This window comes from Fringilla coelebs (assembly GCF_963513975.1).
Source record: "Fringilla coelebs genome assembly, chromosome: 11".
NCBI classification, from domain to species: Eukaryota; Metazoa; Chordata; class Aves; order Passeriformes; family Fringillidae; genus Fringilla; species Fringilla coelebs.
In genome coordinates this window covers 5,393,941-5,448,891 of record NC_140037.1, presented here as the reverse complement: position 1 = coordinate 5,448,891, position 54,951 = coordinate 5,393,941, and the positions used below count along the sequence as shown (strand labels likewise).

Below are 54,951 nucleotides of genomic sequence, written 5' to 3'. Positions count from 1 at the left end.
ACTGGGTGGGGGACAAATAATGCCAGGGGACTTTATGGGGTATGGGACAGAACAAATGGCTTCTCCTGAAATATTTTCTATCTTCCATAAATCTTGATTCTGCTGCTCTGTGCTTTCTTAATATGAAGCAGCTCAGAACCCAGGAAAAGAAAATTGATTGGTGAGGTTTTCATAATCCCAGGTGTGATTCCTGTGTGGCAAAGACGAGAGGGCAAAAATTCACTTTTCAGTGCCTGCACATGCAGATCCCACTCGGCTGCTGCTGCCTCCAGCCATCCTCTCCAGGAGAAGGGATGGGATAGGAGCAAGGCCAGGTCATGCCTCATCCATCTCCTGGCAGGAAGCTGCTTCCTGACCTGATTTCCCATTTCCAGCTGCCTCCAGGCTGTTGCTCCGCAGCCTGCGAGGAATCCCCCACCAGTGGCTTCTCCACAGTCCTGCTCCTCTTCCAGGAGGGATGGGCAGGAGAGCTGCAGGGCTTGTAAATCCGGGAATGTCAGGGGAAGTCAATGGGACCCTCTACACTACCCCAGTTTGAGCTCTTAGATCTTTAATCATGGAAAGGTTTGGCTTTGAGAAGGAATATAATCTATTGAGTTTGTTTCCACCCTCCCAGCTTTTCAGAGCTGTCTGCAAGGTGGTTTCATCCAGAAGAGCCTGGAAAAGGCCATTTCTGCATCTTGCCGTGGGTTTTACCAATTTCTCCCCTGAAAAATGAAGCGGGAACACCTCCAATCCCAAACTCTGCTCACTGCCAGCAGGGAAGAGGGGAGAAATCAGCTTTCCTGGGATGCAGCTCCAGCACAGGGCCAGGGTCTGTCTCTGTGTGCAAGAAAGCAAACTGAGAGTTGAAGACAAAGAGCCCCCCTTGAATCCAGCAAGGCTCAGAGCACACGAGCGGAGCAGGAGAAACCTTCATGAAAAATGAACGAGGAGCAGGCGGCTGCAGGGAGCGGCGGAGATGAAGCTCCCGAGTTATCTGGGGCATGAAGAAACCCAGCAGGCCAGAAAAATGTGAGCAGGGAGCAGAGGAGGTGAAAAGCGAGGCTTTATGTTTAATTAATCACCCTGTTGGCGCTGGAATGGCAGCGTCCTGCTGGGGACAGCGGGGACAGCAGGGACAGCAGGGACAGCAGGGACAGCAGGGACACGCCAGCCTGGCTGTGCCCCCACCAGGATGGCTCCTGATGCCCTGGTGGGACCCTGGCTGCTGAGAATCTCAGACTTTCTGAGCTGCCAGCACTGACCCCCAAGAGAACACTGCACTGACCTGAGGCCCTGGAGAAGCTTCCAGAATAGCATGACAGAGCTGGGATTGTGGGGGTGGAGTTTGAGTAGAAGTGTGTGATATCACAGGGTGGAAAACTTAGGGTTTAAGGGTTTAGAATATAGCAATATATAGAAAACAAGATGGAGGTTTTAGGGTGGAGGCTGCTCCTTCTTCCCCACCTTCTTCCCCACTTTCTTCCCCACCTTCTTCTCCACTTTCTTCCCCACCTTCTTCTCCACACCTTCTTCTTCACCTTCTTCCCCACCTTCTTCTCCCCCTTCTTCTCCGTGGGTTTGGGTGGTTTAATGTAATTGGATAAAAAAGTCCCCATTGCAGGACATGGGTGGTTGGTTATTGGGTTAAAAGTAAAAATAATTGAGGTGTCATTTATTGGATAAGTTTATCCTTAAAAGGCCTTGTAGAGAGAGAGAGGTGGGGCTCCATTTTTAGTTTGTTAGAGTGAAGCGCTGTAGAACTCACAGTTTGTGAAATTGTAATTTAGATAAAAACTAATAAACATCAGAGTCCAAACAAAAAATACCATCTCGTGCATTTAACCCCAAGCCTAGCAAAAGAAACCCCAAAAACTCTGCAGTGTCCCGTGCAGTTTTCCCTTTTCCCTGATTTTTTTTTGGGGATGATCTAAATCAGTGCTGCACAAGCCCTTAATGCTGAACACCCACACTGGAGCCCACGGGAGGAGGCAGTGCCAGGGCTGGGAGGGTTGGGATGTCTGGGATTTTCCTGCCTTTGGCACTGGGAGGTGAATTTTCAAAGGGAAATAAAGAAAAATAGAAAGAAAAATCTCAACCAAAGTCCCTCTGGAACTGCAGTTCCGTGCTTGTTGGGTGGCAGGTGAGCTCAGGTGGAGGAACCATTTCCCTCTGGAAAGACTGACACTTTTTAACCAAGAAATAGGAAATGGAGGTGATCTCACCCTGATTCTGACTCCTTCTAACCAAGAAGTAGCAAATGGAGGTGATTTAATCCCTATTTCACTCTTTTTATTAGAGAAGTAGGAAATGGAGGTGATTTAACCCTGATTTTGACTGTTTTTGACAAAACAATGAGGAAAGGAAGGAGGATTTACCCCAATTCTGACTCTTTAACCAAACAAAGAGGAAATTGAGGGGGATTTAACCCTGATTTTGACTCTTTAACCAAACAAAGAGGAAATGAAGGGGGATTTAACCCTGATTTTGACTCTTTAACCAAACAAAGAGGAAATGAAGGGGGATTTAACCCTGATTTTGACTCTTTGACCAAACAAAGAGGAAATGGGGTGCGATTTCACTTTGTTTTGCTTTTCTCCCTCTTTAGCTCAGATGCTCCTCCCGCACCTGAGGATTTCCTGCCCCAGCCTCAGCTCAGGGCTTCACCCAGGTCCTTCAGGCTTCCTGTTTTGCTCTCAGAGCTTTCATTTCACCCACAAATCATTTCCTGTTCTCTGGCTCCCTGTGACTGATCCCCTCCATTTCTGCTCCTCTGGTAAATCTTTGCTCTCCCTTCCCTTTCCATGGCGCTTTCCCTTTTCCCAGCAGCTGGGTGGGTGATGGGGGAAGCTCAGGAGCTTTCCCTGACATCTTTCAGTCTCTCAGGTTGTCTCTGGATGCCGGGGGGTGGCGGGGCTGTGCTCCTGCTCTGCTGCTGACAGCTTTTCAATTCCAGCCACGGGAGGTGTCGAGCCTCCCGAATTAACTCATCCAGCAGCACGGAGCCCTCCATTACTCTGCCTTTCCATCATTTTCCTGGAGTTCAAGTGCTGCTCTAAATGAATTAGCGTTGGGAAATGGGTGTGGGGAGGGAAATGCCATTGGAGAGGCTGAAAACCTGACAGGAATGGAGGAGCCAGGGGAACCCAGGAAGGTTCAAAGGGATGTGGTGCTGACAGGATCGTTTTAGCTGCAAATCACGTTTTATTTTGGGGGGGTCACAGGCATGGTGGGAATTTTTAATAATTGGGGATGTGATTCCAAGCTTGTTAAACGTGTGGCTGAGCTGAGGGAGTAACTGGGAGGGAGTCGTCGAGGAGTTCATTGCTTTCAGTTCACTGCAGAGCAACAGATTCAACAACAAATTCCTCCTTCCAAACATTCCCAGTGCCTGTTGTAAAGGCTGCTATTATTATTATTATTATTATTATTATTATTATTATTATTATTATTATTATTATTATTATTAATTTTCCTGCAGTATGTATTTTTATTTACCCCTGGTTCTCACTCAGACATTTACAAAACCTGATGTTTCAGCTGTAGCCCCTTGGTTTTTCCCATCCCCACGCAGCTCAGAGGCTGTGAAAGGATGGCTGGTGGTCTCCAAGTGTTTATCCAGGACCTACAGGCCTTGGATTTCCAGGATTCCTGATATTGCTGGGTCTGCTGAGAATGGAGAATGGATGTTATCCCAGTAACATCTCCCATGGTAGGGGTGGGAAGGAGAGGAGCTTTAGGGTGTCTTCCAACCCAGCTTCCTGAGAGCTGGGAGTGCCAGAATTCCAGAGTGGTTTGGGTTGGAAGGGACCTTAAAGCCCATCCCATTCCCTCCTGCCATGGGCAGGGAACCTTCCAGAGCCCAGGGTGCTCCATCGCTTCCAGGGATGGGGCAGCCAGAGCTTGAGTGGGTCACCTTCCCATCCTGGTTGTGTTTTGGAGATGCCCCCATGTCCCAGATGTGAGGGGATGCTGAGGGGGTTCCTTCCCTCCTGGATGATCCATCTCTAGCTTAGGAAAGCCAGGCTGGCCAAACTCCTGAGCTGGCCAATACCCGAGTGTGGCTGAACCGTCACAGCGGTGCTCGCTCAAAGGCTGCACTTGATTTAGGAGTCCTTTTCCAAGCCTGTTCCATGATTCCCTGGTGGTGCATGGAAAGAGCTTCCAGGGAAGGCCCAGGAGCTCTGGAGCTGTTTGCAGCAGCCCAGGGAGGCTGCAGAGCTCTGCTCTTGTCCAGCCACAGCCAGGCCCATCCGGCCACGGGGACAAAGCTCCCTGACAGACAACTCCATAAGGGATTTAAAGATTGGATTTCCTGAAAGAGGGATTATGGAGGGCTGGAGTCAGCAGGAATTTGTGCCTTTAGGGTGACATTAAGGTTTTGGGGAAGTGCAGCTTGGATCAGGTTCTCCCTTTCTGCTGCTGGGGCTGGCAGAGCATCATTAACGTTGGGATAATGAGGGGTTTTATTAATGGGAATGTTCCAGAGGCTTTGGCAACACGCCTGGGGTTTCACAAACGTGAAAATGAATGGGGAAAAGAGCAGCTTCCCAGCTTTACATCCAGAACAAATGAAGTACAGCATGGCTGGCAGGAAAAATCCCAATGCAGATACCAGATCTGCTGTGAGCCCTCATTATCTCACCTTTCCCACACACGAGGAGATCAGAAGGTCCCACCACACCTGAGAATTCCTTTAGCAGGTCAGCCTGGCTCCTGCAACTGCTTTGGCTCCTCAGGAATTCAGAGTAGGAGACACCTCCAGGATTTTCAATCTTTTCCCCCTCATTTGACATCCCATGGGATAAACTGATCGTACTGATCTTAAATATTGGTGTATTTTTGCCCAGCTCCTGCTGGGAGGCAGAGAGAGAACCTGGCTCTCCTTCCTATAATTCCCAGCCTGCATTCCTGCCCCCATCACTCCCCTTGTGCTCTGATGTCCTTTAGCTCAGGCAGCTCTTTGCCTTCCCAGATGTATTTTTAGATTGCAGCCTCCTCTCCTTTCACCTTCCTGCAGGCAGGATGAGCAGGATGACCTCTCCACATCCTCCTCTGCTGATGCCAGGACACAGGAATGGCTTCCCCCTGCCAGAGGGCAGGGATGGATGGGATATTGGGAATTGGGAATTGTTTCCTGGCAGGGTCGGGGTGCCCAGAGCAGTTGTTGCTGCCCCTGGATCCCTGGAGGTGCCCAAGGCCGGGTTGGATGGGGCTGGGAGCAGCCTGGATAGTGGAAAGTGTTGGAACAAAATGGGCTTTAAGGTCCCTTCCATCCCAAACCATTCCTGGACTGTCTCTTCCCCTCACCGTGCCTGTAGCCTCTTCCTTGCCCCTTCCTGGCTCCCTGCATGCAGCCAGCCAGAATTATCCCCCTCATCCCTCAAATGGGACCCCCTCAGCAGCTGGAATTCAAACCAGGGTTTCCCTGGCACCAGCAAATGCTGGCACAGCAGATCCAGCCCTGCTAAAGCTCCAGCTGCCTTGACCAAAACATAATGAATATTCATGAGGAGATTAATAAACGTGTCCCTGCTTTAATAGCTCCTCACAAAATTCTGTGCCATTCCCAGGGCTGGCACCTGGGTGGAAGTGTCACTTCAAGGTATTTTGGAGCAACCTGGCCAGGAGTGAACACGTCTGAGGACTGCAGTGACCCCAATCAGCTCCCCACGGCTGTGATGGTGATTAGTACCCATAATTAGAAATTCTCCAGGAGGGTCAGGCTGTGCTGCAGAGCTGGGATGGTGCAGGAAGGAATTTCCAGCTGTGGGATACTCCAAATTCTGCAGCCTCCATTGTTCTTTGCACTTACACGAAGCTTAGTGGCAAAACCGCACCTCCTGTGGCTGGAGCTGCCCTCCAGGAGACAACATCCCTTGGGAAGAGGGAGATGGAAACATTTGTGTGGATGCAAACAACATGGGAAATGCCAGGAGTGTTTCCTCCCTGTCCATTTTCCTTCCCCTGCCAGGACACGGGATTCTGGGTTACCCACATTATCCACACTGCCTCCAGAGGGATTCCTGGGCTGAGCTTGTGGGAGGCTTCTGGGGTTTCTCTGAGCATTCCCAGTCTGGAGTGAAGAGATCCCATGGGATGGGGATTGCAGAGGGAATATCTGCAGTGGGGGTGGGGTGGGTGCTGGATTTATCCCAAATTCTTACCTCCAGTTGCTCACCCTTTCCCACTCGGCATTTCCAGCTCATTCCCACAAGATGCTGGAAGTGCCAATGCTCTGAATAATCCCAAAAGCATTAGAGGAGAGCAGGGACAGCAGCTCCTTCAAGGGCTGTTAAACCCAGGGCTGTGAATCCAGCCTCCAGCTCGGGGAGCTGCTGGATCATGGGATCCTGGGAGCTGCCAGGGAATCCTGAAGGCGCCAGAACTCTGGGCTTGCTTTGGCTCTCACTGGCCACTGTCAAAACTCATCACTCATCCCCCAAAACTGCAGGAAAAGGTGAAGGGGTTCTGTGATGTGGAATTAAATGAGCAGTGCTGGACCAGGACTGGTTGAACCTCGTTAATTGATGTGTTAATTACCTGTGGGTATCCAGGCCAGCCTGGACTGTGAGCTTCACTTGGAGGAGTTTTACAAGGGGATCTCCAGCAGCTTGGAGGAGACAAAAACCTTCCTCAGTGCTTGTGGAAGCTGAACCAGCGCTGTCCCCTTTGTGAACGACCCCTCGGTGCAGTGGAAGGTAATTAATGAATCAATTAATTAATTAATGGCCTCATCACACTCGGAGCACTCTGAGCTTTTTGCAGCGTCCCTGTCAGTGAAAGGTGAATAAATTCAGGCAGTGAATGAGGGTGGTGGGACAAGGTGAGGTGGTGTCTGGAGAGGGGAGCAGCAGGAGCTGGGTTTGGGTGTCTGGGGGCACAACCATCGATTGCACTGCCCATGGGTACACAGAGTCAGGCTGGGAATACAAACATTTATCTCATTTCCAGGAGTCTCTGGTCTGGGGAGATGAGGGTTGGTGACACCAGGACAGGAGCCTGGTGACATATATATGTGTTTATACATAGATAAATGTATTTATTCCTCATCAAGGAATAAATACATTTGTGAACAAAAAAGGTATTTGATATATGTATTATTTGTATGTATGTTTAACTCTACAACAGACGACTTTCAGTCCATTTCATAGGAAAACACGGGTTTGGGTTGGAAGGGACCTTTAGGACCATGGACAGGGACACCTCCCACTGTCCCAGGCTGCTCCCAGCCCCAGTGTCCAACCCAGCCTTGGGCACTGCCAGGGATCCAGGGACAGCCACAGTTTCTATGGGAATGGGTGCCAGGGCATCCCCACCCTCATTATCAAATCCTTCTCCTCATTTCTGATTTAAATCGAGGAGTTTCTCCACCTCTGGAATCTGTCCCACCTTTGTGTGACACGCCAGGATGGCTCAGCACACAATCCTGGAGACATGAGCAAGGAAAACCCCAACCCAGCCCCAGTGTCTGTTTTGTCCCTCTTGCAAAGCTGACCCTTTATCCCACACCCATCTTTCTCTGCCCCATTCCCTGATCTCATCCCCCCTGCTGGACTCACCCCTCGGCCTCCACAGGCCCTGATTTGAGCAGGGCTGCTGAAGTGACCTCACCAAAGGGCTCTGGCCATCCCCACCCCACAGGGGGTGTCGAAGTAGAGTGCCCCCAGCCAGGGAATGATGAGCTCTGACTCCATGATTCCAGAAGGCTGAAGCAGTGCTTTATTAAGCTATACTATATCACACTAATACTATACTAAATTACACACTAAAGAGATACCCTACCATACTAGAAAGATACTATACTACTAAGATACTAAAGAAAGACCCGTGACTGTCAGAGACAGTCAGAACACAGCTTTGACCCAATTGGCCAAGGAATTAAAACAACTCTCACTGGTGTCCAATTAACAAATCCCTTTGGGCAAACAATCTCCATAACACATTCCACATGTGCAAAAACAACAGGAGCAGCAAGGAGAGATAAGAATTGTTTTCTCTTCTGTCACTGTGATATTTTATGAAAATCCTTTTGCTAGGATTTTTCTCCTGAGGAGCAGAGAAGCCTCAGAAAAGAAACGTAAACAATAACTGCCTGATGGCTGTGGAATTGGTTTGGAGATGGTTTACTGACAGGTGCATCTTTGGTTGGTCTCATGTGGATTGTTTTCACTTGATGACCAGTCATGGTCCAGCTGTGTCGAGGCTGTGAGCAGTCACACGTTTTTATTATTCATTCTTTGCTGGCCTTCTGATGCCTCCTTTCTCAAGTATAGTTTTAGTATATAATTTTCTTTTAATATAATATATATCCTAAAATAATAAATCATCCTTCTGAAACACGGAGTCAAGACTCTCATCTCTTCCCTCATCCTGGGGACCCTCAAACACCACCACACTCTTCTTCTCTCTGTGCTTCTCACTGCCTTGCCCAGGAAAAACTCTGAGAGAGAGCTGTGCCTGGTCTGTCTGTGGAGAGAGCTGCGGCCCTGGGGATGCAGCAGGATGGGCAGGAGGGGCCGAGTGCCTTCCAGGAGGAACCCAGTGCCTTCCAGGAGGAACCCAGTGCCTTCCAGGAGGAACCCAGTGCCTTCCAGGAGGAACCCAGTGCCTTCCAGGAGGGGCCGAGTGCCTTCCAGGGGCTGAGCGCGGCGGAGGCTGCGGCCGTGCTGGCGCTGATGGAGGAGCACGAGGAGCCCCTGCTGAGCCACTCCGTGGCCTTTGCTGAGCACCTGGATCGGGAGCTGCGGGGGCTGGAGGAGGTAATGGAGCCATGGAGGGCCCAGAAGGAGGGGCTGAGTCTCTGGGCATCAGCAGCTCTTCCCTTTGCTCGGGGAGAAATTCCAGGAGGAAGGGGAAGAGGAAGTTCAGGTTCAGGGTCTGACTGTGGGGTGCTGGGGTGTGGGGTACTCTGGGGCTTGCTGAGGAAGGGGAAAGGACAAAAGGGGTCCCTACAGAAGGAAAAGCAGGATCCAAGGAGAGTGAAAAGGGGATTAAAATGAAACAGAGCTGGAAGGAGATTGAAAAGGAAAATATAAACCAGTAGGAAGGGCCAGTGGAAAAGGCACAGGATATTTCCAGAATTCCTGGTGAGGGTGGGGAGGCCCTGGCACAGGCACCCAGAGAAGCTGGGGCTGCCCCTGGATCCCTGGAAATGCCAAAGGCCAGGTTGGATGGGGCTGGGAGCAGCCTGGGATGGTGGAAGGTGTTGGAACAAAATGGGCTTTAAGGTCCCTCCCATCCCAAACCGTTCCAGGATTCTGTGGTTTTCCATGGATTTGGAAGAGAAAGGGAGGAAATGAAACTGAGGAGCTCAAGGGTCCCCTGGAAGAGGATCCTTCAGCATCCCTGGCTCCCACCCCTGGGTGGATGGAACTGGATGGCTTTAGGGTCCTTTCCAACCCCAACTATTCCATGACTTTTGACTACTGAGCTTTACTGACTCCATTTGAGTTGCTGTGATTTATTGCATTTCTGCAGAGGAAATTTCTCCTTTAAGTGCTGGAACAAAAGACCTAGGAAAGCTGCTTTGAGCACTTATCTCCTGCTAAAATATCTGGGATTTTATGGTTGGTAGCCAAGGAAAAAGGAGGAAAAATAAGCCAAAGGAAATATCCTAAACCCTACAAGAAACCACAAACCCTAAATCGAACCTCCTTTAGCTGCAGAGCTTGCTGTATTCCCATATATGATTTATTACACTTGGAAGTTAATCTGGAAGCCCAAACTCCTGAGGTTTGTTCCTGCCAGCTCCTGGCAAGGAATTCAGGCACTTTGTGACTGTTCCCAGCTGTAAAACACCCTGGGAGAGCAGCAAATACATCTTTATTAAGTTTTTTTGAGATGAAAGGCACCATTGAATACATTATTTTAATGCCCTCTAATGAATAAATGTGACTTCCCTCTAATACAAATTAATTAATGAGCATTTCCATTTCTGAGCCCTAATCTCCAATATTAAATGTTATTAATCCCCTCAAGATAGACCAGCACATGCATCCATTTCAGCGTTTTCCCCACATCCCAGTGATAGCACCTTGGCTTCCTCTCCCATATTAATCACCCTCCTCTAACCCACCTGTTCTGGGAATCACAGAAATCCCTGCACTGGCAGCAAGGAAAAGTTGATTTCTCCAAAGGCAAGGACGGCACGGCCGGGACACCGGGAGGCCAAAGGCTCTGATTTGGACATTGATATTCCTCCAGAATTCCAGGATCCCAGCACATGTGGAACTGCAGGCGGCTCCCAGCAGCTCTGTGCTGTAGCTGGGTTATATTCCTGTTCCTGGAGCCTCTGGAGAGCCCCTTCCCACAGCACTGTCCCATCAATGTCACCGGGGATGCTCCCCAGGGTGACAGCCTGAAGGAGTGGCAGGGACAGGCGTGGGGGAGGCTTCTGGCTCTAATTAAAGAGCAATTAATGATTGGGAAGCTCTGGGCAGAGCTGGTGGGATGGGATGGGGTCCCAGCATGTGGCAGGGAAGCAGAATGAGGAGCATGGCTGGTGCTTTTGGAGATGAGTGTCCAGGGTGAGAGAGGGTGGGAAAGCTGGGGGTGTCCACCTGGAGAGGGGAGCTCAGAGCCAGGGCCTGAAGGGGCTCCAGGAGAGCTGCAGGGGGACTGGGGACAAGGATGGAGGGACAGGACCCAGGGAATGGCTCCCACTGCCAGAGGGCAGGGATGGATGGGAGATTGGGAATTGGGAATTGTTCCCTGGCAGGGTGGGCAGGCCCTGGCACAGGGTGCCCAGAGCAGCTGGGGCTGCCCCTGGATCCCTGGCAGTGCTGGACACTGGGGCTGGGAGCAGCCTGGGGCAGTGGGAGGTGTCCCTGCCTTGGAGTGGGATGGGAAGAGCTTTAAGGTCCCTTCCCAGCCCAAACCAGACTGGGATTCTCTGAAATCTTGTGGGATGGACACTCAGGTCCCCAGGAGACTGCACCACTTGTGGAGGGGAGGGTTGGACACTCCCTGCAGTGACACATTCCCAGGACACACAACCAGCAGGGCTTGGTGGCCTCTCTAAACTGATGGAGATTTTTCTGCTCATGGCCAGATTTTCCTGGACACTCCTCAGGAATTTTCTGGAAGTGCCCTGAGGGAACACCTTGCCCAGGGCAGGGTTCTGTGTGCCCTGGCCCTGGGGACATGCAGGTGGCATTTGGCCAAGGTAGGACAGTGGCACTTCCACCAACACCCTGCAGGTTACAGTGACACAATCCCTGCCGTGCCTCAGGAGGGGGAGAGACAGGACATTGGACCCCAGGACATTTGACAGGACATTTGTCCCCTGCCAAGCTCTGAGTCCCTCTGCTCCTGCTTGCCACAGGCCAACCTCCGAGCCATCATCTCCTCGGAGCAGCAGGCAGCCCAGCTGATGAGCGCCCTTGAGGAGGCCCTGGCCGAGGTGTCCCGGGTGGAGGAGACCCTGCAGGTGTGTGATGAGCTGCTGGGGGCTGTGAGGCAGCAGATGGATCACATCCACCGGGAAAACTCCCTGCTGCAGCGCCTCGCCTCCAACAGGAGCCAGCTGATGGATGAGATCCTGCTCCTCACGGTGCGTGGGCTCGCAAGGACATTAATCTTCAGCTGCTGAATCTGCTGGGAAAAACTTCCAGGGAATTTTAAACACTGAAAGTTCTGATTGTCTGCAAGGGTAGTGGAGCTCCTCTGGCTGGGAAATGGGGATGGGGCTGTAAGGTGAGGATGGACAGAGAAGGGCTGGGATGTGCAGGGACCTCACCACGACCCAGAGGGGTCTCTGAAAGGCCTTTTCCAGGGCAGGACTAGGAATGACAAAGCTGATGAAATACCCATGACCTGGGAATACAAAACCAACAATTAATGAACTAATTAATTAATGAGAGGCAGAGCTTGCAACACCAGGCCTTCCTCAGCCAGCACTGCAGCTGTTTCTGAGCAGAACATTGGTTTTCATGGGGACTTCCATGGATTTTCAGATGGACACAGCATCTGCTGATGAGGGCAGCCCTCAGCTGCTCCAGCCAGCAGCATTCCCAGTGGGATGGGAAAGGATGGGAAGGGATGGGAGGGGATGGGAAGGGATGGGAAGGGATGAGAAGGGATGGGAATCGATGGGAGAGGACGGGAATGGATTGGAATGGATGGGAAGGGATGGGAAAGGATGAGAAGGGATGGGAAGGGATGAGAAGGGATGGGAAGGGATGGAATGAATGGGAAGGGATGGGAATGGATGAGAAGGGATAGGAATGGATGGAATGGATGAGAAGGGACGGGAAGGGATGGGAATGGACGGGAAGGGCTGGGAAGGGCTGGAATGGGAGGGGTGAGGGGCTGAGCTCTCTGGCTGTGTTGCAGAGCCAGCTGCAGCTGAGCAGGGAGCACCGAGCCGCCCTGAGCCGGGCGGATCTGTCCAGCCCCGCAGCCATCGGAGCCTGCACGGCTGCAGCACAGGCTCTGTCCTCCTGCATGGAGCTTCCCATCCCCCCCTGTGAGTAGGAGCAGGGATTCCTCCCACGGGATCACCCTGCCAGGGGTGGACACCTCTTGGAGCTGGGGAAGGAGCTGGGGAAGCTGTGGTTGGAAATCCTGGTGGGTGCTCCAGCGTGGAAAGCTGCAGTTCATTGTGGCAGGATGTGGGAGGTTTTGGATCCCTGGAGGTGTGCAGGGACTTGATCCTGGCAGGAAATCCCAAGTTTTCCTTGTGGTGAGACTGGGCGTGTCTCCTTGGCTGAGGCTGGGCTCAGGGATTATTTTTATTTTTTAAATTTGATTTTCCACTCCTTGTCTGTATTTCCTTGGTACTACAGGAAAGCTTTTGCCCCTTCATCAGCTTTTGGGTGGATTTATCTCAAGACTTCTGTCTGAGTTCCCAGTTTTCTGAGGGAGGTGGGTCTGCCCCTTCCCCAGATCCCCTCAAATCCCAAACTATCCTTTTTTTCCCTCGAGGTTACCGGAAGCTGCAGGCGGTTGCAGAGCAGCTGATCCTGTTTGAAACCCTCAAGCAAAACTTCGAGAGCTCCTTCATCAACCACATCACCAACATCTTTGAACTGCAGGTGGGCTCCACTCTTCATGGCAGCCTGAAATCCTGGGAAATTGGAACATTCTGGGGAGGTCAGGCCGGTGGTGCAGGAGATGCTGCTGTGACAGGATTTTCCCAAATTGTCTCTGCAAAGAGATCTTCCCACATACCTTCCCCTTGCCATTGTCCTTCAGTCCTCAGGTTAATTTTCCAGGGATGGAGGAGAAATCCATGCTCTCAAAATACCTCTGGTGACATTCCTTAAGTCCTTAGGTCTGGAGATTTTTCATTTAGGTTTTCTTATTTTATTTTGGGAGTTGTTGATCTGTTTGTAACCTAAAACCCCAGGGTAAACCCTTTGGTTAACACCTCCCAGTACTGGTCCGGCAGTTTAAAAGATTTGATGGACTGTGGGCAGCAATCCCAGAGATTTCCTTCTGTGGAAAGGAGCAATTCCCAAATCCTTACTTCCTTAAATCCTCAGCGTTTGCTTTCAAGCAGTGGTTCTGAGAAGGGAGCTGGGAAGGAGCTGTGGGATTTCCATCCTTGGAGATTTGCAGACCTTGGCTGGGCACATCCCAGAGCAAACTTTTCCATCTGGATCTGCTCTGAACCTGCCCCACTCCAATCCCACCCGCACAGCCCTGCGGGTGCAGTGTCCCAGCAGATTTTCAAGGCTGTTTTATGCGAATTTTTCCTGTCATTTCTCTCCCTTCAGGGCAATTCCCAGGCCCCTGCTCTTGGTGCCCCCGTTGGCGCCGTGGCTGCCCCGAGCCATGGCCCCCACCACGAGGAGCTGCTGCCCTACACCCCACTCGTGGCCTGGCTGAGGAGCACCAGCCCTGCTCTGTTCTGGGACCTCCCCAAGGTAGGGCTGGATCCCTCAGCAGCCACTGCAAACCTTCCCTGGGAACAGGCAGGTGCAGCTGGGGAATTCCTGGGGGACCTGGCTCCCACCTGAGCTTCCAGAGCTTGGTCCTGCTGGGGCTGGAGCTCTGTGCCCAGCAGGAAGCTGGGGGGTGCCAGGGCTGTGCTGAAGTGAAAGGTCTGAAATTCCCAATTCTGGACTTTTTGCTCTTACCTGGCCTTTCCTCCCCATTCCAGGTGTATTCCCAGAACCTTGGCAGGCTCTATGAGCGGGAAATCAAAGCCCTTTTTGAACAGGCCAAGATGTCCCTGTCAGGAAGAAGAAAAGGAAGTGAGTGGTTCAAAATCTGCCCTCTGTGCTGCTGGGCAGGGTTTGGCAGGGTTTGGTGACAGCCACCTCCAGCACGGGTGGCTCCCCAGGCTGGCTCCAGGACTTTATTTCCTGGCTGTGCAGGTGGCAGGGTGGGAAAAGCCAGCTCTGCTCCACACCAGGCAGTGTTGGTGAGAGCCTCGGCTCCATGAATTCCCCACTTTTGTTCAGCTGCTCCTCAGAGCCGGAGCTTTTGTGCCCTTCCCTGTGCAGGGCTCAGCAATGACCCACTGGTGGCTGGGATCGTGTTCCAAGCAGCCACAGGAGAGAGAGGGGGACGTAGAAAAGCCTGGAAAACAAAACCTGTTGTCAGCTCCCTTCTCCCTGACTCTCAAAGATTCCCACTCCACCATTATCTCCTGAAAAAACCCCACCAGGTTTTCTCTTCCCTTGCCTTGATCTGCTCCAAGGGCTGGAGCTCCCCTCCCGTGAGGACACGCTGAGGGATCTGGGGTTGCTCAGTCTGGAGAAGGCTCCAGGAGGATCCTGTACCTCTCCCACCCCTGGAAGTGCTCCAGACCACGTCAGACAGGCTTGGAACACCCTGGGATAGTGAGCTGAGTGTCCCTGCCCGTGGCAGGGGTGGAATGAGATGATTTTTTGGTCATCCCAGCCCAAAGCATTCCTGGATTTTAGGATTCTCTAAAGCCCGGTCCATATTTCATGCAAAATTCCCCGGACACTTTCCCCTGCAGGGGGAAGCCTGTCCCAGAAGACAGAGGGAATTCACAGCAATATTTATGGAATGATTTCACAGTGAGCTGACTGCCAGGCCTTGCTGTCCCAAGGTGCTCATTTCCACCAAAATCGCTGGGGCTGACTCAAAATATTCCAGTCAGGTGTTTCTGAAGATAAAAAGAGAAACTGATCTGTCTCCTCTGGAAATTTTTTATGGCCCACAAGTCACATTTTCCCTCAGCAAAACAAAGGGCTGTAATGGAAATTTCCAGGCCAGTTTGGCCCAGTTTGAAGGTCAGGCTGGTGTGTTTTGTCCATCAGAGTCAGCACTTCCCGCTCTGCTCTTCCTTCAGCACTGGAGTCCAGATCCCAAGCCAGGGGATGGAGCTGAGGGAAGGGAATGGGGTTGGTGGCTCCCACTTTTGGGGTTCCTCACAGCCAAAACCTCCCCACCACCCCCTCCAGCTCCTCCTGCCCAGCATCACTCCCCCTGGGAAAGACACTCAGCTGCTGGGAAAACAGGGCACCTCAAACCCTGGGATCAAAGCAGGATGGGGAGTGCTGACACAAACACCTGCACGGCAATCCGTGAAAAAAAAGGAGGAAAATTTCACCTAAATAGTCCTAATGGCACCTAATGGGCACCACTTGACCATTTATGGGAGTAAAGTTGTTAAATTAAACAAAAGGTGGTGCAGGGCATGTGTGGCAGCCAGTCTGCCCCATCCCCTTCCATAAACATTAAAACTGGGATTTCCTTTCTCTATTTTATCCATCTTTAAATCCTGTAAACCAGGAGGGATTAAACCCCAGGAAAAAAACCTTGGAAGGCTGCAAGGTGATCCTGCTCCAGTGGAAATCAGCCCAAAGTGTCTGCCCAGCACTGGGGCTGCTCCACGGGCAGGACAGGGTGAATTTTGTTGTCCTGGAGTGTCCCCACTCTGCTCCAGAGGGTGAGGACAGGTCTGGGACAGGCAGAAAGCCCCAGGGGCTGCTCAGCCCATCCTCGATGTGAACAGAACATTGGAACAACCTCCCAGTTCGTGAGAGAAGGAGGAATTTTTAGCAAGTTGTGCCCACAGAGGTGGTGGCACCTTCCCCGGGGCTGGCGGTGTCCCGGCCGAGCTCTCTGTGCCGTCTCTGCGGCGCTGGGGGCAGAGCAGGGGGACAGCAGGGGAAGGTGACCCCTTCCCAGCTCCAGCACAGGCCAGAATTCCCACTGTGGCTCTCAGGGGGCTGCACACACTGCAGGAGGCTGCCCAGGGCTGTCCCTGCTCCCTGCAGCATTCCTGCAGAGCTGGCTGACCCGGGAGGGCTGGCAGGGCAGCTTTGGCTGTGCGGGGCTTCTGCAGGAACCTCATCCAAGGTCCTTCCTGCTCATGGCTGGAGCCCGAGCTGTGAGGAAACCTGTCCCAACACATCCCTCATCCCTGCCCCAAAACATCCCTCATCCCTGCCCCAACACATCCCTCATCCCTGCCCCAACACATCCCTCATCCATGCCCCAAAACATCCCTCATCCCTGCCCCAAAACATCCCTCCTCCCTGCCTCAAAACATCCCTCATCCATGCCCCAAAACATCCCTCATCCATGCTGTAAAATATCCCTCATCCCTGCCCCAAAACATCCCTCCTCCCTGCCTCAAAACATCCCTCATCCCTGCTGGAAAATATCCCTCCTGCCTGCCCCAAAACATCCCTCCTCCCTGCCCCAAAACATCCCTCCTCCCTGCCCCAAAACATCCCTCCTCCCTGCCCCAAAACATCCCTCATCCCTGCCCCAAAACATCCCTCATCCCTGCCCCAAAACATCCCTCATCCCTGCCTCAAAACATCCCTCATCCCTGCTCCAAAACATCCCTCCTCCCTGCCCCAAAACATCCCTCCTCCCTGCCCCAAAACATCCCTCCTCCCTGCCCCAAAACATCCCTCATCCCTGCCCCAAAACATCCCTCCTCCCTGCCCCAAAACATCCCTCCTCCCTGCCCCAAAACATCCCCCATTCCTGCCCCAAAACATCCCCCATTCCTGCCCCAAAACATCCCTCATCCCTGCCCCAAAACATCCCCCATTCCTGCCCCAAAACATCCCTCCTCCCTGCCCCAAAACATCCCTCCTCCCTGCCCCAAAACATCCCTCATCCCTGCCCCAAAACATCCCTCATCCATGCTGTAAAACATCCCTCCTCCCTGCCCCAAAACATCCCTCATCCCTGCCTCAAAACATCCCTCATCCCTGCTGGAAAATATCCCAGTCCAGGTCTCCAGGCCATTTCCTTTCTCCTGATTATCCCAGTAAATTTTTTGGGCTGATTCTCTCATAAAGGATTTTCTTTATGGCACCACCTGCTGATTTCTTGCCTTATGTGATGGGAGAGTTTAAAAGGCAACCTCGAGCTGTTTATAATTAATTAGGGGCCTGTAATTAAGTCCTTTCTCATTTTGCCATTCTATTTTCTGTAGGCTTGTTAAATTCTTTCCCATTTGCTGTTAGAAGATTTTTTTTTTCCTGGTTTTGCCACTTCCCAGCTGGTGAAATTATAATGAAATGGTGAGAAAAAGGCTAAGAAACAGCTCCTTAATTTAGTCCTGGTTTTAGCAAGGCTGAGGTCATGAGCAGGGCTGGCTCATCCCTCATCCCTGCTCAGTGTGGAGCTCCCAAATCCTTCCCAAAGGGAAAACCCTTCAGGAATGGCTCAAATAAGGATGTTTGAGATACTATGACTGCTGGAGAGGTGACCTGACTCCCCCAGAACATTTGGAATAGGGGAATGATTCCCATTTCTGGAAATAATTAGGAAATAATCTGGATGTTTCCCCACTGATTCCTTTCAGGGAGTAGAAAAATGTTTTTTAAACACATCTTTCAAAGGATTTTTTTCAACTTTTCCATTCAGGCCAAGCCCCCAGTGCTAAAACTGCCAATGTTGGAGAAATATTTTTATTTCCAGGTGAAAGATTTTAATTTTAAAAGGGCATTTTTTGAGAAAAAGCCATTCCCACCTCCCCTGGATATTTTTTAATCACAATTTACAATCAAAATTAAGCACCAAACAATTTTCCTGAGGCTTTTGCAGGTTTTTGTGCTGATCTGTTCTCTTATCCCCTGGGATTTGCCACAACCCAGCTGTCAGGAGTAAGCACAAGGCAGCAAAGGGATAAACACCTCAATCAGTGAAATCAAAAGGCAGTTTAATGATATAAAAATAATGAAAAATGGGGAGAAACAGGTGAGAAGGCAGAGAAAAAAAAAAAAGGGAGGAGGTTTCTGACACCCCACACCCCGTGCAGGTCTGCAGGAGACGTGGGAGAAGCCAGCAGGGAGCAGGCAGCCGTGGTGGAGCCTCGCCAGGAGCAGGGACAGCCAGGAGGACGCCCTGGCCAGGGGGAACGTGAGCAGGGTAAGGAGCTGAGGGCTCTCAGCAGTCCCACCTCCCTCCCTGGAGCAGAGCCTGAGCTCTCCCTGTGCTCCCCTCAGGTGGGCACGGAGCTGCTCTGGTGTCCCCAGTGAGTCCCAGAGGGTCCCCAGACCAAAGGTGGTTTCTCAGCAGGTGCTGGAGCAGGTGCTGAGCGAGCTGCAGCCCCTCTGCGCCTCGGAGCAGCAATTCCTGCAGGAATTCTTCTGCCTCGGCTGTGGCTCCGTGGAGCTGGAGGTGAGGCTGAGCACCGTGTCCTCTCCAGGACCATTTCCCAGCCTGGCACATCCATGGGTACCTGGGCTCTCCTGGGCTCTCATCCTCCAGGAACCAGCAGTGGGAAAGCTTAAGAGGAGAATTAAATGGAATTTAATTCACAGCTCCAGGAAAATCAGGGGTCTCCAAGCATTAAACAAGAGGCAGAAATAAATCCAGAGCTCATTTTCCTGGCTGAGGGAGAGCAGACAAATCATCATTTGGTGGGTTTAGCTGGGATGTTGAGAAGGAATTCCTCCGTGTGAGGGTGGGGTGGTGTTGGGATAGCATTCCCAGAGCAGCTGTGGCTGCCCCTGGATCCCAGAGCTTGGAGCAGCCTGGGACAGTGGAAGGTGTCCCTGCCCAGGGCAGGGGTTCTGGGGCCCATCCCAAACCACTCAGGGATCCTTTGATAATTTCCACTCTAATCTTTTTTCAGGGATCTGCCACTAAGGCAGGAGAGCCCATGGCACCTCCAGAGGATCCTCCTTGCACCAAGAGCCAGAGCCAGTACGTGGGGGATGGGATACCCTGGGTGCTCTGAGGGGACACAGGCTGAAGTGTCCCCTCCCAGTTAATTCTGACCTTTCCCATGATTTTGGTTTGGTTTTTAAGGCCAGAAGAAGCCACAGCCCAACTGCTGAGTGAGATCTTCAGCTGCCTGGAGCCGGAGCTGCGGGCATTTCTGGATGTCTGCAGCAAGGTTCACCCCCTGGGCTGCCTGCAGGTCCTGGTGACCCTGACTGACTCCGTGCTTGGGGCCGGGGGCCCTTCCTCAGCTCCCTCCTCATCCTTCCTCCACACCCTCCTGGGGAACCTGCTGCTCCTGGCCAAGAGCAACTTCAACAAATGCATTGTGAGTGTGCATGGTGGGAGGGAGCTGTCCGGGCTGGCTCTTGTCTGTCTGCCCAGACACGCGCAGGATGGCTCGTTCCGATCGGGCTTCAAAGGACGAGGCTGGACTCTCTGATTTTCGGTCTTCAAAGTTGTTTATTATTTCTTATCTACAAAATTTTCTCTCTGCCCAGCCGGGATCTGACCAGCAAGGCAGCCAAAGGCACTCTGACCACCCACAGGGCAGTCGTGTCTTTTTATAACAAAACCTACGTAAATCATATTTACCTTTTATCCCCAATACTTATCATTCTTATTAACAAGTGTACCTTCACCATGAACCTATCCACAAGTGCCAACATCACACAGAAAATGCATGACAAGAAGAAGAAAGAAGAATCACGAGACAGGCCCAAATTCCTCCATCTTGTCTCCATAACCCCCCTGTACCAAAACCTTAAAATCCATGTTTCACCCTATAATTGTATTGTTTCTGCACCATTCAAACCTGAGTGACTCCCATGTCCTCATACACAGGTGGCACATCCCTAGAAGGGTCCAAGTCAAGCCACCAGGTGCTTTTGGCAACATTCCAGGACCTCCGAGCCCCCCAGGGTTCTCTCGGTATCTCTGGACATTTGGAGCGATGTGCTGAGTTCCCACAGGGAGCCCAATAGACCTGAGGGATGTTTGACCTCTTCCAGAACCTCCCAAACAGAACCATGGAGGCTGGAGACGACCCCCACAATCACTGGGCCCAAGCTGTGGCCAATCCCCAGCTTGTCCCCAGCCCAGAGCTCTGAGTGCCACATCCAGGTGTTCCTTGGACACCTCCAGGGATGGGGACCCCAAAGCTCCCTGGGCAGCCCCTGCCAATGGCACAGCTCCATGCCAGCCTCCAACATGGAGCATCCCATCCCTTGGGATTGCAGAATGCATTGCAAATGGCAGAAACCCTCCCAAACCCAGCTCCTTGCCCTGTTTCCCAGCCTGTGCTCCTCCAAACAAGGTCAGATCTGAGGGTGCCACCTCTGTGTCATTCTCAGGGCACCTTGTGCAAGGAGATGGAGGAGGCCAAGGCTGCCAGCAGGACGAGAGGGGGGATCCTGCCCTGTGTCAGCCGCTTCCAGGAGCTCGTGGTCCTCTCTGAGGAGGTGTTCCAGACATCCCAGCGCCGGGGGGAGCTGGACAAGGCCCAGCTCAGGCTGGCCAGCAGCGTCTTCAGCAGCAGTGAGTGCCAAGGCTGGGTGTGCTGGGTGGGAAATGTCCCCCTGCAGCTGCAGGAGTGACCAGTGGGCCACCGGGGCAGGGTGAGCTGCCTACCCCTGAGCACTGAAATCTCTCTGCCCAAACAAGATCCTGGGAGCACCAGGCACATTCCAAGAGTGTCAGGGGGGAGCTGCCTGTCCCCTGAGCCTGCACCTCAAACCCCTTTCTCTGAGCAAGGTCCTGGGAGCACCAGGCAAATTCTGGGTGCTCTGTCACAGGGGGATGGGCCCCGGGCTGACAGGGCTCAGCTTACACACAAGGGCTCAGCTTTGGATCCAGTTCCAACATCTCCCACCCCACTGTGGAGGGAGAGCTCCTCACGGATCAGTCTCTTCTTACAAGGTCTTGGGAGCCAGAAAAATTCCCCCAAAACTACCAAGGGGTGTCGGTAGGGAGACCGGGGTTGGGAGAGTGGGGCGGGGAGCTTCCAGTTGATCCCTGTGTAGTCCCAGCTGGAGCCCTCAGCTTCCTGTCAGTAAAATATCCTGTTTTCCTGCCTGGAGAGGACCTGAGGGGCTGCAGAATTCCCAGCTCAGGAGGTGGTGCAGAGCTCCCACCTGCAGGTGAGCCTGGGGTGACCCACTGATAAATACATGGACATGGCCCTGCCGGGCTCCAGGAATGTTGGCAGGGAAGCAGATCAGGCAGGGAATCATGGACAGGGATCAGGATTTGTGTTATAATTACTCCCTCTGAAGTCAGAGGGTTCAAATGAGCCATCCCAAAGGCACATCCCTCCAGAGAGCCTGCAGGGGCTTCTCCCCACACCTGACTGCCTCCTTCCTTTCCAGTCAGCAGCCTCTCCTCAGCAAACCTGAGGGTGAACACGGATATGGTGATGATGGAAAATTTCCACCACATCCACAACTTCCTGTGCCAAAGGAACATCCCCTGCCTGGAGGGCAAGAAGAGAGAAGCCAAGCAAAGGTCCAGGGAGCACATGGAGAAATACATCACCACGTACGTGGGCCAGTCCCTGGAGAGGCTCAAGGTGAGCGCAGGACCCTGGCCTGGGCCTCCAGGGCTCCTCCCAAAACTCTGGATTTACTGGTGTGCAAAACTCCCTGCCCTGGATGCAGACTGGGATTGTGTGACTTTGTTGTCACAGGGTATGACAGCACCTGGATTTCATTCTGCTCAGGGATTCCCAAAATCCTGGCATGGCCTTCTCCAGCTCTCCCAGTCTGAGCACAGACACCAAGGGTGTGAATAGTGCAGGAGCCCATTCCTGCTTCTTGGAAACAGTCTGTACATATAGGAACTCTAAATCCTTAGGATTTAGGGTATTTCTCCACAGCAAAATTGCAGCAGGAATACCCAAACAGATTCTTGGGTTTTACAGCAGATGTGGAATGCCCTGTCCAGTGTTCCCTTCCCTGACCACTCCTGGGTCTGGCTGTGCAGTCCCACCTCAGCAGCATCACAGAATCCCAGTCTGGAAGGGATCCCAAAGGATCACCCAGCCCAAACTTCACTGCTTGGATGAGATTCTGCAGCTCCCTGTCCAGTCACACCCTGAAATCTCCGGTGGTGGGACTCCATCCCATCCCTGGGCAGGTTGGATTGACCATCCCAGTGTGATCAGCCCTCCCCTCCCCCAGGGAAGCCTTTCCCACTCCCTCTCCTGACACTCCAAACCATGTGTGGCTTTTTCATTTTCCTGCTGCCTTGTCCTCGTGCCCATTTCCAAATGGTGAACCAAGACATGGGGGGCAGAATTCCAAAGCATTGGTGGGGAGCTTGCTCCCAGTTTGTTCCCAGTTTGCTCCTATTTTGCTCCCAGTTTGCTCTGTTTGCTCCCAGTTTTTTCCCAGTTTGCTCCCAGTTTGTTCCCAGTTTGCTCACAGTTTGTTCCCAGTTTGCTCCCATTTTGTTCCCAGTTTTTTCCCAGTTTGCTCCTATTTTGCTCCCAGTTTGCTCCCAGTTTGTTCCCAGTTTGCTCACAGTTTGTTCCCAGTTTGCTCACAGTTTGTTCCCAGTTTGCTCCCATTTTGCTCCTATTTTGCTCCCAGTTTGCTCCCAGTTTTTTCCCAATTTGCTCCCAGTTTTTTCCCAGTTTGCTCCCAGTTTGCTCCCAGTTTTTTCCCAGTTTGCTCCCAGTTTGCTCCCAGTTTGCTCCCAGTTTGCTCCCAGTTTGTTCCCAGTTTGTTCCCAGTTTGCTCACAGTTTGCTCCCAGTTTGTTTCCAGTTTGTTCCCAGTCTGCTCCCAGTTTTTTCCCAGTTTGCTCCCATTTTGCTCCCATTTTGCTCCCAGTTTGCTCCCAGTTTGTTCCCAGTTTGTTCCCAGTTTGTGCCCAGTTTGCTACCATTTTGTTCCCAGTTTGCTACCATTTTGTTCCCAGTTTGTTCCCAGTTTGCTCCCAGTTTGTTCCTAGTTTGCTCCCAGTTTGCTCCCAATTTGTTCCCAGTTTGCTCTCAGTTTGCTCTCAGTTTGTTCCCATTTTTTTCCCAGTTTGTTTCCAGTTTGCTCCCAGTTTGTTCCCAGTTTTTTCCCATTTTGCTCCCAGTTTGCTCCCAGTTTTTTCCCAGTTTGTGCCCAGTTTGTTCTCAGTTTGCTCCCAGTTGTTTCCAGTTTGCTCCCAGTTTGCTCCCAGTTTGTTCTCAGTTTGCTCCCAGTTTGTTTCCAGTTTGCTCCCAGTTTGTTCCCAGTTTTTTCCCATTTTGCTACTAGTTTGCCCTCAGTTTGCTCCCGTTTTTCTCCCAGTTTGTTCCCAGTTTGTTCCCAGTTTGCTCCCACTCCCACTCCGGTTGCGTGCCGGCATCTGGCAGATCCCAGCTCTTTTTTCACAGCTGCCTGGGCTGATCCATCCAGCCCTTCCCAAGTGGCTGCTTTGTTAACTGAGCTAAGAGCATCTGGCTCTGCTAACTCAAACAGACATTCCCTCCTTCCCGAGGCTGCAGCTCTTCCGCTCCTTCCCTCTCCCTAAAATGTCTCGCAGATGGAGCTCAGCTGGAATTATTTATGGGACCTGTTACTTCCAATTTGTTTCCAGTCCTTGCTGTCAAACATTTGTTGGCTTGGCTGAAAAATCAGCTCCGTGTCTTGTGCTACCTGAGCTCTGCTATGGCTTCAAATCCTCCCTTTTCCAGGGGAAAGGATCATTTTATTTCTCACAACAAAGTGAGTGGGATTTGAGAGCACCTGAAAATCCTGGCATGGCCTTCTCCAGCTCTCCCAGTTTCTCTTCACCAAGAAGAGGAACAAAGAGGTGCAAGCAATGCAGAGGCCAATTCCTGGTTCTTGGAAACAGTTCATGCATTTGGGAACTCAAAATCCTTGGGATTTAGGGTATTTCTCCACAACCAAGTTGCAGCTGGAATACCCAAACAGATTCTTGAGCTACATGAAGAGACAGGAGGATGAAGGAAGGGATTACTCCCTTGTTTTACAGCAGATGTGGAGTGTCCTGTCCAGTTCTGGCAGAGATGTCAGGAGAACTGAGAAAATTCTGGTTTTGCTTTACACCTCTGCAGGTTCTGGGATTCCCCATCTCTGGCTCCAAACCCCCTGTGGGGAGAAAATTGAGGGGAGCACAAAGGAACTGGAGGGATTTTCCAGCAGTCCCATTGCTCCATGGGCCTGCAGCCCTTAGGGATGCTGCTTGTTGATCAGGGAGGGGAGAGAACCATGAAATTCCCTATGTTCTGCTTTCCTGGAGAATAAAATCTCCAGCACTCCATTAAACATCCTTAAATTCTTAATTCCAGCTGAATTAGACGTGGGAGCTGAGGGCAGCGCTCAGGTGTCAGCCCTGGTGCAGGAATCCACCTTGGGATGGCTCCTCAGGGAATCTCCTTCCCTTCCCAGCTTTTCTTTGAGGGGGTCAAGGCCCGCCTGGCTCAGGGGGTGAAGGAAGAGGAGATCAGCTTCCAGCTGGCCTACAGCAAGCAGGAACTCCGGAAAGTCATCGAAAAATATCCTGGCAAGGAAGTCAAAAGGGGCCTGGAGAGCCTCTACAGGACAATCCACAAACATCTGTCCCCAGAGGAAAATCTTCTGCCGGTAACTGGAGTGGGATGGGTGTGACACTGGGATGGGTGGGATTCGGGCTGCAGGGGCAGGGGAAGGACCTGAGGTTTGCTTTTCCAGGTGCTGTGGCAGCTCATGGAGCAGGGGTTTCTGCTTTTCCAGGTGCTGTGGCAGCCCATGGAGCAGGGGTTTCTGCTTTTCCAGGTGCTGTGGCAGCCCATGGAGCAGAGTTCTGCTTTTCCAGGTGCTGTGGCAGCCCATGGAGCAGGTTTCTGCTTTTCCAGGTGCTGTGGCAGCCCATGGAGCAGGGGTTTCTGGTTTTCCAGGTGGTGTGGCAGCCCATGGAGCAGGGGTTTCTGCTTTTCCAGGTGGTGTGGCAGGCCATGGAGCAGGGGTTTCTGGTTTTCCAGGTGCTGTGGCAGCCCATGGAACAGAGTTTCTGCTTTTCCAAGTGCTGTGGCTGTCCATGGAGCGGAGTTTCTGCTTTTCCAGGTGCTGTGGCAGGCCATGGAGCAGAGTTCTGCTTTTCCAGGTGCTGTGGCAGCCCATGGAGCAGAGTTCTGCTTTTCCAGGTGCTGTGGCAGCCCATGGAGCAGAGTTCTGCTTTTCCAGGTGGTGTGGCAGCCCATGGAGCAGGGGTTTCTGCTTTTCCAGGTGCTGTGGCAGCCCATGGAGAAGGGTTTCTGCTTTTCCAGGTGCTGTGGCAGCCCATGGAGCAGGGGTTTCTGGTTTTCCAGGCAGTGTGGCAGGCCATGGAGGAGGGGTTTCTGCTTTTCCAGGTGGTGTGGCAGCCCATGGAGCAGGGTTTCTGCTTTTCCAGGTGGTGTGGCAGGCCATGGAGCAGGGGTTTCTGCTTTTCCAGGTGGTGTGGCAGCCCATGGAGCAGGGGTTTCTGCTTTTCCAGGTGGTGTGGCAGGCCATGGAGCAGGGGTTTCTGGTTTTCCAGGTGGTGTGGCAGCCCATGGAGCAGCGGTTTCTGCTTTTCCAGGTGGTGTGGCAGGCCATGGAGCAGGGGTTCATCCAGCAGTACCAAGAGTTTGAAGAGCTCATCCAACGCTGCTATGCAGGAGCAGGGATTGCCCTCGACTTCACCATGGAGGACTTGCTGAGCTACTTCAACTCCATCACCGTGTCCAACATGTAGGGAAATCGCTCTCTGGATGTCAGGAGCGGCTCAGGAATCCTTGTCTGCAGCCACACCTCTGAGGAGCTGAACACAAAACCATTCCCAAGTTGGATGTTTGGGTTCCTACCCTGAACTTAATCCCAATCTCCAGCCTGTTAGTCCTAGACTAAATCTCTCTTGGGGAAGTGGAGCTGCCAGACCCAAACCACAACTTCCCTGCTCCAGGAAACCATTTTGCCAGCAGGAAATGACACTCCAAGCCTCAGATTTCCCCCAAACTGAGCGCTGGTGCTGCAAATGCTCAGCAAAACATTCACAATGGAAAAATGTCTTCTCTCCAGGGACTTTCTCCTTCTCTGTGCTCGAATTTCAGCGAGCCTGTGCTAAACCAGAGGGTTAAACCACTGAGGCACTCTGAGTGTGAGGTTTCCCACATCCAGGTATCCCAACAGGCGCCGCTGCTCCACAGCTCTCCACTGAAAGTCATCCAGCAGATGAAAGTCCAGAGCTGTAAATATTAATGGATTTATTGCTTTTAGCTCAGATTTACTCCCATCTTAACTGGAGTGGAGAAATGTGCAGTTCCTAGAGATCCAAACCAATCCTGCAGGGAATTCCTGCTTTTAACCCATTTTTGTAGGAATCTTCCTACAGCAACTCACCAATATATTGCCATTCTTTAACTGTTGTCTCTGTTTCTTGGGATGGTCATGGGGCTCACATGCTTTCTGTCACAACCTTCTTCCTAAACAACTGGAGTTTGAACTTCTTGATATTTCCCCACAGGACAAAGATTGTTTTATTTATTTCACGTGTTAGAAAATTATCTTGGAGGCAAGATTCCCTGTGCATTGCCAGGGAGATGGGAGACTGCTGTGGCTGCTTGGGCAGCCCCTCTTCTCCAGGAATATCCTGCCTTCTTCAGGGGGAGCTTTAAGCCAGCACATAAACCAAACTTTCCCTTGTAAAGGGAAAAATCCAGACTATTTTTCTGGGATTTTTCAAGCAGTTGGCCTTTGGGTCAAGGTCCACCTCTGCAGGGAGCAATGTTTACAGCTCCCATTTCCAATCTCATCATTCCCTCCTTTGTCCCATGACGTGGCTGCTCCCAGCAGGAAGAGGATGGTCACAGGAAACCTCCCAGAGCTGCCTTCCCAGCTCCTCGTCCCTCTGCAGGTAACAGGAATTTTGCAGCCCCGTTTCCTTTCATCTTTTGGCTCAGGGGCTCACTTGGAAGAGGAGGGCAGGAGGTGGGGGCTGTAGGCTGGGACATGAAGGTGCTGCAATTTGGGAGCACCCCAGAGGATGCCCGGGGTGGAGAGATTTGCAGAGGGGTTGAGACAGGTGGCTCCGAGGTTGTTGAGCACCGAACACAGCAAGGAGGGGCAGGGATCCCTCTGGCTCTGGTGATGGCTCCCCTATAACCAGTGGAGTCACTGGGCACAGCCCAGGCCATGCCATGGAAGGGGATAATGGGATCTTGCTCCAAACAGGCTCCTCTGGCTGCAGGGAGCAGACATCCCAGTGAAACTGCACCTGGCTTTACGCTGACCCTGCTCCTGTGCCAGTGGGGCTGTGGGATCTCTCCTCACCAACCACTTCCCATGCAGAATCATGGAATCATTTAGGCTGGAAGAGCCCTCTGAGGTCATTGAGTCCACCATCCCCCCCGGCCTGCCAACTCCCTAACCCACATCCCTAAAATCCAAGGGCAGTGCCAGAGGGTCTGAACCCAACCTAAACCACCTGGGACCTGTGACCCCAGCCCTGGTGAGCCCCCACACCCTGGTGCTGCATCACCCTGAGCCCCTGGCCCCACGCTCTGCCGGTGGTGACATCTGGCAGCGTAAAGACAAATGACAAGGAACATTCCCAGATGTTTCCTGCTGCTGTGCCAGGCCCCGGTTTGTCTCCAGTCTCTGGCTTGGCTCCACCTGGGTGAGTGTCCACACCTGGGAGGACCCCAGAGGGGGCTGGAGGAAGGATCACACACATGGTCCCATCCTTGGTGCACACGGGGTTTGTGTGTTGGGAGCTTGGCATCTTGGTGACATCAGCCCTCAGCGATGTCACCCTGCTGGTCCCCACACCTGGCCCAGCCAGGGGCTCTGACAGGCTCGGGTGCCACCAGATGCAGACTGGAGTCCGAGGCTCTTGCAGGGAGGAGGATTTATTGCTTCTGTACTTCTGCCACCTGCAGGACAGAGGAAAACCTGGGCGATCCCTCAGCCCTCAGCTCCCAGGACCGTTTTCCAGTTCCCTGCATAGCTGGATGCTCCTAACTTCCATATTCTCTGCTTTTCCATGCCAGTTCCCAGCCCTGAGAGCATGGCTTGGAAGGAAAGGGGCACAAGCCCACCCTCGTGTTTCATCCAGCGCCTGGACCACCTTGTGCTGACTGTGAAGAGCATTGAGGACACTGTGGCCTTTTATTCCAAAGTCCTGGGCATGGAGGTGGTGACTTTCAAGGTAACCCTGGCCTGAGTTAGCGGGACCCCACCAGGCCCCCGGGGTGCTCAGGACTGCCTGGGGGGTGGGTGCTGAGGGTGTCCAGCCCAGGAAGTCTCCCTCACTCTGGCCTTTTCCTCTGGGAGCAGGGCAATCGCAAAGCTTTGTGCTTTGGCCAGCAGAAGTTCAACCTGCACGAGGCCGGGAAGGAGTTCGAGCCCAAGGCTCGGCGCCCCGTGCCCGGCTCTGCGGATTTCTGCCTGATCACAGCAGGGCCCCTGGAGCAGCTGCTGGAGCATCTGCAGGTGAGGCAGGCCCAGAGTGTCCCCAGGGCAGTGTCACCCCAGGAGACACACATCCAGGGCCTCCAAATGACACTTTCCTGGGGAATGTCGGGTTGCCTCATCCAACAGTTCATGTTGTCAAGGCTGGGGGAGGAGGGCACAGTGATGATACGACCATCAAACCCCTGCTCTCCTGTGTCCTCCAGGCCTGTGGGGTGGCCATTGAAGAAGGTCCCGTGGCCAGAACTGGTGCTGTGGGTCCAATAACCTCCATCTACTTCCGAGACCCTGACGAGAACCTGGTTGAGGTTTCCAGGTACTGCACGGATGTGGCTGCAGGCACTGAGGGGGAGCCCTGACTACAGCCCAGGCCCTGCCTGGGTCCCAGCAGGAGATGGGGTGCAGAGGCCAGGTTTGGCTGGCCCATTAAAAGGTCCAGGCTTTAATTGTGTAAGCCTGGGACAAGCCTCAAATCATAGCCACAAAGTAGGGCTGCAAGGATGTTGGGAGTTTTCCCAAGGCAGCCTACTCTGCTCTACTATGCTCTGCTCTGGATGTGAATCCTGCTTTTATGCATCTCCATCATGGAGATTTCATGGCTTTTTGGGAATATCTGTCCTGCTGCTGCTGCACTACAATTGCTGGGACATCTTCCCTAATTCCTGCTTTGCCTTTTGCTACACTGTCCACCTGTCACTCCTCTCCTCTCCAGAGTCACTTCCACAGTTGGAAATTTCTGTCTCACTTCCTCTCATCCTCCTGCTTCTTGTCTCAAACTGCCTGGTGCTGGTGGCTCTCCCACTGTGCCAGAGGTTTAAATCCAGCTGGGACTGTCCAAATGCATTCCTCTCTTGGGGTTTGGGAATTTGACCTCAGTGTGACACTCAAACACTCCTGAAACTGAAGCTCCCAGTTTCATCCTCAGCTCTGTATCAATAATTGTGGGGTTTCTGTCACTTGGGAATGGGAAAAGCAGGGATGAGGAGCCTACATGAAGGGCAGTGTCAGAAGTCCAGGAGTTCACCTGGATTTATGCAGGGATTGAGGATGGTCTGACGCAGAGGAGTCTGACTCTGATGGCTCCTGGTTACTTGTGGGACTGTCCTGAGTTTTCTTCTTCCTTTAGTTATTTAACAAGCCATTTCAAAGTTATCTAAAAAATATAAAACAATCAAGGACCTGGGGATTCTCAAGCAGAGCAGTTCCGAGGCTGGCCACACTGAGGTAGCATCGATATCCTCACGGGAACAGCGCTGGAAAGGAGGGAGGACTCTTCTGACCTCTTCAGTGCAAATCCTCAATAAAATTGAAGCCATCTCTGAATCGTACTCATTTTTTCTTTGCTGGAATATCGTGGGAAATCCGAAATTCTTCATGGTGCGGAAAAAGGCAACGTCACAAAATATTCAGTGCTTTGGATGATCAGCGGGGATGAGCTGGTTTCCATGGAGTCCTTTGTGGGAACTAAAGACAGGAATGCCATGGGAGAAAGCCACGGGCATCTCCTCGAATGGAGATCCGGGGAGGGATCCCGGGAAGGGATCCCGGGGGGGGGTCCCCGGGAGCGGACTCCCCTCAGCCCCGGAGCCCGCGGAGCATCCCGCGGTTGCTCTCCAGGGTGCTGATGTGCCCCGGCCGTGTCCGGCTACGGCGGGACCCCTCGGGGGGTCCTGCTCACGGGAGAGGGTCAAAGCCCATGCGGGAGGGTCGGTACCCATGGGAGAGGGTCAAAGCCCATGGGAGGGGGTCAAAGCCCATGGGAGAGGGTCAAAGTCCATGGGGGAGGGTCGGTATCTGTGGGAGAGGGTTGGTATCCATGGGAGAGGGTCAAAGCTCATGGGAGAGGGTCAAAGCCCATGGGAGAGGGTCAAAGCCCACAGAAGAGAGTCAAAGCCCATGGGAGGGGGTCAAAGCCCATGGGAGAGGGTTTTATTCCCTCCACTGGAACCCATCTTGGTTCTGTCCCACACACCAATCCCTTGAAGGCCCGGAGGACCTGCCTGGCTCTGGGGCTGTCCTGTTCATCGCAGGGTGAAACATGGAATGACATTTTTGGGGGATCTCACATGTGACCCAAACCACGGGAAACTCAAAACTTTTCATGGAAATTTATCAAATATTTGGAATGCGCTGCTGATGGAGGAACTTCTGTTGGAGTGATGGTGTTGGAGCACCGGAGGCTTTGCTGGCTGATGGTTGTGGTTGTCTCTGGGAGAGAAAAGAAAGAACCTGTAGGGCTCAAGGTTTTTCCCTGGAGGAACCACTGACCACAGGCTAGCATTGCAGTTGTCCCTGTCCCAACCTCTGCTGGCCTCCCCATCTATTGGAAAAGCCTGTGTATTGTGAGTGTTCCAAATAAAACTGATGGTTTGCATAATGCAGCATTAAATCTTTATGGAGAAAATGAATTTAATTCCATTCTTTATTCAGCAAGATTCATTGTGAGTATTGGACAGTGGGAGAGAGTGGATGAACAGAGGTGGGAAGACAGTTTTCTTCTGGATGGTTCATTCCCTGCACAAACCATGACCAGCAAGAGAAAAGGATTTTCCTTCTTGTCTGCTCCCATCTCATCCCTCTTGAATACTGATTCTCACAGCAGATTCCACAATTTTATCACAATCATATCAGGAGTAGCTCTTTGGATCAGCAATCCCAGTGTTTAGTGTGGAGAAATGTTGAGTTCTCCATCTCACTACTCAGGGAAGGCACTGGGTAAGGAGCCTTTGAGGGAATGGCTGCTCAGGAGCACAGATTCCAGATTTCATCCATCTTCATGGAAAGATGAGTTAAGAGCCAAATCTCAATGAGCTTCCCCTCCTCTCACAGGAGGGAAACAGGAGTTTCCCAATGGGAGTCACAGTGTATGTGCCCAAGTCACCTCCCAGAGAAGCCCATGGGCCACCTGGTGGGCCAGCTCAGAACAAGTGCCTGGGAAAGCCTGGGAAAGTCAGGAGGGATGGCATGGGACAGCCCTGGAATTGGCAGGGATCACTCTCAGGGTGCAGATCTGATGTAGGATTCCTCACCTACCAACTGTCTCCTTGAGAAAAGACACCCAGGTCTCAAGGGTCCTCAAACCATCCTTTGTACACAGAGAAGTGGCAAACACTGCCCACGGGTTGGAGAAACAGGAGGCTTTCACTGGGAAGGAAAAGAATCCCTCTCTGCTGAAGAGTTCTGCAGGCAGGGCTCTTTGCACCAAGGATGGATTTCTCCTGTGGCCTGTGGGACTGCCTGACCCTCAACCCTAAAGTGCCCAGAGGAGCACTGAGAAAAGCACAGGCTCTGCAGCTGGACGGCCTCCTCTTCCCAGGCTGGGCAGTCAGGCATTCTGCACAGAAAAAGCTCAGAGTCTGTCTGTAAGAAATGCACAGGCACCGTTCCTTCTGGAGAACTAACAATACCCCAGGATTCTCAGAGATTTCTATGGGAGTTTTTAATACTTGTGGTGGCCTTTCAGCTCCTCAGCCAGCACCAACCAGGAAATGAAGTTTACTCCATGTCCTAACCCAGACACCTCCTGCCTCATGGGTTCCTTTGGAATTATCTACTGGAAGGGGTGGGAACTTCCCTGTTCTTGGGAATCAGTAGGAAAGCACCAATGAAGAAAGGAATTGCAGCTTCACCAGGACAAGCCCCTCACCAAGGCCCCATGCTGTCCCCTCACAGGCTGCAGGCCAGCTGGGAGCTGTCTGACAGGTTCTCCAGGTTGTCCACCAGAGTGATGATGGCTTCTATTTTTTCTTCTGGAAGCACGTGGGAGGCGTTGGATCGAAACTTCTTCAGGAGCGACTCTTTGCTCAGGGGCTTCCTCCAGTGCCCGTAAAAAGTGTCACATTTGCCCGTCAGGACGTCCCCACTGTGCAGGAGCAGGGCCACCTCTCCGTACATCTTGTCAAAGTTGGCCACGTTGTCTTCAGGGTGCTCCACCACCACCTTGTCCAGCAGCTCCCTGAGCTCCTGCCGGTGGATGCTGCTCTCAGAGAAGGAGCCCAGGCCCACCTCGCCGTCCAGCAGGGCAGCACAGGCGTTGAACTGGAAGGAGTGCCTGGCCTGGTGCTCCGAGCTGGGGAAAGGCCGGTTGATGTACTTGGACACCGGGATCTTCAACATAATGGTGCGGATCAGAGACGGCGAGAAGGACCCCGCGTAGTTGATGAAGAGGTTCCGGACGGACAAGGCAGCATCCACCACCCAGTGCATGCCCAGGTGGGCTGGGAATCGCTTGAAGGCAATGTCCTGCTTTTCCAGGAGGAACTCGTGGTGCTCGCCGGGCGCGGACAGCGGCTTGGGCTGGTAGACGCTGTAGAAGGCGCTGAAGCCCGAGCAGCCCGGGATGTCATCCAGGATCAAGGGGTTGGCCTCCATCCCTCGGCCCGCCAGCAGAGCGGCCTCCAAGCCCAGGCGGGTGGCGTTGCCCACGTGCAGCGGCTTGGCCTGGGTGGCAGCGTTGGCCATGGGCGCCCCGGCCAGGGAGGCGGCGATGCCCAGGGCGTGGCAGCACTGGGCCGAGCTGAGCGACAGCAGCTTGGCCGTGGCAGCGGCGCTGCCCAGGGTGCCCACCACCGAGGGAGGGTGGAACCTGCAGGGGGATGGCAGGAATGAGCAGCCCTGGCTGCCTGGCACGGGGAACACCAAAGGACCCTCCCACGGAAAAATTAATGGAAGTGAGGGGCCCATCAGCCAGACGAACTCCCTCGTGGCTTTGGTGAGGGTGCGATTCACCTGACTCAGAATTTAACCATAAATTTTAGCTAATAAATTAACTTTAAAATCAGAGTTTTACTGCATTTTAGTTTAACTCTAAATTTAGAGTTAATTAACATAAATTTAGTCTAAAAATGGATTTTCTCCTTGAAACCTCCTCAGATACACCAAGGTGAGCTCAGCATCTCCAAAGAGCAATTTGAACTTTCTCAAGGGGTTGCCATGGCTTGTGTCCACACAGGCAAACTTTCTATCCCTCAGACAAATAATTCAGGCTCAACCACACCCAAGGGAACAGTTCCTGGTTGATTCCATTGTTGGATCACACCAGGGCACTGCTGGAGGCAGCAGTTGGCCCAGGGGCCGTGCCCACCACCAAACTCTGCTTGATTCTGGGATCCTGCCCTGGCTGGGTCAGGCGATGGCACTGCAGACTCCCTGGGAGTCCACCTGAGGGTTATTTTTGAGGCAAAATCACTGGAAATTCCCAAATAAATGCATGGTACAATCACCTCTGGCATTTGGCCCTCAGTAAGGCTTTACCCTGGGGCAAAGCTAAATCAAACTGGACTTAAACTTGCCCTAACCTAAACGAACATTTTAAAGCCCAGACTCACCAACCCTCTTCATGCTCGGCAAAGAACAGGAGCTTTACCTTTTGGGAATGTCGTGAGCCTCAGTGGAGAAGTGCATGAGCCTCCCTTGCACTTCCAGGCCCACGTTGAAGGCCAGCAGGAAATCCAGGCCATTGGGTTTGGTGTTCGGAGGGAGCATCTGGGAAGCTGCCAAGAGAGCTGGCAGGATGGCCCCGGAGGGGTGAGTGGCAGGGTGCCAGGTGTCATCAAAATCCATGGAATGAGTCTGCCAAGGAAACAGAGATGGGAATGTGCTGGCTGGATGTTGAGGGAATGAGGGCTCCCTGCTGATATTCCTGAGGAAATTCTGCCAAAGCCTCCACTCAGTGTCCCCACGGGGTCGTTTGGCTCCTCTAAGGGCCAGGAGATTCCAGGCTTTTGTCCCCCATCAGTGACCTCTCTGTTTCCTGGAATGCTAATTCCTGGCACCACAGATTCCCCTGGGAGAGCCAGGAACACAGATTCCCCCTGGAAAAACCAGGAAAACAGATTCCCCACGAAGAGCTGGGAGCACAGATTCCCCTGGAAGGGCCAGGAGCACAAATCCCCTTTGGAAGATCTGGGAGCACAAACCCCCCTTGGAAAAGCCAGGAGCACAGATCCCCCTCGGAAAATCCAGGAGCACAAACCCCCCTTGGAAAAGCCAGGAGCACAGATCCCCCTTGGAAAATCCGGGAGCACAGATCCCCTGGGAAGATCCAGCCTCACCGCCACGCCGTTGGTGAAGGCAGCCAGTGTTGGGGAGAGCTTCACCCCCGGCTTTCCATAGACTGAGCTCACGGCCACGGAGGAGTACAGCTCCTGTGGGAAGGAGGGAATGTCAGGAGAGCCCTGGAGGTGATGCCACAGGTTTTAGCTTTTATGTATTTCAGAGTCTGTACTGCTTTAGTGTGTGGGTCTGGGCTCCATAGGATGGGATGGTGATCTCTCTGCACAGAGCAGGGAGACAAAACAATTCCTGCTCTAGCTGGGGGCCAAGGACAAATGATCCAAATCTCAGGCCCAAGAGCGCAAACAACGTGGGCTGAAGAGAGAAAAGCAGGAAAGGTGGGACTTCATAGGCTTGGGCTGTAGTTGGGCAATTGACTCCAGTGTGCTGGTAGACCAAGTCTTATAGAGGTGTGGGACCCCGTAACCACACATCTATAAGCCTGACCCCCATGGCGGAGATTTTTGTGACTGTTTTGGGTTCACCTGGGGTGTAGCCCTGGCTGGGCTCTTGTGCAGCCCAAGGCAGATACACTGAGGCCTTTTAATAAATCCCTACTTTATTCTTAACTCCATCTAATCTCTGTTCTAGGTCAGCCTTCACAAGGCACCAGAGGGAGTGGGGATTGTACCGGCCACAGCAGCCACTGGGATCAGCCCCAGAGGCGGTGGTGGCAGTGGCAGTGGTGGTGGCAGTCACAGTGGAAGTGGCTGTGGCAGTGATGGTGGCAGTAGCAGTGGCAGTGGTGGTGGCAGTGGCAGTGGTAGTGGCAGTGGCAGTGGCAATAGCAATCAATGGCAGCAGCAGTGGCAGTGGCAGCAGCAGTGGCAGTAGCAGGGGCGGTGGCAGTGGCAGTGGCAGTTGCAGAGGCAGTGGCAATAGCAATCAATGGCAGCAGCAGTGGCAGTGGCGGTGGCAGTGGCAGTGGCAATAGCAATCAATGGCAGCAGCAGTGGCAGTGGCGGTGGCAGTGGCAGTGGCAATAGCAATCAATGGCAGTGGCAGTGGCGGTGGCAATAGCAATCAATGGCAGTGGCAATGGCAGTGGCAGTGGCAGTGGCAATAGCAATCAATGGCAGTGGCAGTGGTGGTGGCAGTGGCAGTGGCAATAGCAATCAGTGGCAGTGGCAGTGGCAGTGGCAGTGGCAGTGGCAGTGGCAGTGGCAGTGGCAGTGGCAGTGGCAGTGGCGGTGGCAGTGGCAATAGCAATCAATGGCAGTGGCAGTGGCAGTGGTGGTGGCAGTGGCAGTGGCAATAGCAATCAGTGGCAGTGGCAGTGGCAGTGGCAGTGGCAGTGGCAGTGGCAGTGGCAGTGGCGGTGGCAGTGGCAGTGGCAGTGGCGGTGGCAGTGGCAATAGCAATCAATGGCAGTGGCAATAGCAATCAATGGCAGTGGCAGTGGCAGTGGCAATAGCAATCAGTGGCAGTGGCAGTGGCAGTGGCAGTGGCAGTGGCAGTGGCGGTGGCAGTGGCAGTGGCAGTGGCGGTGGCAGTGGCAATAGCAATCAATGGCAGTGGCAGTGGCAGTGGCAGTGGCAGTGGCAGTGGCAGTGGCGGTGGCAGTGGCAGTGGCAGTGGCGGTGGCAGTGGCAATAGCAATCAATGGCAGTGGCAGTGGCAGTGGCAGTGGCAGTGGCAATAGCAATCAATGGCAGTGGCAATAGCAATCAATGGCAGTGGCAGTGGCAGTGGCAATAGCAATCAATGGCAGTGGCGGTGGCAGTGGCGGTGGCAGTGGCGGGGCTGTCCCTACCCGGCAGTAGCGCAGGGCGATGTCAAAGACGCGCGTGGTGCTGCCCACGAGCCCCACGCCGATGCTGTCCAGGATCATCCTCTTGCTGCGCTGCCGCACGGTCGGGGACAGGTGCTCGGGCCGCGCGGCGCGGATGAACGAGGCGAAGCTGCTGGTCACCGTGTCCTCGGGAGCGCTCCGGGCCGCCACTGCAGCGCCAGGACACAGGGAGGGGACAAGGACAGCAGTGAGCCCTGCGCTGGCGGCCGCAGCTCTGCGCCCCCGGTGTCACCGGGCCCAGGCAGCTGCACCTGCCCGAGGCAGGCGGGTGGGTCTGGGGAGCCCTGCAAGGGCAGGGAGCTGGAATTCATCATCCCCATGGCTCCCTTCCAACTTGGGGTACTCTCTGATTCCATAGGATCTATACATTATTCCACAGATGGGGCGGCTTCCAGAAGGTTCAGGTGAAGAAACTTCAGAGCTCAGCCCCATCCCCTCACCTTGGGGTTCCAACAACCATTTTTTGGGAGGGATCAACACAAATTATGTCACTTTATCCAGAGGAAAGCCAAACACGAATGGACCACAAAAATCTAAAATTTCCATAATTTTTTGGAAAGCAGGACTAGACTCAAAGCCTGGATTTATCCAGGTGTTTTCATCCTAAAAGACACTGAAGTGTCTTGACTCAGCCACCAAAGCTCTTAAGCCATATGTACTCCAAAGGATGGTATCCATTAAAAGTATGTTAAAATTCTATGGAAAATACCTAGTTTGTGTCTATTGTATGTTTTAATTTCAGTGACAAATTGCCTTGTTTAGATTATATATATATATAAAGTTAATTTTATATATTTTTATAATTCATATAGTAGTTTATAAAATTATTAATAATTCTATTAATAGAATACAGAATATAATTAATATAATTATATTTATAACCCACAGAATTAGTATTGTTATGGCCTGTTACAATTTATACTGTTAATTTGAGAGTGCACAGGAGAGCAGGAAAAACAAAATTCCATGTGGACAACATTTGCAGGATGCCAAATCCATACATTTACTCATGGGGGGATATGGGGGTGCACAAACAGAGATAAAAGATGAACTAATGTCCAAATTTAATGAATCATGGGTGAGAAAAATTAAAAATACTTTGCTGCAAGAGGAAAGCTCATCCAGATCGGCAGGTACTCAGGAGGCTTTGGTTTTGGAGCAGCAAACATGGCAATTAATGAAATGACTGTTCTCTAATATCGCTAGTTTGGATTCATCCCGAAATGTCACATCAGTGACTCACGGAGCGCTGGCTCATGTTCGGGCTCACCTCGAGCCCAGTCTGAGGCTCCTGTAAACACAGCTGGGAATGCCATCACCGCCTGACTCACCGGGAGAACGTTCCCCTCCGGGGACCGCCTTCCTATAGGAATCCCGGCACTCAGCACTCGGGGACCGCTGTCCAGCCCAGCCCGGGTCCCCCCCGAGCATCCCCGGGTGCCCCCGCACCCTCCCGGAGCGGGAGCGGTGATGTCAGGGCTTGGAGAGGCTGCAGGAAAATCTGCTCCCATCACCCAGCACCCAGAAAAGCTGGATTGGTTCCTCCCCGGCATCAAATGCTCTTTGTCACCTCAGCAGGCAGCGGCGTTTTTAACCCTTCAGCTAAAAGCATTCCATGACTCCAGGGTTTTGCTCCTGGTGTGGCAGGACTTAATAAAAAAAATAAATTTTATATAAGACCAAATAAATCCCAGTGGATTATTACTTCTTTTGTCCTTAAGTCTCATTAAGCAACATTCCTTGCATTTCTTGTATTAATAACTCATTTTAAAATAAATTGAGACAATAGACTAAGAATATATTTTAAAATGAGTTAATAAACCTATAATAAAACTTACAATAAACCAAAAGCCCTTTTTAAAAGAAGCTAATAAACTTATAATAAACTTATACTGAACTAAGAAAACTTTTAGAAAGAAGGTAATAAACATAATAGACCAAGAACATATTTTAAGATCAGTTAATAGGCAAACTTAGACCAAGTTAAGAGATAAAATACACCAAGTGTCTACACGGCCAAGTTGTGGGTAATTTATCCAAAGGTGGGCAGTGCTGGAACCACAGAAGGAGATCCATGAATGTCTGCAGGCAATGCCCAGAGCAGGATCAGGTGTAAGTAGGAAGCAGTGACAAGTGGAGGAGTTAAGGATCTGAGCCACCCTTTCAACACCTCACATTTGTGGTCAAAGAATTTGGAAAGTCTGGTTCTAAACCAGTTTAAGATCTGGTTTAGCACAGGACTAACAATCCACATTTTTACTCCTTGCTGCTTTTCTCCTGGTCCTTTATCCCCGAGGGCAAGAAGAAACACAGGACCCCCAAACATTTGGAAGCTTTGCCTTCCAAGAATTTGAGGATTTCTCTTCTCAGCCCAGCCCTTCTTTTCCTGCAATTATTTAGGGATGCCCGCTTGGAAAGGATGGGGAACGCTGAGAGATACAAACCATGGGCAGCAGTTTTGTGGACTTGCCGAGAGCTTGCCAAGAACTTCTGGGATTTCTAGAGGAGAGACACAGAGAGGGAATTTGTCACTGGAGGTGCTGGAAGGTTTCTCAGAGCAGTTTTCCTGGTTGTGCCTCTCATCGTGAGACACTTACAGATCAAACGAGCACGTAAAAGTAGCGACATATTTAAAGGAGGGAAAAAAATATTTTCCAAAGCTGCGTCCAGCAGGGATGCCAAGAACATCCAGGGAAATAAAGCCACACAGCTGAAGGGGCAGCAGAGCCTTTGCAGCCCTGCCACGAGATCCTGCAGCGAGTGGGACCAGCTCAGAGTGGGCACAGGGAGCAGAACCCACGGAGCACACCCCAACAACAACAACCCCCACGTGGCACGGTCCAGGGGATGTTTGGGACTCGTGAAAGGAGCAGGATGGCAGGAAAAGGTCAGTAGCTGAATTAAGTGACTGTGAAAACCATTGGAATTTGTTAATTTTGGGGCAGGTTCCCGTTTAGTGCCACGATCGGCTGGACCAGCAGAGGAACCGCCCGGAAAGCGGCATTTCCTCCTTAAAGTGCAAAAGGCGAGCTCAGGGATGGGGAGGGTTTGCATGGAAGAGTTTTACCTGGAAAGTGGAGTAGACCATGCTGGTGGCTGCTTTTCCCAGTGCCTTTCCCGGCTCGGTGTGCTCGGCGCGAGGGATGGCAGAGGTGTGTGGCTGGAAGGTGCTGGTGGCAGGGCTTATATCTGCGTCCAAAAGGCAATTTGCTTTCTGTTTTGTGCAACTGAATTTCCAGGGGGATGACATCAGCCCCTGGGGAGCCAGAGGGTGGGGGGAATCCGTGAGGAGGGGTGGTTTGTCTCTGCTGGACAGAAGGTAACCCCCCCCACATACACACCCCCGGTTTCAGGAAATAAATAAAGATTTCAGACAATAACTGACAAGGTTCAAGGAAACTCCTGTCTCCAAAGTGCCACAGGTGCCAATGGGTGAAGCAACTGGCTCCAGGCTCCTCCTCCCGAGGAGGACTATAAAAGTGGGATTCACCAGGAAATGAGAGGGACAAGAGCATCCTCCCATTGAGCTGAAGTGTCACCAAAGCAGGTAAATCCCAGCTGCAGAGGCAGAAGTGAGGCAGTGGTGGTTTTCTTGGACGCTTTTCTTGAATACCTTCAGTGTCTGGGTGTTTGGCTGAGTCTTTCCCAGCTTTCCTTCTTCTCCATCTCCAGCTCTGCTGGGTCACTGAACTGGGAGTGCACCCTGGAGCTTCCAGGGAACACCGGGAGCCTTCGTTCCCAAAGCAATGTTTGGATTTTGGGGGAATGCCACGGCTCTTTGCTTTGTTCAGCAGTGGAACCTGGGACATTCATTATTTTGGGCAGAGTAACAGCCTGGAGGGACACACCTGTATTTAAAATTGGATTTTTTTACTAACCCCCATACAGACCTTTGTTGTAGCAAGGCATTCCTGGCAATTCTGTCATGGTTTGCACCAGAGGAGAGGCAGGGTTGTGATGTGAAATCCAGCTGTGTGTTGGGGCTGTGCACTGTTCATCTCGCTGTGTGTTTATCCAAAATGAATTTTGTTCTCTTTCCATGTTTATCTGGAGAGAAGCAGCATTTCCTCAGAGCTCTGTAAATGTTTGTTATCACTAACAAGGTGGGATGGAAAACTAATGGCAAGGTGCCCCTGGGGATGAGTGAAAATGGAATGGTTTGGTGTTTGCAGATGTGTCCCATGACGTGGGGAGCCTTGCTCCAGCCTCCTGGGGACGGAATGCCCGTGCCCTGGAATATTCTTGTTAATGTTGGTCATGGAGAAGCAGCAGTGGCTGTGAGATGCACAGAGAGATTCCTGCCAGCCTGACAGCCCCATGGAATTGGGATGAGATGGGAATGACCTTTCCTGGCAGGGGGTGAAGTTGCCGTGAGGACAGCAGGGAGTGAAGGAAGTGGTGTCCAGAGCCTGTCCCACGCGGCTCCGAGGTCACTGGGGACAAGAGCCAGGAGGGAGGGAAGACCTCACAGAGCATTCCTGCAATCCCCAGGGTGAGGGATGTCGGGGCAAGCAGGGAGAGGAAAGAAGGTGGAGGGGGCAGGATGAGGGAGGGTGTGGCTTTGGCTTTGCCCTGGCTGCATGAGGGATTTGAACAAGGGAAGGATCATCCCGGGCTGCCCCGTCCCTCCGGGAGATGCAGCTCTCAGGCAGCACCCCAGGCGTCCAGGTGCCTCCTCAGCACGGGGACATCTCCATCCCATGGTTCCCTGGACAGTGTCTGTGCTGCTGGTGCCCTGGGTGTGCAGAGAGCCTCTAATCCCACCTGGCTCAGAGGGATTTTCCATCTGTCCCCCTGCCTCCTGCACAGCCCCACGTTATCCCGTCGCACCACCGGGGTTCTGTGGTGCACTTGGAAAAATGGGTCCTTAGGGACAGTGACAGCACCCATGGGTGGGGTTATCCCAGGGCCAAAGCAGGGCATATTTGATCAGAAAACCCCCCTGGGGGTTCCCCTGCTGAGCCTCGTTTTTCCAGCTCAGTGCAGCCCTGGAGTTCTGGTGCTGCTGCTCCTGAGACAGCCCCGGGAGGATTTTCCTGGTTTGATGTATCCTCACCTTGCAGGAAACTGAGGCAGGGACAATGCCAGGGACATCGTGCCAAATGTCTCAGGGCAGGGATCACGAGTCTGGGTTGGTGTGCGAAGGGTGGGTGTGAGCAGTGGGTTCCTCCTTTTCCACATCTTGGGCTGGATCCTCTCACATCCTTCCCCTTTACACCTCCTTAGCCTGACAGCATGTTCTGGTGCTTGTCTTCCTCCCTTCTCCCATGCCTGCACTGGAAGAAGAGGAAAACATCCCTGTGAGTTGTGTCTCTCCTTCCCTTCCCAACCCTAGCTCTTTGTTGCAGGTCTGTTATGCAGAAAACACCAACAAAATGAGCTTTGGCAAATTAAAAACCACTACTGGAGCCAAGGAGTCACCTAGCCAGCCCATGTCCCTCCCAAATCCCAGCTCACCCTCTTCCTGGGACCCACTCCAAGCAGGGGCTCTGAGTTTGCCTTTGAGCCACTGCCTGGGCTGTTTCAGGGCAAAACATCTGGAGAAGCTTAATTTTGTGGCTCACCTCCAAGTATAACCATTTAAACCAAACTGCTTCTTTATATAGAAGTGTCATTTAAAACAATAAAAGAGACTAAATCATGGAATCCACAGGCTCAGCTCTGCCCCAGGGCACAGCATTCCTTGGGACTTTGTGAAAGGCAGTGCCTTGATGGGAAAAGGGAGAATTCCTCCCTGGGAACTAGGATTTGATGCATCTCCCTCTCTGAACCCAAAATCCCAGCCTTTAGCACAACCAAGTAATTGAATAATTCATTGTCCCCCAAGCTTTTCTTGGAGGTTTTTAGCCTTTCCTTATTTGATGAGAGTTGATGTTGCCAAAGCAGTCTGGAGCTGTCGCAGTCGATTTATCCTTCATCCGTCTTCCTTTGGGGAAGTGACATCCTTTAGAACAAATTGAGAGGAAAACACTGGGTTTTTAGCAGAACAAGAGAGTCCAGAGGGTACTGATGTTTGCAAAATGTAAATTTGGGCTGAGGATTTGTGTGATCCTGGGATTCAGGTTCGTTATTATTGCCATATTATTTTTCTCTGGGTGGTGCTCCTTCCCTCCTCCTCACTCCCCCTAACAATAGTGGAGCTTTCCTCCCTTTCCAAAGGGTTCTTTGGAATGGCTGAGAACAGAATACATCACCTTCTCCCTTTCCAGCTTTTTTAGCTCACCAAATAGTCTAAAAATACCCAAATAACAAGAACATTGCTGTTTTATTTTCATCTTTGTTTCCCAACAAAACCCTCCAGAGAGAAAACTTCAGCTCCTGGTACCCAGGAGTGCCGAGGAGTGGAAATGTGGGGGCTGCCTGCAAACAGACGAGTTCATGGGAGAAATATGAAGGGTTTGAAAATAGCCTATTTAGTCACTGGGGTTTCAAGAAAGGGATGGAGCTGGAAAATTCCATCTGGAAGGGAGACTGTGTGTGTGTGTGCGCACCGTGCCTGCCCTGTTTGTCTGCAAGAGTGGATAAGAAACGTCCTGGAACGGCTCAAAAATACCTTGTGGGTTTTGTCTGGATGTTTGTTGGTTTGTGTTGGGCTATTCATACCTCTCCATCTCCAGCAGCCTGGAGAAGAGGGGACAGCAACCATCACCACCACCTGCAGCGCTTTGGGGCACCTAAACATGTTTTTGCCAGGAATCCTGGTCGCCTAAATAGGTTGTGTGTGTTTTTTCTGGATAGGGCTGCGGAAAGTAGGCACCTCAAGTGGTGCTTTGAATGGAGCCTTTGTCTGCAGCGAGGAGCGGGGAGAACATGGAAACACCTGAGCCTGTCACCAGCCTGTCCCTGCTCGGGGCAGGGGCACGGCTCTGCAGGCTGGTCAGGTGCCATCCTGGTTCAGGGCAGATTTTGGAGAGAACCCCCAAAGGGCTCCTCTAGGAAAGCAGATTTAATTGCCCCATCCCCACAACCGGTCCAGGAGAAAATACCTCCTTGGAGAAAAGTGGAAAAAACCTGTTTATTAAACAATAAAACCTAAACAATATTAAACAATAAAAACCCTTGCTGCTGCAAAATAGATGACAAATGGAGAAAGTCCCGTTCATGTTTGCAGTTCAGCTCCCTCAGTCTTTTATCAGTCCCCCCAGTGCTGGAAATGTCGTGGGCCAGGCCCAGCCTGGTGGGCCACAGGTGCGAGCTGCTGGTGCTCTGCTGGGTGTTCAGCCCAGAGCAGGTTTAAACAGGTCCAAAAGGGAAAAAACCCACAGCCCAGGGAACTTCTTTGCCTCAGCCAGCTAAAGCTAACTAAAAGCAAAGGAGAGCTCTGTCCTGCTGTCTGTTCATCCACAGACAGTACAGTCCAGGAGCAGGAATGTGGAGGAGTGAGTGCAGTGTCTGAAAACAAACTGCACCCTTCTTCTCTCTCCCCTTCACTCTCTGGAACAAGTCTTAAAGGTGCAAAACTTCTTATTCAGCCTAAACAGAACAAGACAATTGGGGATAAAAGCATCATATAGTCAACCCAGGACAGGTGCCCGGGCCCAGCGCACAGGGCCTGGCCGGGGAGGCTGTGGGGGCGAGGCCTGACTCTGCTGGTTTGTCTGCAAGGGCCATGGCGAGTGCTGTTTCTGCTATTTTGTATTCTGCTGGTTTGTCTGCAAGGGCCATGGCCGTGCTGTTTCTGCTATTTTGTATTCTGCTGGTTTGTCTGCAAGGGCCATGGCGAGTGCTGAGGGCTTCGCCGCCGTCTTCTACAGCGAACCCGGGGTGCTGGGGCTGCTCGGCAACGTGGTCAGCGCCTTCCTCCTGTGCCTGCAGAACTTCACCGTGGCCGCCACCGGCCTCGGGCCTCGAGCAGCAGAGCAGGTCCTGGCAGGTGGGTGCTGCTGCTCAGGGTGGCACAGGTGGGGCTGAACGTCCCCTGAGCTCCTTGAGGGTCATCCCCATGGGCCAAGGGATACCGCTGGTGGGATGGTGGGGAAATGTTGGCTGTGTCCATTGTGCAGGTCGGTCTGCTCCTGGGGATGGGTGCTCCTCCCTTCCCAGCCACTGGGCCAAATATTCCAGGTGCCGTTCCCTGCTAGATCCAAACTGTCCTTGGGGCCTGCTCAGCACACTGAGCCAAGAGGCTTAGAGGCCACACAGAGAAATTTCCCATAAAGGTGGGAAGAGGGGCAGGCAGAGGCCACAGGGCTGCTCACAGGAAGGCCGTGGGACCTGCCGTGGTGTGTGCCCTAGAGCTTCCTGCAGCTCCAGCCTTTTTGTGCTTGGCTTCACACCTGACCCCTTCCTGCATCCCTCAGGCGTCCACCTCATCCTGATTGGAGGCTTTGTCCAGCTCCTGGCCGGATTTCTCGCCTTCCGCAAGTATGACCACCTTGGAGGCGCGGCCTTCCTCACCTTCTCTGCTCTGTGGAGCAGCTACGGGGCCACGAAGGTCCTGTCTGCCGCGTATCCCTCCCCAGAGAACACAACGCTCCCCTCCGGGAACGCCAGCCAGCTCCCAGCCGCCGGCACAGCCCTGCTCTCGGCCAGCCAGAGCTCCGTGGCCGGGCTGGTGGCCTACATTGCCATCTCCTTCATCCTGTCCTTCTGCTCAGCCACCGTCAACTACATCATGCCCTTCATCTTCGGGGCCATCGCGCTGGCCCTGGGCTTCGAGGCGGTCGCGCTCTTTGGGGACTGGGCCCTGGTGGTATCTGGGGTCCTGGAGCTGGGCATCGTCCTGTGTGGGCTCTACGGGGCTGTGGCTCTGCTCCTGAAGGGCATCACCCAGAGGTACGTCCTGCCCGGCTTTGGGCACCCCCTCTTCAACGTCCTGCTGCTGGGATCGGCACAGAAAAGCTCCTCGAAGGCCCTCGGGGAGGAAAAGAAGAAGAACACCAAGTACGCGGAGCCGATGGCCCTGGGGAACATCTGCGACACCGTGTCACCCTTTATATTTGCCTTTTACTTCTTTGGGTACATGAAGACATTCTGTGTGGGGGCAGCGTGGATTTCCATCATCTCCAGCTGCCAGCTGCTCTCCAGCTTCTACAGCTACCTCAGAGGGGACAGCTACCACACCACCAAGTTTGGTGTCCACAGCCTCCTCTGGCTGGTGATGTCCTGGGAGGAGTTTGTGCTCACCGCCTTCCTCGGGCTGCCCGCGGCTCAGGACAGCAGGCTGGGAATGTTTGGAGCGTGGTTCTTCCTGGCCACTGCCTGCCTGCTGTTTCTGATGTCCACCCACAAAGACACCCTGGAGATGCTGCAGAACGCCTCCTTCATCCTCCTCACCACGGCCTTCGTCCACCAGATCCCGCTGGCCAGCGCCCGGCCCTTCCTGGGGGCCGCCTGCAGCCTCTGCACCGCGCTCTCCCTGTACGCCACCTTCGCCAGCCTCATCAACTCCATCGGGGAGAAGGCTCTGATTCCCGTGGGCGCCCAGGCCGTGTCCAGCTCAGCTCTCCAGGCCATGCTGGGAGCTGTCCAGAGATGGCTCTCGAGGTCCAAGGACATCCCCAGCTGCACCAGCGCCGCCGTGCCGGACTCCTTGTTCTACATCTGCAATGGCCTGGCTGCGGCCGCTGCCGTGCAGGGCAGCACGGGTGCCCCAGGCAGGCTGCAGCTCTCCCTCCCCGCCGTGCTCATCCCGGGGGCCCTGGGGCAGCTGTTCGTGTGCCGGATCCAAGTGCGGGGCGGGAAGAGGTTCGGCTCCGTGCTCCCCTTCTGCTACGCTGCCTTCTGGGCAGCCTGGAGCTGGCTGCGCCTGGCAGGTAAAGCACAGGATGGTTCCTGGCTTAAGGGGTGTTCCCAGGGAATTTCAGATTGTTTTCTCTGATGGAATTCCTTCTTTCAGGAGAGTCAATGGCATCAGGTTTACTGATATTCCTCCTTGGAAAAAGATAATTCACCAATCACCCCAGTTTGTACTCAGTTGCCATTGCTGCAGGCACTTGGTGCACTCAGTTCCAGGAGTTCAAGTTGTGTCTTCAACTCCAATAAAAGCCAAGATTTCCCTGCAAAAACATTGTGAGACAGGGCTGGCTCTGGGCTGTTATCTCAGAATAACAGCTCAGGAGACACTTTTAGGCAGTGAAAGACTCCAGGTTCTGGATTTCTCCTTCGGGAGCCTGGAGAAGTCTATCCCAGCTGGTCACAGCCATGAAAGAAACTCTCAGAAGCTGAGCCTGGCTTTTAAAAGCTGCATTTTGCTCCAGGTGGGCAGAGTGTTCACACAGCCTCCATGCCAGGAGCTCTTAAAATGAGCACCTGTGGGGACAGTTAAAGCTGTGGCTGGGGATGTGTGGCAAGAGCTGCTGAAGTGTCCAGCCAGGTCCTGAGTATTCCAAGCTGGAGGTAAAATCCAGAGCTTTTTTTGGATAACCGTCACCAGCCCCACAGTTAATACCTCAAATTCTTTGCGTGGCAGAAGCAGCGGGTGTCGGCGAGGGAGGGTTTTTGGGAGGCCACCATCCAACAGCTGGAGCTGTGGTAATCCCAGCTGAGGCTCTGCCACTCTCCTGCCACTCTCCTGTCACGCTGCTCTTTGTGGTTTGCTCGTAACCAGATGTGCTGCTCCTGTTTCAGGCCACTTGCTGGACATCGGGGCGGGGCACACCGAGGGATTCACTGCTGGCTCCATTGCCTTTTTGGTGCTCAATGCTTTTTTAATCATTTTGGGTAAGTCTCAGAACCACGTGGGATGTTTATTGAGGGGCATCTGGGGTCAGATCATGAATCCTCCTGTGATTGCTCCGTGGTGGAGATGCACCAGTGAGGGAGGCTCAGCTCTGCCTGTCGCTCTGATTAAGCAAGAACGGAGATGTTTTGCCCACAGCCAGTAACAGAAGCTGAGCTGGGCTTAGGAGAAACAGCCCCGAGGGAATGGAAGAACATTTCAAAGAAAATAAAAGGATCAAATCAGGTGAAAGTGTTCGACGCACTGGGCCACTGGCTCCAATCCACAGCCACACTCCAGCCCAGCTGGTGTAAATCAGAACCTGCTTGGCTGCCAGAGAAGTGTTTTCCGTGTGAGCACAGTGTCCTGGCAGATCAGGGGTTTGGCAGTGTGTCCATGGAACCTGAGGGCTGAACAGACCCTGGCTGTGCCTCTTTGTTCCTCCACCGACAGGGAAATCAGAGCTGGGGCTGCTCGGTTCAATCAAACAAGCCTCAGTTGATTTAGGAACTCTTCTGCTGGTTCATGGACATTTTATGGGCCGTGCTTGATGTGGGTCCCTCTTGTTTGTGTTTCTTTCCACAGCTTCCTCTTTTAACCTGGTGCTGCTCTGCCTGACCCTGGCCATGGAGCTCTTGACCGTTTGTTTTCTGCTCTTTACACTGGAGAACCTCCCTTTGCCATTTGAAAGTGAGTTTTAGGGAAACCTGGACATTAAACCTTCACCCACACCACAGAGTGGGTCCTGGGTGGGGGTGCAGTGTGGGAAAATCAAGCAGGGTGTTCCTCTTTCCCTGGAAGTCTGGGGTGTGTGCAAGCATGACTGCAGAAGGAAACCTTTCCTCCTATCACCCCCAGGGCCTTGTGGTTCCAAATAAACCAAATACTGCTGGATCAGAGCACCTCCAGAGGTTCTGTCCAGCACTGCTTCCCAGTGGAAGTTCCTTGAGGTGTGGGATGAGCTGGATGTCCCACAGCTGTCAGTGGCTGTAGTTCTGCTGCCTTGGCTTTGCTGCAAGTGACAATTTCAGCTTTAATTCCATGGAGTGCTTTAGCAAGGGGATTAGCAGGAGCTTTTCCACCAGGACTACTGGACTACTGTCACTGCAGAATAGAATCACAGCACCGTGAAATCCAAGCGACTGAGTCCAACCATCCCCACAGCACTGACAAACCCTGCCCCCAAGTGCCCCATCCACACTGTTAAATCCCTCCAGGGTTGGGGATTCAATTACCCTTCCTGCCTCTGACTCTGGGATTTTTTCCAGTTGTGGTGCTGAGCATCCTCAGTGCCATCTGCTTCTATGGAGCCATGGCCTCTCTCACCAACTGCATGTTCGGGAAGGACCTCCTGATGATGGGACCTCCTCTGCTCACAGTAAGAGATCTTGGCATGGTGGTGTAGCTTCCTTGCTCAGAGGGGATGTTCTGAGGCCTTCAGTGCAGATTCCTGTGGAATTTCCCTTCTGCTGAATCCTTCTGTGCCGTTCAAAGTCCTGGTCACAGCACTTCTGTAGGGAGCTGTGAGCTGGAAATGAGCTCTCTTCCATTAGGAATAACATTGGAGAAAGGGCAAGGATGTTCACAAGACTCATACCTTGCTCCTGGGGAATCAGCCATTCCCAGTCTAAGAATTCCTCACAGTTTTAAAGCCATAACACTGGGAGCAGGGAGCTTACCAATTTCCCAGACTGGACAGCAAGAATTCCCCATCTTTTCTTAGCTTCCAACTCCTTCTGCCATCTGGTGTGTCTGCCTAGGGCAATTCCCCCTGTCCAGGGTGATGGATCTGCCAGCTCCAATTCCTGCTACAAAGAAGCATTTCCATCAAATCAGCATTTCATGGGAACACACTTAAAACTCCATCTTGATCTGGATTTTGGATTTCTGAACAGTTTCCTTAGGTCAGTTTGGAGAGCTGCCATTTCCCCAGGAAGCTGTGCTGGTGGGATTCATCTCCTCTAACTTAAGGCATTGGCAGTTGAAATGTCCACCCTGAGCTGCTCTCTTTCATTTTAATAATTGGAATTCATTCCCCTGCTGTGGGAGAAGCATTCCTAGAGGTGCTGCCTGTGACCTTGGACAGCCAAGGCATCATGGCACGGTGGATCCCTGCATTCAGGTGGGTGCAAAACTGCCCTGTGTTCCATATTTTTGCTTATTCACTGCCTTCTGATTCCTGGCAGGTCCAGAGCTCCAGGAAGGACAGGGAGGATGCCCTGCCCTGTGTCTGCCCCAAGTCCCACCTCACGAGTGGCCTGAGGACCATCGCGGAGCTGCTGAACACGGGGGCCGTGTGCGGGGTCCCCACAGACACCGTGTATGCCCTGGCAGCCTCCTGCAAGCACCCTCAGGCCATTGAGAAGGTCTACAGGATCAAGGTGAGAATTCAGGGATGTCTCTGCTTACCTGGCTCTGTGTCCTGTCCATGAGTTTCTGCAGAAGCAGAAAGGGAAGCCCCTGGTTTCATGTTGTCCAAGGCTCAGGAGGTTGTCCAAGGCTCAGGCAGAGTCCACGGGCAGCAACACCAGAACATCAGGGACCATTTTCTGAGCAACCCAGGGTACAGCCCCTCTGCTCCAGGCTGGAGCACTGGTAATTAGACAGCGACATCCCTGGGGATGGACAAAGCACAGCCCCAAACAGGAACAGCCACTCACAAGCGGGCCCAAACCTGTGTTTGTCCTCTGTGCCTCGCAAAGTGCTGAATCAGAATCCCAGGGCTAACATTCCCCCAGACTTTTGGAGCCATTCAGTGCTGGAACCAGCCCCAGAGTTTGCACCTTCAATCCAGCTTTTGCAGCCTGGCCCTGTCTGCTGTCCATGAGGCAATTTCCTGGCTAGCCTGGAGAAATAACCATAACAGACGATCTCAGCTGGCCCGAGCGCGAGCAGCGGCACAAAGGCCGTCTCTTCTGCGCTGCCCTGGTGCCAGTGCTGACCTTCCCTGCCGATGAGAGAATACAAACAGAATGTAAATACATGCCCAGTTCCTGAGTCATTTGGCCCCACTGAAGCTGATGTCAGTTGAGGACTGAAATGACACCGCTTTGCGAGCTTGTTTTATTTCCCCTCCATCTCCACGCTGCTTTCACACCAATCTTATTTCACCAAGCTTCTTTCAAAGCTCTGGAGGGGTGATACTGGAGATGTTGGTTCGCAGGGGGCTGAACTCTCCATCCCTTACTCCATCACAAATTGGTGTGTTTGACCTTGGTTTGCTCCAGCAGAAGTTTGGAAAAAATCAGGCCCTTGTTGTGCAACATCCCAAAAATGCTGATACTGAGTGGAACATCGCTGTCCCTGTGATGGATGTGCTTAAAGAGGGGGAATTGGAGGCATTCCAGAAGTTCCCAAGGGCAGGCTGCTGCTCTGTCTCCTCTTTAATTTGCACGTGCAGATCTGAGCTGGGGCATCCATCACAGCTCAGCATTTGTGCAGACACAGCATCTTCCTTGCCTGGAGTTCCTGCTCCATGGGAAACACAAAAACCAGGATCCCAGCAGGCTTCAAGGTTCTCCAGGCAAACTTTCCCTCTTCATCTATTTTCCCCCTCTGTTTTTTCAGGACAGGCCTCAAGAGAAGCCCATCTGCATCTTTATTTCCAACCTGGAGCAGTTGCGAGCAGCTGCCCCTCCCATCAGCCCCCTGCTCTGGGAATTCATGGAAAACGTTTATCCCGGTGGCATTGGCTGCATTATTCAGAAGGGAGAGTGGCTGAAGAAGTTGGGTGAGATGAGCAGCACAACCCTTCTGTCCCCCTTTCATGTTTTCAGCATGGCAGGTCTGCAATCCCAGCACCCTTTGGGATGTGATGGGGAGAGATTCCGGTCACTTTCTCCAAGAAATCTCCCCTGGAGCTCCGGACCTTTGGTGAATGTTTAGCAGAGGGTGTTAATCAGCTGGAATGACTCATCAAGACTGGGAGCCAGCAGGATGAGCTCTTTAACCAGAAGCAAGGGAGGCTCCTCAGCCTGGGAGGGTCCCCTCTCCCAAGCCCCCTGCTGCTCCCTGGGAATGAGCAAAGCAGGGTGGAGCAGTGTCCAGGAGATGAGAGGGTTCCGATGGTCATCCCTGCTCATCGCCTCTGCCTCCCAGCGCACGGACACAGGCAGGCACTCTGAGCACTGGGATGATTCACCTCAGCCCTGGCTCCTGGGGAAACAGCAGGGAATGAGGGAGCTGGAGGGGTTGGAGCACAAGTCCTGTGAGTGGCAGCTGAAGGAGCTGGGAAGGGGCTCAGCCTGGAGCAAAGTTGGCTCAGGGGGCCCTTGTGGCTCTGCACAGCTCCTGCCAGGAGGGGACAGCCGGGGGGATCAGGCTCTGCTCTCAGAGAACTGAGACAGGAGGAGAGGAAACGGCCTTAATCTGCACCAGGGGAGGTTTTGGTTGGACATTAAGAAAAAAAATCTGCCCAGGAAGGATGACTGGGCATTGGAAAGGACTGCCCAGGGAGGTGGTGGAGTCCCCATCCCTGGAGGTGTCTAAGGAAAGCCTGGATGTGGCACTTGGTGCCATGGTCTGGGTGACAAGGTGGTGTTGGGTCACAGGCTGGACTCGATGATCTCAAGGGTCTTTCCCAACTCAGTGGATTCAGTGATTCTGAGTTAACCACATTTAACAGGCAGAGGAAGGTGGTGGAGGATGGGAGGGTGGGTAGCGGTCACAGGAAGTCAGACTTTGGGATGTAGGGAGATCCTGTGTCTGTGGAAACAGCTGTGATGTCTCCAGGTGTGATTCATTTCTTTTATACCCAGTTGGATCCCAAACTGTGCCTCTGCTCTCACAGATTTCTGTTCAGGAACAGACATCCACAGAGGCACCTTTAGTTGTGTACATGGAGCTGGGTCACTTCCAAAGGCAGCAGGAGATCCCCCCTGGTGCCACAACAGGGGCTGTGCCAGCTTTGCCCCTGCCAACATCCTCTGCCTGTCCTTCCAGGGGTCGGAGCAGGATACAGCAGGGTGGGAACCCAGGACAGCATCATGATCCGAGTCCCTGACCTGACAGTCCTGGTGCACCTCATCGACATGACCGGACCCTTGGCCATCACCTCGGCCAACCCCAGCGGGGAGGTGGACAGCACCCACCACGACATGGTCATCTCGTGAGTCCCTGCTCACTGGCAGTGCCACCCTCCTGCTTCAGTGCTGGCAGACCTTGCTTTGGTGCCCTGCACCGAGGGGAGCCTCAGCACGAGGTCACAGCAAGGTCTGTGAAGGGCTGTTGCTATTTTTTGCCCCACAGGCGCCTTGGCCATAAGCTGGAGGGTGTTCTGTGTGATGGAGAGTCTGACGAGGTGGTGGCATCCACTGTGGTCAACTGCACCAAGATTGATGAAAGTGAGTGTGAGACCCGCCCTGCCTGTCAGCTCTGGCGTTTTCCTGGGAGCCTTCCATGCCTTTCCCAGTATCAGTCTGGCAGCACAGAGAGCTCCAAGAGTAACAGCTCCTGAGTGCCTGGACATTTGCAAAAAGGTTGATGAAGGGAAACAAACAAAAGATGTCCTGGGAGGACCTCTGTGTTGACAGGGAACAAGGCAGGAGGACAAACACAGTTGTGTAAGGAAAATCTGCCTCGTCAGGGTGGAAATGCTCTGAGTGGGAGGCTGGGTGCTGCTGGAAGGAGGGTGGGTGATGTTGGAAGGAGGTTGGGTGCTGCTGGAAGGAGGATGGGTGCTGCTGGAAGGAGGGTGGGTGCTGCTGGAAGGAGGGTGGGTGCTGCTGGAAGAAGGATGGGTGATGCTGGAAGGAGAGGTGGGTGCTGCTGGAAGGAGGGTGGGTGATGCTGATAGAAGGATGGGTGATGCTGATAGAAGGATGGGTGATGCTGGAAGGAGGAGTGGGTGCTGCTGGAAGGAGAGGTGGGTGCTGCTGGAAGGAGGATGGGTGCTGCTGGAAGGAGGATGGGTGCTGCTGGAAGGAGGATGGGTGCTGCCTCGGCCCACCACAACAAGGGTGGGACAGGATCTTGCCCACAGTGATGCAGCAGCCCACACTGAGGTGTCCTGGGGGGATCTGGGCTGACATTTGAGAGGGATTCGTTAGTGGAAAACCAAACCCTTGAACAAAGTGTGAGGTCAGTGTTAATCGGTGGTTTCACTTTCTGGTCCTTCCACACAAGTTTATTTTGAGTGGCTTTGCTGGTGTGAGATGTTCCTTTACATTCCTTTCTGTGCCACTTTGGGGATTGTCCTGACTTGCTCGTTCTCCCTCTGGGAAGGTGGCATCACCATCGTGCGGGAAGGATGCATCCCAGCTGGAAAAGTGATGCAGATCTTTGAAAGGGTGAAGAACAGAGTGGTCTGAACCGAAGGAACTTTCCCTCAGCAAAGGAACAGAGTCTGCTCTCCCTAAAAACAGGAGGTGTCCCATGTTTGGCTGGAGCACATGGCCTTGGGAGAGCCATTCCTTCTCTGATCTGCTCTTACCTCCTTGGAATGGCAGCACCTCCCCAGCTGGGGCCTCTCCTGGGACCTTTCTGCAGTGATTTGTTGTTTATCCCCAGTAAGTGCCTGGAATCTCCAGGAGAGCTGCCCAGGAGCTGATGATTTACTGCAGGAACTCCCAGAGCTCCTGTGCTTCTGAAGTGCATTGGACTGTGAACACACTGTTTGTGCATCCCCCTCCACAACACTCACATCTGTGTATTTTAAAATTCTAAAACCCACTAAATAAATCTTCTTTTTGGAACATAAGGAGGCGGCTTTGTGTTTTGTTTGATCTCCACCGAGCTCTTCATCCTCCCAAACTGGCAAAGCTCCATGATCAAGCAGCCGAGGAAGGAGTAAATACAGGGAGGTGCAATTCCAACAGAGGGTTTGCAGCAAGGAACTCACCCCATTTCTTCCCTGCCATCTTCCTTGCCACTCCCAGCTCATCCCAAGGCACTCAGCTCCTGGAAAATGCCAAGGAACATCCGTGAACATCCATGGCCAAGCTGGGGGCTGCAGAGTAATGGGCTGGCTTGGGTTGGAAGGGATCGTCAGGATTATCTCATTCCAACACCTTGCTCCTGGGCTGAGTGCTGCTGCCCTAGAGCTGTCCCCACCCCTGTCCCCATGTTAGGCACTGTGGAGGGGCAGAAGTTTCTGCCAAGTGTAGAGAACAGAACCTCTCTCTCTCCCAAAGCAAACAAACCCCGGGGGGAGCCAGGGATGAGGGAATCCAATCACTAAAGTCAAACCTCAACAAAGGAAACAATGAGTTAGACCCAAAGGCTTCAAAACACTGCGAGGTGCGTGACAGATTGGAGGTTTTCTGTAATGTTTTTCCCATCCTGGAGGCAGTGTCCAAGTGGGAGACCTCTGCCAGTTCCCTGCCGTTGTTCCCTCTCCTCCCTCCTGCTCTGGGCAGGGAGATCGTTCCCCTGGCACAGCCACAGCCCCACCTCCCACCACCCAGGGGACATGACCCTTCCCATCTCTTGCTCCTTATCATTGTTTTGGAGCATCTTGCTCATGGAATTCTCCCTCAGGCCACATCCCACCTGCTCACCTGATGCTGCTGTGGGAGCTGGGCAGGAATATCTGGGAGCCCTGGGGCTGGATTCCTGCTGCTGCTGTGGGAGCTGGGCAGGAATATCTGGGAGCCCTGGGGCTGGATTCCACCCAGGCCTCATTTCTGACATGTCAACACCAACTCCAGCCCGAGGTGCTCGCTTGCTTTGGCGCTGCCGTTGTTGTCCGGCTGGTGCTGCCATCCCGTTGGCGCTCAGAAGTCGCCATAAATAGCAGCTCTTATTCCTTCTCCAGGTCACAGATGTTGTTTCATCCCAGCAGCTCCCCAAACTCCCGGTCAGAGATCCTTGGCAGCCGTTCCTGGGATGGAACACAGGCTCCCCTTCACCCCGCAGCCTCCTGACCCTGCAAACCCACTTGGGCACAGCTGGGCATTCCCAGCCTCCTGTGGTTTCCCAGCCCGTGCCAGCATCTGGAAGGGGAAG

The 54,951-nt window shown here is 52.9% G+C and overlaps 3 protein-coding genes across 3 annotated transcripts; 2 read left to right on the top strand and 1 right to left on the bottom strand.

The window, feature by feature from the left end:
• Nucleotides 1-8,660: 8,660 nt before the first annotated feature.
• LOC311157822 (exocyst complex component 1-like) lies at nt 8,661-25,787 on the top strand (the record flags this gene model as incomplete). Its single annotated transcript, XM_084212794.1, has 14 exons — nt 8,661-8,744; nt 11,309-11,536; nt 12,319-12,451; nt 12,910-13,019; nt 13,704-13,853; nt 14,090-14,183; nt 18,191-18,300; nt 18,451-18,552; nt 19,010-19,080; nt 19,186-19,426; nt 20,451-20,634; nt 21,465-21,664; nt 24,482-24,676; nt 25,632-25,787. The coding sequence occupies 14 exons, from the start codon at nt 8,661-8,663 to the stop codon at nt 25,785-25,787; spliced, it is 2,058 nt and encodes a 685-aa protein (XP_084068920.1).
• A 2,286-nt stretch (nt 25,788-28,073) lies between these two features.
• On the top strand, nt 28,074-28,860 carry GLOD5 (glyoxalase domain containing 5; the record flags this gene model as incomplete). Its single annotated transcript, XM_084213047.1, has 3 exons — nt 28,074-28,238; nt 28,367-28,522; nt 28,708-28,860. The coding sequence occupies 3 exons, from the start codon at nt 28,074-28,076 to the stop codon at nt 28,858-28,860; spliced, it is 474 nt and encodes a 157-aa protein (XP_084069173.1).
• A 3,307-nt stretch (nt 28,861-32,167) lies between these two features.
• On the bottom strand, nt 32,168-44,012 carry LOC311157821 (cis-aconitate decarboxylase-like; the record flags this gene model as incomplete). Its single annotated transcript, XM_084212793.1, has 5 exons — nt 32,168-33,086; nt 33,867-34,072; nt 34,555-34,647; nt 36,309-36,496; nt 43,895-44,012. The coding sequence occupies 5 exons, from the start codon at nt 44,010-44,012 to the stop codon at nt 32,168-32,170; spliced, it is 1,524 nt and encodes a 507-aa protein (XP_084068919.1).
• Between the last annotated feature and the right edge of the window lie 10,939 nt (nt 44,013-54,951).